Here is a 72,089-nt window from a genome sequence, read left to right as displayed (position 1 = left end):
ATATGAATTCTATCCGTCAAAATTTTAAACTGCTTTAAAATAACTCGGTATCATTAAATTGTGAACCGATTCACAATAACTAATTGGCCAAAATAAAATAAAAAAACAAAATCCAATTTTTTTTTTAAATTGGTCTCGGCTGAAAAAAAAAACAAAATTTTTTTTTTTTTTTTTTTTTATTTATCACCGTCACGTTTGAATTTAAAAAAAAAAATTTCCCCTTCCTATTTTAATTCGGTAAATAGGAAAAACTTTCCATAAATTTTTTTTCTCTTTCTTTTTCGGCAAAAAGGCAAATAAAAAAAACTTTCCTATTTTTTTTTTCTTTTCTCGGTTTACCAAAAAAACAAAACTAAAATAAAGTTTTTTTTTTTCGGTAAACCCTAAAAAACGGCCTCCTATTTTTTTCTTTTTGTGGCAATATGCCCTAAAACAAGATTTGATGACTAAATTGTTTACCTTTGCTATTAGAACATGATTAGCATATGAAATAATAAACATGATCAATTTATATGCCAAAAACTATATAGCAAAAACAATCTTTTTATCATAAACATGACGATTCCATTTAATTTTAACTTAATCTGCATTAAATCAAAAACTACCAATTGTTCATATGATAATTTTAACTGATTATAAACTATAATATGAAAAATAGAATGGAAAAATATCACCAAACAGAAAGAAAAAAACGGCACAAAAAAAACGGCACAAAAAAAAATTTTCGAACCACCAAAAAAATTCGAAACCCTAATTTTTTTTTTTCTCGAAAATCCTATTGTTCACATACAAATTTTATGAAAATCATCAAAATTAAAATCGTAGCCTAAAGCTCTGATACCACTTGTGGGAAATAATCTGTATACTTCCCTTAATTTAGAAGGATTATAACGATTTAACAACGATGATCTAAGGTCATAAAATAAAATACATAAACAAAAGTAAAAGATTCAGAAATAACCTTCGGTCCTAGCAAATATGGCCTAAGAACAATATCAAAATTGATATTCGCCTATTAGTTGCACCCAAGACGATCTGAGATATGCCCTTTGATTATGCTAGAATCGATCTAAAATTTTTCTGTAAAATTTAGTTGTTTTTGTGTTTTTGTGATGAGAGAGAGGAGGCAAGGTCAAGAAAAGGCATTAGGGTAGAAATAATTATCTCCCTTTCTTTTTATACAGACCGAAACTTGGAGTCAATTAGGAAAGATAAATCTCTCCTAATATTCGGCCAAGCTGACCGAAATAAGGACTAAAATTCTCCTTATTTTTGGTCTTTCCAAAAATATATAATATGTGTTGAATTGTCATCTAGTGAGGATCGAACCCATGACCTCTTGGTATGTGTACCCTCACTATTACCACTATGACACATTCAGCTTGTTGATATTAAATACAACTAATTATATTTAATTACGAATTAACAGATTAATTCGTCCAAGCTAACATTATATATATTTAATTAAATATAACTTATTATATTTAATTTACGAATTGACAGTTAATTCGTCTCAACTTAATATTATTTAATTTTCATTAATTAATTATCTCATCAACACATCGACTAACTTTTTAGTCATTTTGGGCATCAATGTGATTATATTTCTATAACCACATTTCTCAAACACATCCTATAGGTGTGACCTTTAGGGACCAGTTGATCACCGCCATCTGTATGATAATAACGTCAAACTTTCTAGCAAGCCAACCGTTATTAGGTAAACGTTAATCAACTGATTAAATATACGAAGTATACCCTTGTGAACCTGTAAAAGATTTACAAATGTTATCACACTAATTTGTGGAGGACACAAGCTCCAACAACTTACTCGATCGAGTGACCTCTACTCGATCGAGTTACTAGACTACTCGATCGAGTAGCCTATGCTAGATCGAGTTCCCCACTTCTAAAGGTTATCAAGTACCAAGTCCGTTTGTATGAAAGGTTCTCAAGAGTCTACCATATGTCTAAGGTCAGTCAACGGCTAGTTAACGGGCCCCTAACGGGGCGGGTATTACGAATCTAACTGACCATTTGTTTCGTTTCAGATTTTTTCTTTGAACTATACATCACGGTTAAGTAATAAGCACAATATCTCCTACATGTAAATTTATGGTTGTTGAAACACCGAAGGAAAGTGAAGAGAAGGAAAGTGAAGAGCCGGAAAAAAGTGAAAAAACTGTCACCGTGGTTGGAAACAGAGAAAGTATAGATTTTGGTATTTTCTCATGACGATATTTATCGGTTTTGAAAGGGAAAGGTTGAAAAAATCCCATCAAAAATTGATACTTTTCTTATAGTTTTTACAAAGTTTACATTCGTTCGATTTTTAGATCCTAATTCTCAATTGTTTATATTAATTAACTAATGTAATCTATGAGTAATGGTTTTACTAATTTGATGTAGGAGGAAGTGGATATACCTCGAGTATATTCAATATAACACTTTCGAAAATATTATAGTGTATATAATTTGCATTTGAGAAGTCCTAGACATGAAATAACTCTTTTTGATGAAGAAAGATTAAGAAGGGAAAAGAACTTAATCACTCTAGATAAGTTAATAATTTATTTATTTTTTATTTTATTTTATTGGTGAAAGATGAGTATTTTATTAGATACCTATGAACCTACACAAATCTATATATATATATATATATATATATATATATATATATATATATATATATATATATATATATAGAATTAGGATCACATGAGTCCATCCTATCTTTTTGAGTCCGTGAGTCCATGATACAATATCACACGTTATACTACACAATATCACAAACTTACGATTTCACACGTTATACTAAACAATATCACAACCAAAAAAGTTTTTGGAAACAAAATTCGAAAAAAAAATTGTGATATTGTTTTGTAATACAATATCACACGTTATACTAAACAATATCACAGCATACATTAAAATTATTTTAAAAAAAAAAAAAAACTTTTTCGATAAAAAAAATTTGAAAAAAAAAATCGTGATATTATTTTGTAATACAATATCACACGTTATACTAAACAATATCACATCTTAAAAAAAAAAAAAAAAAAAAAAAAAAAAAAAAAAAATTTGAAAAAAAAAATTCGAAAAAAAAAATTTGAAAAAAAAAATTTTGAAAAAAAAATTGAAAAAAAAAATTTGAAAAAAAAAATTTCGAAAAAAAAAATTCGTGATATTGTTTTGTATAGTGCGTGATATTGTTTTATGGACTCATGGACTCAAATATATAGGTGGATTCACCAGATCTTGCCTCTCTCTCTCTCTCTCTCTCTCTCTCTCTCTCTCTCTATATATATATATATATATATATATATATATATATATATATATATAGGCAAGATCTGGTGAGTCCACCTAAATATTTGAGTCTCGTGAGTCCACTTATGTATCACAGCCTATACACAAGAATATCAAACACTACACGAAACAATATCACAACTTGTACTGAACAATATCACGGAAAATATACAACGAAAACAGTAAAAAGAAGGCTTAAAACTATTGTCAATGACACTACTCGTCGACGTCAACCACCCACGGTCCACCACCACCCCTTTACCTCCCCAACAACCACCACCCACGACCCACCACCACACGTTCACCTCCACAACAACCACCACAACGGCGCACAAGTCCGTCTCACGACCATCGCTACCACCCCTCAATAACATACAATCAACGATCCTTCTTCCATTAACCTCCATCTAAGAACAATGCCGACGTCGTTAAATTAGGGGTCTCATCGCCGACAATGAAGGAAATAAACGAAGATAAAGAAGAGAACAATAGAGGATAAAATATAAAAGAAGTAATATGCGATAATAACTCCGACGAACACGCGGCCAAAATCGACTCAACGGCGGGAAAGTGCGCGAGGATGATGATGTTTGTCGGAGCTTTGCCGCTGGCAATGATTGGTGTAAGAAAACGTATGAGAAAAGAAGTTAATAACAGAGGGCGAATCTGGTTCAATAAGAGTGATATTGTTTAATATGACGCGTGATATTGTTTAGTATAACCTGTGATATTGTTTCGCTGGACTCACAGACTCAAAAAGATAGGGTGGACTCATGTGATCCTAATTCTAAGAGTTTTGTCGAGCGATTTTAGGATGTCCACATCATCAACAATTAATTTAGGAAAGTATCATAAATAATATTTTTGATGTAAAAAATAATGTGAAAAATCTTTTAGTTACTATAATATATATTTCCTATATTTATATTAAAGTGATGTTTCTATTTTTTATATAAAACTTTTACATTTCATTTGACAAAAAAATATAGATAAAAAAATTATGAAAATAATATAATTAAATTCGTGGCAAAAAATGCTATCATTAGAGTATAGTTTCATATTATTTGCACATATTAAAGATGATGTACTTCTTAATATGTTATATGTCCCACATTAAAAAATAATGTAGATGTTATGAATATGCTACGTATAAATAATAGAATTTTCCCACATCAAAAGATTATCATTAGGTGAGCTGATCTTATGATCATAAATATGAGGCATTCTAGGAACTTAGTCAGGGACGTAGCCAGTATGAAATCGTTGGTAGGGCCGAAATTATCTCGTCATCATGATGGAATATAAACGGATGTTAATAGACTTAATACGGAGTAATAATCTATCTAAATTAATACACATCAAAATTTCTTTATATCTGTTGTTTTCACCTTATATTAACATTATTTATCTTCTCGATATCTCACAAATAGACGATTTTAAATTATGGAATGGTTAAAATAATTACAACTATAAATAATGAAGATATAAATTTCGTAAAAAAAAATTCAAAGTACTTCACTATTCAACTAAAAGGCAAATTTTGTTCTCGAAAATCAAGTATGATATAATTAAAACTTAAGAATAATAATTCAAGGGTTACAAACAAAAAAATAGAAGTGGGAGTTGGGGCCTGGCTGGGTAACGTAACTCTCAAAGAAATGATATGAAGGGACGCTGTGAAGAGTTGAACCCACGACTTCCTGTAAGTTTTAAATAACTTGCGTCTTATTCTACAACCGCCTGAGATGAGTTGATCATATAATTTATAACAGTTAACTATTAATTAGTTTGTAAATCAGTACCTGGGCTAAGGCCAAGTCTTGCCATAACGTAGTTCCGCCCCTGAACTTAGGTATGAACCCAAAATCTTTTAAGTCGCCTAAGTATTATCTTAGAAAGCTCTTAAGATTTTGCTCCACAAATATAAAAAATAAAGTAGAGAATTTTTTAATTATTATAATATATATTTCCTATATTATATTAAAGTGATGTTTATAATTTACCATAAATTGTTAATGGCCTCATATAAATAATCCGCGTTTTATCCTTATAGTTAGTTTTATTAAATAAAAACATACTTTCTCTGCCTCAGTGAATAGTTTACCTTTACTTTATTTTATGAGGGAAAAATAAAGTAAATATAATACGGAGTAACAAGGTAAATATAATACGGAGTAACCGGGACGGAAGGAATACACAACAATAAAAAAAATGTAATCATTAGAGTATAGATTTCATATTATTTGCACATATTAAATATGGTATATTTCAGGAGGAACCACATCAATCATATCCCAAAGCAATTAGGTTTTCTCCCACTTCTCTCTAAAAAAACCCTAAATCTTCACCTTAATCCGCCGCCTCCTCTTTCCACACACTACCTCCCTTCCCCTCTCCTGACCTTTCGCCGGAGATAGGCTCTTTATTGGGCTTATCTCCGGCGACATCGACACTTCCCCTTCTTTTCTTCCGCCGTCGCCCTCTGTCCGTCGTTTCGGTTGACGATCGGTCTTACGGATTGTCTGATTGGCTGTTTTCGTCCGGTTGTTGATTCACATGGCCACCATTTCCTCCGATTCTCCGCCTTGTCTGCGCCGGTCTTGCATGCATCCTCGGTCAGGGTGTGTTCCCCCATCCCCTCGCCCCTTCCCCCACCCCTGGTAAGGTCCTTTGTCCTTCGTCGTTTTCAGTCTTGCTGGTCGGAGTTGGTGTTGTGGGTGTCATGCCTCCCTTTGTTGTGTTGTGCTTGCTTGTCGTGACTGGTTTGGGACCGATTGGTGATCCCCCCATTTCCCCCACCAATCGGTCCGGTGTCCGGTGAGTCCGTTGTGTCAGGTGCAGTTTGAGACCGATTGGTGATCCCCCCATTTCCCCCACCTATCGGTTTTCTGCCTTGTCTGTCCCTTGTCCGGTTTTTTGGTCTTTGTTTTCGGGTCTCGGGTCTGTTTTGTCGTTGGACTATGTTGGTCTTGTTGCATGTCAGGCTGTGGTCTCGGGAGGCTGTCTTTGAGAATTGTGGTTTGGTTTTGGTTTTCGTGTGGTCCTTTTGTCTGTCTGCCAGTTTCGATGATTTGTGGTGATCGATGGGTCCGTCTTTCCGGTTGGACAGAGTTTCTCGGTGGAAGGTTCTTTTGGTTTGGGTTTGTGAAGTGTCATGGTTGGGTAGAGTAGGGGAGTGGTAGTTGTGTTGGTTTGGTCGGATGCGGTGGTCTCTTTTGTAACCTGATGGTGTGTACTTTTTCTTTAAGAAAACTCATGTTAGTTCAAATAATTTTAGCCTTGTTTGGGCTGAGGGTGTCCTGTCCCTTAGCCTTTCGGGAATTAGTTTGTCACTTTATTAGGGAGTCAATAACAACATATGTAGTTTTACATCCGGCTGGTGTTGTGTCCATCTCTTTCCGGCCTTTTGAGATGGTTTTGGTTAGGGGTTTGTACAAGTTGCTTGCTTTCTCGCTGGTTACATACTTTCTCGCTTTTCTAGGCTACGAGTTTCTTGTCTATAGGGATTGTCCTCTAAAGTGCAGGAGTTTTTGCTCCTTTGGAGACAGATTTTGGTCTGATTTCCGCCTCTTCCTTCTACGTCCTAGTGACGTAAGTGCACTTTGTGCTTTCTTGATGAGTCACGCTTCTCGTTGGTCTTCAGATGCCCTTTATCATAGCCAAGGAGATGAATCTCCGAGACACTTTTTTGTGTCTAGTTGCAGGTATTTCTCCGAAGCTTTGTCTGTTAAGATGAGAAAAAGTATGATCGACCTTTTGGCCAGCTTTAGATGCCCCTTTACGTATGACGGGGATGATGAAGACAAGCTTTGTGTGCAGTCAGCCGTACTCCATCAGCACTCTTATGTTAGCGGATATAGCTACTTTGTTGTTTTAGCTTATGGTGGTATTACTAAAATAAGTGCATTTGACCAAATGAGTCAAATGCCATTTGTATAAACCCTTATTTAGGTATATCTTTTTCACCGCTGCCAAAAAAAAAAAAAAAAAAAACTAAAAGCAAATGTTGACGTATCATTTCAAACCGTATTTCAACGGTTCAACTAAATAGTGCATGCCATATACAATACACCCATCAGAGTACTTACATACATGCCTCTAAATTAATTATATGGATGCATGAACTTTTAATTAACGCATTTTTTATCATCCCATCATTTTCCTACCTTAATCAAGTAGCAATTCAAGTAAAACTACGTAAAAAAGAAGTTTAAAATTTAGTTGTTCATAATGACAATTAAGTCCAACTAACATGCTAATTAGATTCGTGCTAAAAAAAAATGTAATCATTAGAGTATAGATTTCATATTATTTGCACATATTAAATATGGTATATTTTTTTTAGTATGTCATATGTCCACATTGAACGTATAAATAATAGAACTGTCTCACTTCGAAAGATTAGCATAAGGTGGAGTGATCCTATGATTATGGCTCTGTTTGGTAATCAGCAGATTGATATTAGCAGAAGCAGATTGGTCAAGCAGATTATAAATGACAGATTGGATTAACAGGTTTGACTAGTATATTTCAATTAGCAGATTTGGTAAAAGTGTTTGGTAATTAGAAGATTTTGGTTAATAGATTGTTGTATCTATGTGTAGATTGTTAACGGATTCATATTTCACAATCTACTAATGTGAATATGCTGGGTAGAGCAGCATATTGGAAAACAGTAGATTGAGCTCCAATCTACTCTTCAATATGTCATTTACCAAACACTCAAAATAGTAGATTGGTGAGTCAAACATGCTAAAAGTCTTGAATATGCTGAAAATTTCCCAATCCGCCGTTTACCAAACACCCCCTATAAATAGAAAACATCCTTGGAATTTAGGTATCAACCCAAAATCTTTTGAATCTCTCAAATATTGTCTTAGAGAGCTCTTAAAAGAAGTGATTATAATTTTTAAATTAAAATTTTTACATTTCATTTGACAATTTTTTTTTTAAAAAAAATTATGAAAATTATATAAATTGGTTATTAATATGTCGTAAATAATGATAATCTCAATTAAAATAAAAAAACTTATAAATTATAATAAAATTATTAATAAATACTATTAAATATAATGAGTAGTAATTGTTGTCCGTATTCGGGTTGGATGTCGAAATAACTATTAGATATAAATATATAATGAATAGCAATTGTTCGTATTCGGGACTCGGGGTGGGTGTCAAACTAAATGCAAAAAAGATTGTGTACTTTTTAGTATGTCATTTATCTCACATTGAAAAATAATGTAGGTGTGGTGAATATTCTACGTATAAGTAGTAGAATTGTCCCATATCGAAAGATTATCGTAAGGTGCGGTGATATTATGATTATAATAAATAGAAGTCATCCTTGGATCTTAGGTAACAAACCAAAATCTTTCGAGTATCTCAAGTATTATATTATAGAGCTCTTAAGAGTTTGTACTATTATCTCCACAATAGTGATATTTATCTGTTCTTCTCGCATAATCAATAAACGATACAATAATAGGAAGATTTGTTTAGATTCAATAATCTCATAAGTATACATATTCATATATGAATTAATTTATTTGGTCATAAAATAAATACAAGATCTTATGCATGCAAACATAAAATAAAATAGAGAAGAAACCGTCACTTCTTACATTGATGTTTCGGATTTTGGGCACCAACAAGATCTCTTACTTGTTAGTTCTTGAGCTTTCCAACAATGGATGAACAAGGTTCAAATTAGAACCTCTCCCAAAAGCTTATACCCAAGGAACACCCTTAATGACTAATATTATTATGAGCTAGTAATAATACTAATCTTACTTAAAATTTGGACACAAAAATATTGATTTTGTTCTCCTCTATTTCGGTTAAGAGGAGAGGTTTTTTGTGAGTTTTCTATCTCTAAAATGTTTCACAAATTGTAGAGAGTAGTTAGTATATTTTCTAACACTAGAAAATAGAATAGTAGTGAATGAATAATTAGAGGAATCCATTTGGTTCCTCATAGTGGAAAAACCGGTGGGAGGGTGGTCTAAGGGGAGCCAATGCATGGTCTTGTTCTTCTCAAGGTGAGACTAGGCATGCAAGGCTAGTCATTAGGCTTAATCATCATGTTTCCACTTAAAATAAAACACAATATTAATCCTAACCCCTCCATAATTTCGGTACACTTAGGATAAAATGGGTAGTCCATTTTATTTTGTCATTTGTCAATTTTGTCATGTGTCACATGTTACATGACATGTTACACTATAATGTATTTTTAACATATTAAAAATCAACATATTAATAAAATATGTCACATACAAAATTAACTAGTAATTCTTAATTACATGTACCAAAATGGTTTATCAAATTATAAATTACAACAACTTGTATTTATAATAAATTATTCATTTTGTTTCAATTGTTTCGTAAACAATATTTTAATCTAAGTACTAAAACAATTCGATTACTTAGACCGTATCTAATTTAATCGAATTACAATAAGACACGTTAATTTTACTCACAAAATCATCCGTCAATTTTAAGCAATTTAATTAACTCGTATCGGCATACGATTAATTAAATAATCAATTAAGAGTATTCCCCTATAGGTATGACCTAAGGGGATCAACTGATCACCACCGTCGCACGACAGTAATGTCAAACTCTAGTCAGCCAATCATTACCGATATGTGTGGACCAGTTGACTGTAAAATATTACTTCTCATATGTATTCTTAAAATGAGATTTAAACATGTGATCATTATGATCGACAGTTGTGATCGCATTATTGTCGGAGGACACTTATTCCAACAATCTCCCACTTGTCCTCGACAAGTGTGCGTCACCAATTCTCTTGTCCTATTACTATCTCCCACTCAATGCAAGGTGTCTTTCGGGTCGTACTTGTAAGTGATCATATCGAGAGTGGTTTCCTCGATCTAGAGAATAACTGATTGACCGGAATTATCTACCATAGATACCTTCCGAGCGTGGCCACGCATTTCCAGTTCATTACTCCTCGAGTGGCCCTGAGATATTGTTTTAACCCTGACAAGGGGTGGACAATTCCTATCGCACTATTCCCTTCGATTAGCCACGGCCATCATAACCCAAAATATGCCCATTTGACCCCATTTACGAAGGTCGTAGTAACATAAATCAAAGTTAATATGAAACTGTGCTACCTTAGGCGAACAGTCTTTAGTCAAAGAATTGACTCATTAGAATACTATAGCAGCTCTCGCCACGACCAAGCTATATAAATTTGCCAGAACTCTATAAGCGGTTATTAGCCCGACAAAGTGTTCCTAACAGTCTGCCTATGTGATCGACTAGTCATTCTCTTATGACTCTATGGCAATTGAACTTGCCATCAATCGCATCACACTCCAGTCAATTCGAGACGTCACCTCATACAAGTGACTATGGGCGATTACTATGTCAATTTAGTTCACTTTAATGGGGTTCAATCTTGTCTCCACAACCCATTTGAATATGACAAAGTAATGGAAAAATAAAAGACAAATGTGATTATGCATATGAGCAAATAAAACAACACTTTTATTTCATATCAAAATCTAACATAAAACTGGCATGCGTTTAAGTTCCATGGACGCAACATGTCCATCATGCTTAGCCTGTGATAAAGGCTTGGTGAGCGGATCAGCTATGTTATCATCCGTCCTAACCTTACATATCGCAATTTCCTTTCTTTCAATGAAATCTCTAATTACATGATATTTTCTAAGTACATGTCTAGATCTATTACTAGACTTTGGCTCTTTGGCTTGGAAGATCGTCCCACTATTATCACAATAGAGAGTGATGGGATCATTGTCGGTAGGTACTACTCTTAGACCTTCCGTGAATTGCGGGCGATCTATACAAACTTCCTTGGCGAGCTTCGATCTTTGCCGCAATGTACTCGACCTCTGTTGTTGAATCCGCAGTCACAGCTTCCTTGAAGCTTCTCCAGCTAACAACACCACCATTGAGCATGAAAACAAAGCCAGCTTGTGATTTCATGTCATCTCTATCCGTTTGAAAACTTGAGTCCGTGTAACCATTAACACGGAGCTCGGTGTCTCCTCCAAACACTAAGATAGAATCCTTAGTTCTTCTTAAGTACTTAAGGATGTTCTTGACGGCTATCCAGTGACTCTCACCTGGATTTCCTTGATATCTACTCGTCATGCTCAAGGCATACGAGACATCAGGACGTGTGCATATCATGGCGTACACGATTGATCCAACGGCGGAAGCATAAGGGATCAACTTCATGCGTTCAACATCATGGGGTTCGGTGGGCGATTGAGACTTGCTCAATATTGTCCCACTTACCATAGGTACCAATCCCTTTTGGATTTATCCATGCTGAAACGTCGAAGAATCTTATCAACATAAGATTCTTGACTTAGTGCCAATATCCTCTTGGATCTATCTCTATGGATCCGGATACCTAATATGCGTTGTGCCTCTCCTAAATCCTTCATTTGGAAGTGGTTACCTAACCACTTCTTAACAGAAGACAACATCGGAATGTCATTTCCAATGAGTAGTATGTCATCGACATATAAGATTAGGAACACAACATTGCTCCCACTAAATTTCATGTATAAACATGGTTCCTCAATACTTCGAGTGAAACCATTCTCTTTTATCACATGCTCGAATCGATGATTCCAACTTCTTGATGCTTGCTTAAGTCCATAAATGGATCTCTTAAGTTTGCATACTTTGTTAGGATTTTTAGAATCAACAAAACCTTCGGGTTGTATCATGTACACCTCCTCTTCTAAATGCCCATTTAGAAAAGCGGTTTTGACATCCATTTGCCATATTTCATAATCATGAAATGCGCCAATCGCTAACAAAATCCGTATGGATCTTAGCATGGCTACGGGGGCAAAGGTTTCACCATAATGAAGACCTTGGACTTGGCTAAATCCTTTTGCCACTAGCCTAGCTTTGTAGACATCATCATGTCCTTCTATGCCATTCTTGACCTTGAAAATCCATTTGCATTGAAGAGGTCTTGCCCCTTTAGGCAAATCCACCAAGTTCCAAACTTGGTTTTCATGCATAGAATCCATCTCGGACTTCATGGCTTCAAGCCATAAGGAGGAATTGGGAGTAGAGATTGCGGCTTTGTAGGTGGCGGGCTCGTCACTTTCTAAAAGAAACACATCGAGTGTTCCATCTTCTTCGATAAGTCCAACATATCGATCGGGATGGCGAGAAACTCGGCCCGTTCTTCTAAGTGGAGGAAGGACAACCGCGCTAGACGATGAAGGAACAGCTTCTTGCGTCTCTACCTCGGTTTGTGGCTCTTGAACTTCATCAAGTTCAAAATTTCTCCCACTCTGTCTCTTAGAAATAAATTCTCTTTCTAAGAAGACAGCCTCGCAAGACACAAACACTTTGTTTTCTTGAGGTTTATAGAAGTGATAACCTCTTGAGGTGGTAGAATATCCTACAAAGATGCATTTTTCAGATCGTGGGGCTAGCTTGTTGTCACTTTTAACTTTGACATAAGCATCACAACCCCAAATTTTCAAATAGGATAGAACTTGAACTTTTCCTCTCCATATCTCATATGGAGTCTTTTCGGTTGCTTTGGTAGGACTAATGTTCAAATATTTCATTGCGGTTTGGATCGCAAATCCCCAAAACGAGTTTGGTATCTCGGTTTGACTCATCATTGATCGAACCATATCAAGTAGGGTTCGATTTCTCCTTTCGGCAACACCATTGAGTTGTGGTGTTCCGGGTGGAGATAGTTGTGATATTATGCCACAGCCTTTCAAGTGTGAATCGAATTCATGGCTAAGATATTCTCCACCACGATCGGATCGTAGTGCTTTTATCCTTTTGTTCAATTGGTTCTCTACTTCATTTTGAAATTCCTTGAATTTCTCAAAAGCTTCACTCTTATGCTTCATTAAATAGATATACCCATATCTACTCAAGTCGTCGGTGAAGGTTATGAAGTAGTCATAATTTCCTCGAGCGGTGATACTCATTGGTCCACACACATCGGTATGTATGAGTCCCAATAGTTCACTAGCTCGTGTTCCTTTACCGCTAAAAGGATTACGAGTCATCTTGCTAAGAAGGCAATATTCGCATGTTCCATATGATTGATAATCAAATGGTGTAATCACATTAGTCGAAATTAATCTTTTGATGCGATTCTCGTTTATGTGACCTAATCGACAATGCCAAATGAACGATTCATTTGGATCACTTGATTTGAGTTTCTTTGATTGAATGTTGTAGATGTCATTAGTTGGATTCGAGGTTTCTAAAATGTAAATGCCATTAATGGAAGGAGCTTGGCCTATAACCAAGTCGTTCCTTGAAATAATACAACGATTGCTTTTAATGACAAAACAAAAACCGTCCATGTCTAACATGGCGATTGAAATAATGTTTTTAGAAAGTGCAGGTACATAAAAACAATTATGTAAATACAACTCAAATCCATTGGCAAAGCCAATACATAAGTTCAAGGCGTAGATCCACATCTCCTTTGCTAAGCCTCTTCACGTCTCTTAGCCCCTGTAAATGATTACAAAGGTGAGAACCACAACCGTTATCCAGTACCCATGTCGTAGTGGAAGTATAATTTACATCAATAACATAAATTTCCTTAGGAATTTTACCTTTTGGAACGATGATTCCTTCCCTTATATTTCGCAAATATATAGGACAATTCCTAAGCCAATGTCCCATGCCATAGCAATAATGACATTCATCTTCAACTTGCTTGAAGTTTTTCCCTTTCTTTCCCTTCTTCTTAAACCTTTTGCCCTTAGAAGCAAGAGCTTGATTGCTTGAGCTCCCACTAGTTTCGGCATCTTTCTCTTCCAAAGATAAAGATCCTATAGATTTTATGAGGCGGTCTTCCTGAGACCGGCTCACAAGAGATCTTGTAGTAGTAGGTGGTTTAGAAGAGGTGATGAAGTTTATGTTTCCATCCGAACCTATCCCAAAATGAAGTTCTCTAGTAGTGTCGAAATCATTGTTGAAGCAAACGTCGTCAAAAATATTGTGGCAAGACTCAATAGTTATTGGTGTAGTAGCGTTTGATGGATTCATTGTAATGAACTACAAGTATGGAGGAAAAGGAAATATTAACATTTGTCTTTTTAATCATACTTGTAAATAAATTTAACAAGATATGAGCATTTATATAGTGACCTCTACCCAACTATTATAAATGATTCCAAGATCCAAATTCATATTAACTTGGGCACGCTTTGGCGATACAACCCTCATCAATATAACTCGGTGGATTAACTCTTTAATCGTGTAGATACCCGTATCCGTCGATATTGGAATTTATAGAGAACCCGACAAACACCCGATGATGATAGGACACATGTATTTATTAGTTGTCATTGTCATTATTTGGGTTCGTTTTACGATGTAGAATGAGCGTTGTCGACGGAGTATTTTAATTTAAATGATATTTAAATTAAAGCTTTTTTTTAAGGTGAATTCATTTTATTTTTATTTTGAATTTATTTTCTCAAGTTTATTTTATTGAAAATAAAATAAATATTTGGTTTGAAAAATCATTTTATGAGTGTATTTTATTTGAAAAATCATTTATTTTAATGTGTTAATCGATTTGAAAAATCGAATTTGAAAATCGAAAACTCGTTTTAACCACGCGTTTTGGAGCTCGATTATAGCTCGGTTTTTGAGCCCGTTTTCTTTACGAGTTGGCACGAATCTCGAGTATACTAACCAACCTAAGCCTCTACCCATCCAACCCCAGTTCGAACCCCCTTAACCACGGCCCAAATCCCGTCCCAAACACTCCCCAACAGCCCGCATAAAACACGAGCAACCCCCCCTGTTTTGCGTGCCAAATCCCGAGCCCAAAACCCGCTCCAAATACCACCAAAACCCGTGCCCATTAACCCTAACCCATACCCTAGTATCCTACCCATATTACCTTAACTTAACCACCAAGAAAACCCCTCACAAAGCCTCTCAAACCCTCACAAAAGCTGCTGGACAGCAGCTATGTGCAAACCGAGCCCGTCTGCCTCTCCCCTCTAAAACCCTACCTTAACTCCTTATAAATACACCCCCTTCACCATAAATTCATTCCTCTAAGTTCTCCATACATACTACCTTCACTTACAAGCTTTAAACTCCAGAAACAAACCCTAATTGCCTCCCAAAAACCCTCGACAAAACCGACTTACAAACTGAGAATCAGTTTGTGTGTCCTCTTTGAAACCCTTCGTTCTCCCTTCAAACCTCCATCAAAATTCGAGTTTCTTATTCCAAATTAACCATACAACATCCATCTATACATTAGACAAAGATTTACGAGCCAAATTGCCCTTGAGAGTACACGAATTCCCTCGAAAAACAGAGTGTTATACACTCTGTTTTCGCGGCTTTTCCTGTCTGTCCAGTTCTGTTTGTGCTCGTTTTTCGTGCCCAATAACTCAGAACGAGCAGGGATTGTTTTAAGATCTCTGTTCTACTCTCTTTCTAGTTTTCAAAACATCTTTTAAATCGAATTTTCACCGTGAAACGAGAGAGAAATCGCAGTTTGAAAGTTGCTGTCCAGATTTGCAAAAAACGTGTTGTTTGCTTTGTTTCTTCGTCGACGACGGCCTCTCGAGATAAAATCTACCATCGATTACGACCCAAGACGGTGTCAACGATACATGTAGGTTGAGGGTGCATCAAATCCTCCTCTTTCTCCCTTTTATTTCGTTATTTATGTTTGTTTTCTTATAGTTCGTTTTTATTGTTTCGCTTTATTTTGTTTATCGATTGTTATCATTAACTATGAAACTAGTTTAGTCCGAGTATGAGTTAAAGTACCACCATGAACACCCGCGTTGACTTGAGATGGGAAAGAAATCCGCTACATCAGTCGGTCGTAACCCCCGTCTCATTTACATATCCTCGTGTTCAAGGTAGGGCATTAATAAAACGAATTCTAACTTCGCTCTTCGCTTTTGACCCCTCTCTTGTTTCGTGTAATTCGACCCACCCTAGGACCCGTCACATGTTAGTATGACCTCTTATTGTTAACATATAACTCGTTTAGATGACATTAGATCAATTTAATAACCTAATTAGACACGTTAGGGTACATCGACATAGCTTTAAAAATCAACTAACAATTCTATAACCTAATTGAACGCATCTCTCTTTTCACTCGATTTCTCGCTAGCATAGGAGTGCGTGATTAGCACCTTCCTATTAACACTCGATGAGTAGCGTTAATATCGTAACTCCTTGACCTAATTTGACCCCTTTAGGCCGTGTAGAATACACATTTGCAAGACATCTTTTCAATCGATCAACGCCGTTTCTAACTTGTTTTCTAGCCCGCTTTCGAACTTGTTTAGCGATCAATTAATCTAACTAATGAACCTGACCTAGGACCTAGGGTAGCCGTGTCTAGAGTGGCCATGGCTTGGCCGTGTCCTTTGGTCTTTCTTGTTTTGTTTGTTTTACATCGTTTGTTCTTTATTGTTTTATCGCTTGTAATTTATCGTTTGTTCATCGAGTTGTAATTTTCAAGTTAGCTTTCTTTTATCGAGTCAAAACCTCTTCCAAAAACCTTAGTCTTGTTTGGTTAGATGGTTGTGCCCCAATGCATGTAAGAGCGTAGTAAATCGCATGTTGTTTAAAGCAACATGGCCCGATTTATGCTAATGCATGCTTTGGTGCGTAGCCCCATGTCTAATTCGATAAGATTAAGTGAAAGCACACATTACGAGGAGTGACCCAAGGCCGTGAGTCATGTAAGCCGTGGGCCACCCCTTTGTGCACGTTTTCCTAGGCCGAATGGCCGTGTAATGTGTCATGTACGGTTTTGTGTATAGCGTTGTATTTTAGATCGAGTTGTATCTCTAATTTATCGTCGTGTCGGCATGAAATGCCTGGGTTGTAATAGGGTAGATCCCAACGGCTCCCCCATTCCCATCAAGCCTTGTTTGTTTTTCCTTTATATGTTATTAGATCAATCAACCCACATACTAAATTACAACTTTGACAAAGTTAGTTTAGTTGCATCTAAATCGACATAGAAACTTCACATGTTAGGGTTTTGAAAACGATGTTTGCATATCATATATCGTAGTAGCTATGACCTTGTTTGAAATCCGATACTTGACTTAGTAGAGGCCGTTATCGACGGGCGGGGTTAGGTGTCCTTATGGGCTTCCTAACACGTACCCTCACCCCTTACTCAAGATCTATGGTTTGTGGATCCGTCTAAATACCATTGGATTACGAGAGTCATTCAAATCGAGTGATATAGGGTACAAGTCTTTATCTTTAATCACTCGTAGTCGATTGGCTTTATGCTTTTCGATGAAAGGTGTAAAGTTGACTTGAACGGTTCCAAGTTCCCAAAAAACTTGGTGGCGACTCTAATTTGTCTTAATTCGATTCGAAAGAACCTCGAGTCGATTATGCCTAGTGTGGATCCCGCGGACGCAGTTCCCGAGGGCGTTGTCCACAGTTTGGCGACTCCGCTGGGGAAAAGAGGAATAGTTACACTTTGTTTCTAGGGTCTTTTCCTCCGAGGTGAAACTTGAAAAGAAAGTATTGGAAAGTAAAACATTACTCATAGTGCTACGATTCATGCATAAACCCTTAAGGACTTTCCCGGGCCGTCCCAGCGTTTCTTTGTGATGCGTGAGGGGCGACGTCCCACTATGCCAGGAACTTGCACATTGCTTGCTTCCGCTCCTCCTCGTCGTGGTTCTTGATGGTGGGGACGCTCTTCTAGGTACTCTACCTAAAGGCCCTTGCTCTATAAGACCCAAAAAGGATGGAGGGCATAGACCTTCTTGTAGAAGACTTGCCGAGACTTAGAGATGTCTAGGAGCATACATCCTTATAACATGTGAATGACAATGTGCGAAATGAATTTCCCGAGTCTTTTCAAAATTTTCCATATCAATTTCAAAACCGGATTTTTGAACAACTTACTGTCAAGTTTAGCATGGTTTTAAAAACGCGGAATGCTGCCCAAATAGGACTAGAATTTTCGGCCAAAAATAAGCTTTTATAGCCGGCATGCTGCCCATTTCAAATCTCATTTTCAAATCAATTTTTCGTTTTTTTCAAATTCAATCCAAAATGTTTCTCGAACCTCAACCAAGCATGAAATGCGTCGAGTCGTGTCCGGGTCCTGGCCGTGTTAGGCCAGGCGTTTTTCGTTCCAAGAGTCTAGAACACGACCCTGTTGGGTCACCCAGGCTCACCTCTTGTGCTTTGAGTCATGTTGGTCGACCATTTTGTCTAGGATAGTCCAAAGAAACGTCCAAGCTAGGCCATTGTGGACGTTTCATGCGAACCTATGGGCTATGATAGTCCAATCACGGGTTTAGTCACACCGAGTCTAGTTTAGAATCGAGCTATGACAGCTTGAGTCATGTCGTCTTGTCGAGTCTAAAATGAATCGAGGTCTAAATCCAACCGTGAGTCGAACCTTTTGGTTAGTCGGTCATAAGTCGAGTCTTTGTTTAAGTCAAGTTGGTGTCGTGTCCTTAAGTGTGCAGGGGCTCCTACATTCGAATATTGACTCAGTTCGGGGTTTTCTTGTAGAAAGGCCGCCAAAAACCCGACGTCAAGCAATGGAAGATGCTGTTAACAAACTCACCGAGGCCGTGAACCTCATGATGACCCGAATGGATGCAATCGAATCTAAGCTGGGTGAAGATTCCCCTCCATCTACCCCACCTCTGACTGATCTGGAGAAACGGTTCAAGTTCATCGAAGACCGTCTGAAACTCTCCCAGGGGAAGAACATCCACTATGAAAATGCTAGGGCCTATGCCCCAGTTCAGGATAAATTGCCCACGAACATGGTACTCACTGACATCCCAAAGTTCAAGGGCAATCGAAGAAGTCGCAGCGCCAAACACCTAGGGCATTCACCGATATCGGATGCACTTATACATACGCTCTCCAAAGGCTCATAGCCCAAAGAAAGCTGAAACCTATTGATCCAACTCCGGACCCTCCCGCTGATCAACAAGGTAAATGGTATAAACCAAATGCCTACTGTGCCTTTCATCCAGGGAAAGGCCATGATACTGAAAGGTGTTATCGACTGAAGCACGAAATCCAAGACATGATTGAGAATGGAACGCTCCCAATCCCAGCCATAAAACCCAATAACATCACCAATCCATTTGGCGATCACACCAACTTTGTTTCTGTCGAAGACAATGTCGATTATTCCCATCTTATCCGCCCATATCACTTAAAAAGGGTGTTTATCGGGAAAATATTTGTGGATTGCTTTGAATTCTTGCCAAACCCGAAGAATGAAACTCAAGCCGGGAGTCTTGCTCTAGAATGTACTCCTCTCGTTAACGAAGTTAATAAAAGACAATTCGATTCACCAACCTTCATCATTGGCGTAGATCCTCAGAGGACTACCTCGGGATGGAGGCCGACCATCAAAGGGATCAAGGACAAGAGCCGAGCATCTAAGATGACATCTGAATAAGGGAAAGCTCAAAACTAGATTTGAAAATTATGAGTCGGATCTGTTTTCTTATCTTAGTCGAGTCGAGTCTAGGACTTTCTTTTCTTGAAGTTGAGTCGTTTGTTCCGCGATGACCTAGGGTGTGTCCTAGGAATCGTTCTTTCGAGTCTGTTAAGCAATTGTCTTTCCAATAAAAAGTTGCAGTTCCGTTTCCAAATATATCTTGTTTCCCATCCTCAATCATTCCGAAATATGATAAAACGCACAACACACTCAAAGGAATCCCTGGGGTAGAAATATGTCCTGTTTCAAAATGTAAGGTACACTAGGATCCCGTGTTTGATTCCTTTACCTATTCCATGTCTGGCGGTAGAAAACCTCCATCAAAACCAATGCTTAACACAAGCCTTTAGATGATTCTATGATGAACCCGGACTAGCTCCTGGTTTCCCTATCGATGATGGAAGGCAAGCCCATCCCCACAAAATCATCCCCTCTCGAAGAGAGAAGAAACCAACCCGTTCTAACAAGGAATTGTTCGTTCTGACCCAAATTAGTTGGCGAAGCCATGTTTTCAAGCTATATCCATTTGTGACTAGGAGAATGAGTAGAAGACTTTTTTTTTAAAAAAAAAAGAATGAAAAAATGAGAAAAAGAGAAAAATTGGAAAAATGAAAAAAATGAAAAAAGAAAAGTGATGAAAGAAAAAGGAAAAAAGAAAAAAAGATGTTGAAGTCATTGCAGAACGCTTTTGGTTGAATGTCGAAGTTACGGAAGCCAGAATTCAAGTCAAGTACCCATAGTTGAAGTTCAATGGGCGAAGCCCAAAAGCTTAAGTAGTAACCTCTTTACCCCTAAGTCCTTCCTGAGACAGTTATAAGGGTATAGTCGGGAATTTTGAGAATCATTCCGCTTGTGTTGTTATACCTAGCCTTTAGGGTCCAGACATGGAAATTTGAACCCACATCATTTTCCAACCCATTTGCACTCGGGTTCATCAAACCCGAGACACCATTTCCAACCACATAAGAAGCCATAGCCATTAGCCTTAGCACCACAAAACGAACCTTCAGAATGATGGTTTACCTTGCGAACCTATTTTTACCAAGCTCCACATCCCAAAGAATCACAACCTTTTGTACCAACCCTAGACACGGGATACAACGGTACCTTACAGGCTAGAATGAGATATGGCATGATACCTTAGGTGAAACCTTCGAGTGTGTACACACAATCAAAACGCCAAGTTTATGCACCTTGATCGAACTACATCGGATTTGATTTCGCTCCACGCGAATACGTATGCAGTCCTTCAAAATAAGGGATTCAATCCACTCATCAACCAAGTTGTCATCTTGTCGGTTTCTTACGGGTCTTAACCAAGTCCAAATGAAGCCACCCTTGTTTGAGTTGGTCTTAGTACTCGATGTAGGCTAGGATAAGGATATAGGTTCGGATGAATAGTATCAAGTCTCGGAATGAGCTTTATCTAACGGTGTAGGCAAAGATGCTCAGTCAGATAGATGTGGGTTTGTGTTGGGAACAGAAAATATGAAAAACCGGCTGAAAAGAAAGAAGGCGTGGAAGAAAATTAGTAAAAGCCCGCTAAAAAGAAAGAAGGCGGTGGCAAGAAATGATGAAAACTCGCTGAAAATAAAGGAGGCGAGGAGAAGAGGGACAGAATGTTCCCAACAGGAGTGATGTGTAATGTCCAACTGTTCTCATAAAATCAGTCTGTGCTTAGTGTCTGGGCGAAGCCAACGTTGTTGCTCTGTGAGTTTAATCCACCTTGTCAATGCCAAGTGATCTTGATTCTCATGTGCCCTCGGGAGCACGCCCATGCCGTACGAAATCTTCGTCCCAAGTCCGATGGCCTTATGATTCCCATTTGCCATCTTTTGGCGCCAGAACGGCCAATTTACATTTCTACCCCCAACAAGTAAATAATTGAATTAAAACCCGGGCACACTTACGGTTTTATTTTCCTTTTTGTTTTACGGTAGCGGGCTACGCCCACGTTTGTTTACGGGTCATACAGAGTGTCTGAGTCGTATTTCCTCCTCACCCGTCAAGGTTCGATTTCAAAATGCCAAAGATTTCAGAATTCCGAAATTTCAAAAACTTTTTGCATCAAATTTTGGGTCGACGACCCAACATCCAAGGGATTCATTTCAAATTCAAAATTTGGGTCGATGGCCCAATTATTCAAAAATTTCAACTTGTTCAAATTTTGGGTCGATGACCCAGTCATTCAAATTTAATTTTAGGTCGACGACCCAGCGTTCCAATACTTCAACTTCAAACCTCGGGTCGATGGCCCAATATTCTAAGTGATTCAAAATTCGGGTCGTTCGCCCAATTATTCAAGATTTTCAACGTGTTCAATTTTCGGGTCGATGACCCAATCTTTCAAATAATCCAATTTTAAGATCGATGATCCAAATGTGCTTATGTGATGATTATTGCTAGTACGTTTTTGTGTTTCAAATATAGCAGGATATGCTTCAACTGGGGGCTCTAAAGTCTTCGACTTTAGAGCCATTGCAAACTGGGAGCTCTGAAGCCGTTGGCTTCAGAAACCATTATCAGGACGTAAAGGATGACATCCACCAAGAATTCAATTCAATACAAGAGTATGAAATGGAAGAATTCCGTAGCTGAAAGCAAATGATGAAAGCGGCGGCAACCTCCTTGGAAAGTCCCGTCCCATTCGGACAAGCGCCAGCAGATGATAAATTTTGGGCAAATGTCAGCAGATGATGAATTTCGGACAGGTGCCAGCAGATGATAAACTTTGGGCATGTGTCAGCAATTGCCGAACTACGACGCGGGTTTGATTCCGTCAGAAACGGATACGTAGGCGCCCGAGGATAAGGCTCAACCCACCATATATGCAATTTATGGGTCGATGACCAATGATAATAATTTGACGCAATGTGCAAGAGTTAATCCCCGACGAAGTTTCGGGTATGATCTCTTCTTATGGCTGGCGAGCTTATATACGCAAGTCTAATGGACTATAAACGACCCGCAGAATCCTCAGGTCGAGAGGGACCTGGGGTATACTTTGATTTTCGCCTTGTCCATGCCTCAGTCAAAGTGGGGGCTCTGTAGATACCCGTATCCGTCGATATTGGAATTTATAGAGAACCCGACAAACACCCGATGATGATAGGACACATGTATTTATTAGTTGTCATTGTCATTATTTGGGTTCGTTTTACGATGTAGAATGAGCGTTGTCGACGGAGTATTTTAATTTAAATGATATTTAAATTAAAGCTTTTTTTAAGGTGAATTCATTTTATTTTTATTTTGAATTTATTTTCTCAAGTTTATTTTATTGAAAATAAAATAAATATTTGAATTGAAAAATCATTTTATGAGTGTATTTGATTTGAAAAATCATTTATTTTAATGTGTTAATCGATTTGAAAAATCGAATTTGAAAATCGAAAACTCGTTTTAACCACGCGTTTTGGAGCTCGATTATAGCTCGGTTTTTGAGCCCGTTTTCTTTACGAGTTGGCACGAATCTCGAGTACACTAACCAACCTAAGCCTCTACCCATCCAACCCCAGTTCGAACCCCCTTAACCACGGCCCAAATCCCGTCCCAAACACTCCCCAACGGCCCGCATAAAACACGAGCAGCCCCCCCTGTTTTGCGTGCCAAATCCCGAGCCCAAAACCCGCTCCAAATACCACCAAAACCCGTGCCCATTAACCCTAACCCATACCCTAGTATCCTACCCATATTACCTTAACTTAACCACCAAGAAAACCCCTCACAAAGCCTCTCAAACCCTCACAAAAGCTGCTGGACAGCAGCTATGTGCAAACCGAGCCCGTCTGCCTCTCCCCTCTAAAACCCTACCTTAACTCCTTATAAATACACCCCCTTCACCATAAATTCATTCCTCTAAGTTCTCCATACATACTACCTTCACTTACAAGCTTTAAACTCCAGAAACAAACCCTAATTGCCTCCCAAAAACCCTCGACAAAACCGACTTACAAACTGAGAATCAGTTTGTGTGTCCTCTTTGAAACCCTTCGTTCTCCCTTCAAACCTCCATCAAAATTCGAGTTTCTTGTTCCAAATTAACCATACAACATCCATCTATACATTAGACAAAGATTTACGAGCCAAATTGCCCTTGAGAGTACACGAATTCCCTCGAAAAACAGAGTGTTATACACTCTGTTTTCGCGGCTTTTCCTGTCTGTCCAGTTCTGTTTGTGCTCGTTTTTCGTGCCCAATAACTCAAAAAGAGCAGGGATTGTTTTAAGATATCTGTTCTCCTCTCTTTCTAGTTTTCAAAACATCTTTTAAATCGAATTTTCACCATGAAACGAGAGAGAAATCGCAGTTTGAATGTTGCTGTCCAGATTTGCAAAAACCGTGTTGTTTGCTTTGTTTCTTCGTCGACGACGGCCTCTCGAGATAAAATCTACCATCGATTACGACCCAAGACGGTGTCAACGATACATGTAGGTTGAGGGTGCATCAAATCCTCCTCTTTCTCTCTTTTATTTCGTTATTTATGTTTGTTTTCTTATAGTTCGTTTTTATTGTTTCGCTTTATTTTGTTTATCGATTGTTATCATTAACTATGAAACTAGTTTAGTCCGAGTATGAGTTAAAGTACCACCATGAACACCCGCGTTGACTTGAGATGGGAAAAAAATCCGCTACATCAGTCGGTCGTAACCCCCGTCTCATTTACATATCCTCGTGTTCAAGGTAGGGCATTAATAAAACGAATTCTAACTTCGCTCTTCGCTTTTGACCCCTCTCTTGTTTCGTGTAATTCGACCCACCCTAGGACCCGTCACATGTTAGTATGACCTCTTATTGTTAACATATAACTCGTTTAGATGACATTAGATCAATTTAATAACCTAATTAGACACGTTAGGGTACATCGACATAGCTTTAAAAATCAACTAACAATTCTATAACCTAATTGAACGCATCTCTCTTTTCATTCGATTTCTCGCTAGCATAGGAGTGCGTGATTAGCACCTTCCTATTAATACTCGATGAGTAGCGTTAATATCGTAACTCCTTGACCTAATTTGACCCCTTTAGGCCGTGTAGAATACACATTTGCAAGACATCTTTTCAATCGATCAACGTCGTTTCTAACTTGTTTTCTAGCCCGCTTTCGAACTTGTTTTGCGATCAATTAATCTAACTAATGAACCTGACCTAGGACCTAGGGTAGCCGTGTCTAGAGTGGCCATGGCTTGGCCGTGTCCTTTGGTCTTTCTTGTTTCGTTTGTTTTACATCGTTTGTTCTTTATTGTTTTATCGCTTGTAATTTATCGTTTGTTCATCGAGTTGTAATTTTCAAGTTAGCTTTCTTTTATCGAGTCAAAACCTCTTCCAAAAACCTTAGTCTTGTTTGGTTAGATGGTTGTGCCCCAATGCATGTAAGAGCGTAGTAAATCGCATGTTGTTTAAAGCAACATGGCCCGATTTATGCTAATGCATGCTTTGGTGCGTAGCCCCATGTCTAATTCGATAAGATTAAGTGAAAGCACACATTACGAGGAGTGACCCAAGGCCGTGAGTCATGTAAGCCGTGGGCCACCCCTTTGTGCACGTTTTCCTAGGCCGAATGGCGTGTAATGTGTCATGTACGGTTTTGTGTATAGCGTTGTATTTTAGATCGAGTTGTATCTCTAATTTATCGTTGTGTCGGCATGAAATGCCTGGGTTGTAATAGGGTAGATCCCAACGGCTCCCCCATTCCCATCAAGCCTTGTTTGTTTCGTTTATATGTTATTAGATCAATCAACCCACATGCTAAATTACAACTTTGACAAAGTTAGTTTAGTTGCATCTAAATCGACATAGAAACTTCACATGTTAGGGTTTTGAAAACGATGTTTGCATATCATATATCGTAGTAGCTATGACCTTGTTTGAAATCCGATACTTGACTTAGTAGAGGCCGTTATCGACGGGCGGGGTTAGGTGTCCTTATGGGCTTCCTAACACGTACCCTCACCCCTTACTCAAGATCTATGGTTTGTGGATCCGTCTAAATACCATTGGATTACGAGAGTCATTCAAATCGAGTGATATAGGGTACAAGTCTTTATCTTTAATCACTCGTAGTCGATTGGCTTTATGCTTTTCGATGAAAGGTGTAAAGTTGACTTGAACGGTTCCAAGTTCCCAAAAAACTTGGTGGCGACTCTAATTTGTCTTAATTCGATTCGAAAGAACCTCGAGTCGATTATGCCTAGTGTGGATCCCGCGGACGCAGTTCCCGAGGGCGTTGTCCACAAATCGATTCTACTTTTAGAACTCTTTGTCGATAAAATTACATTAATATTTATCTTTAGACCAAAACACATCCGGCTATGGTCGAGAATACTTTTGTTGAGTTCAACCCAAATTTCGAATAAATGTGTCCATGATCCAAATCCACATTAACTTGGGCACGCTTTGGCGATACAACCCTCATCAACATGAATTCGGTGGATAGACATTTATCACCCACTTCCCCTACGTAACAAGGTTTGTACCCCGGTTTGGCCGAGCGCACTCCCTCACGAACTAGGTTTTCATGGTTTCTAATTTTTGGTAAGGCTAAGTCTCAATTGTTTATTTAGCGAGAGGTCATGTCAATTTATTATCTATCACGTTTTAAGTGAACTAAAACGGTGAACTACGATAATTGTAATTGACACGGTCGATAAACTCGATTAAAAATGCATGTTTAGTTATGGCGATTTAGCGATGCATGCGTAATATAAAGAAAATGCAAAGCATAAATATAAAGTCCTAGTATGGCCTTCCTAAAATAGTAAATCTAATAAACTATTACAAATTCGGAGACCAACTCCTTTGGTCCCTTGAACTTCGGTCTTGGCACGCATCTCGAGGTAACACCGTCTTCATGGAAACTCCGGGAAATTACAAATAATAAATAAAATTACATAATTTCCTATTATACATTTGTAATAAAAATAAATCTATTAAATTACAAAACGGTGATACGAGATCACAATAATTATAACCGAATCGATATTCCCATACATATCGGATAATACCAATTAAAAACTAAGGCCATACTAAGTAAAATTATATAAAATACAAATATGACAATCATAAATAAAATGCAGCATTATAATATGTATGAACATGTTTAATTTTATGCTAAATCGCCTTTTAAGAGCCAATATCGTATATTTTTATCGGTTTTTATGGATTTGCGTGATTTAACTTATTAAAATCACAAAATGTCTCATAAATTCATATTTATGCACAAGTTAATTACCCTAACCATCTTAGGACTCAAAACTTATTCTTCACTAATATTTAGACAATAACTCAACTTGATTTCTTAATATTGTTCATTATGGACCAAAAATACAAAATTATGCTATAAACTTCAAATTAAATTATAAAATTTCAAATAATTTCAAAATTTGAAATTTAAACTCATGAACATTCTGGAAAAATACCATGACACTCATAATATTCAAAACTTAGGTTAAAAAATTTCGAAAATTTATCGAGAAAAACAATGTTGCGGTTTATCGGTTTTAACAAATATGACCATAAAAATATGAGAAAATTTATTTTCATCAACTTTTCACTTTTATATTTGAAATATATGATAAAATGCAACATGTGACGTTTTTCCTTTAGTCATGAAGTATGTTTTAGCATTATAACTAATTATAGTCACTATTTATGTGATTTTTCATCAAAAATTCATAAATCATGCAAAAAAACTTCACTATAGTCAAATATTTTATACACATCTTGTAAAATTTCATGTGACAACATAGTAAATTTTCATGACCAGATTCGCAATATAACTCATATTAACCTATTTACCCATTTAAATACGATTTTAACTTATAAAATTCATATTTTGAGCAAAACAACTTATTTTAACATGAAACTTTACAGGCCATCAGTATGTATTACATGTGAAAACATATCCAAAAGCCACTGAAAAATTCGAAGTTTAGCTATTTTTCGTCTAAAAATGACATTTTTCTCATAAAAATCATATTTTAATGCCAATAATATATAAAATGAACAATAAAATCCATAAATAAACCAAAATATCCCAAATAAATTTTAGGACCAGAAACTTTAACATGCAAAGTGATTTCGTGATATATCATAATAAACACAAAATTACAAGTTTTATTTGTTAATAAGATTAACTCGGAAAAACAATAAACCGATTTGCATGCAAACAACCTAAGGCTCATGATACCGCTTGTTTAGATTCAATAATCTCATAAGTATACATATTCATATATGAATTAATTTATTTGGTCATAAAATAAATACAAGATCTTATGCATGCAAACATAAAATAAAATAGAGAAGAAACCGTCACTTCTTACATTGATATTTCGGATTTTGGGCACCAACAAGATCTCCTACTTGTTAGTTTTTGAGCTTTCCAACAATGGATGAACAAGGTTTAAATTAGAACCTCTCCCAAACGCTTATACCCAAGGAACACCCTTAATGACTAATATTATTATGAGCTAGTAATAATACTAATCTTGCTTAAAATTTGGACACAAAATATTGATTTTGTTCTCCTCTATTTCGATTAAGAGGAGAGGTTTTTTGTGAGTTTTCTATCTCTAAAATGTTTCACAAATTATAGAGAGTAGTTAGTATATTTTCTAACACTAGAAAATAGAATAGTAGTGAATGAATAATTAGAGGAATCCATTTGGTTCCTCATAGTGGAAAAACCGGTGGGAGGGTGGTCTAAGGGGAGCCAATGCATGGTCTTGTTCTTCTCAAGGTGAGACTAGGCATGCAAGGCTAGTCATTAGGCTTAATCATCATGTTTCCATTTAAAATAAAACACAATATTAATCCTAACCCCTCCATAATTTCGGTACACTTAGGATAAAATGGGTAGTCCATTTTATTTTGTCATTTGTCAATTTTGTCATGTGTCACATGTTACATGACATGTTACACTATAATGTATTTTTAACATATTAAAAATCAACATATTAATAAAATATGTCACATACAAAATTAACTAGTAATTCTTAATTACATGTACCAAAATGGTTTATCAAATTATAAATTACAACAACTTGTATTTATAATAAACTATTCATTCTGTTTCAATTGTTTCGTAAACAATATTTTAATCTAAGTAATAAAACAATTCGATTACTTAGACCGTATCTAATTTAATCAAATTACAATAAGACACGTTAACTTTACTCACAAAATCATCCGTCAATTTTAAGCAATTTAATTAACTCGTGTCGGCATACGATTAATTAAATAATCAATTAAGAGTATTTCCCTATAGGTATGACCTAAGAGGATCAACTGATCACCACCGTCGCACGACAGTAATGTCAAGCTCTAGTCAGCCAATCATTACCGATATGTGTGGACCAGTTGACTGTAAAATATTACTTCCCACATGTATTCTTAAAATGAGATTTAAACATGTGATCATTATGATCGACAGTTGTGATCGCATTATTGTCGGAGGACACTTATTCCAACAAGATTATCATAAGGTGTGGCGATCCTATGATTATAAATAGGAGACACCCTTGGTACATAGATAACAAACTAAAATCTTTTGAGTGTCATATTTATTGTGACTCATAAGTATTTTTTAGAGAGCAGTTAGAAGTTTTTACCATACCCTTGAAAGAGGTATTTTAATCATGTGTAAACAAATAATTTTTTTCCTTTTTAATTATAACTAAGTTTATTACCCCATTGCAACGCACGGGCTTTTAACCTAGTATATATTTATAAAAGAGGCTTTTTTCGAGCGATTCTAAACTGTCCACCTCATCAAAAATCAATTTAGGAAAGTTTCATAAATATTAATTTTTGATGTAAAAATAAAGTGGAAAATCTTTTAATTATTATAATATAGTATATAGTATATATTTCCTAATTTATATCCAAGTCATGTTTCTATTTTTTACATGAAAACTTTCACATTTCATTTGACAAAAAAATTTATTTAAAAAATTATAAAAATAATATAATTAGATTCGTGATAAAAAATACTATCATTAGAGTATAAATTTCATATAACTTGCACATGTTAAAAATTGTGTATTTCATAGTATGCTATATGTCCCACTTTGAAAAATAATGTTGGTGAGATAAATATACTACGTATAAATAATAGAATTATCCCACATCGAAAGATTAGTATAAAGTGGGGTGATCCTATGATTATAAATAGGAGGCACCCTTGGAATTAAGGTATCAACCCAAAATCTTTTGAGTCTCTTAAGTATAATCTTAGAGAGCTCTTAAGAGTTTGCATCATTATCTCTAAAATATGATATATATTTTCTATATTATATTTAAGTTAAGTTTATAACTTTTATGTAAAAACTGGTACCATTTGACAAAAAAACATCGTGAAACAAGTATGAAAATTATATAATTAGATTCGCGGTAAAAAAAATGTTATCATTAGAGTATTGGTTTCATATTATTTGCACATATTTTAATTATGCTAAAAAAATAGAAAAAAAAAACGTACGAATATTAATAGATAGTATAGTATTTGCTTATTATTAAATCGCGTTGGATGTCAAAGTAGGTTCGAAAAATATGGTGTATTTCTAAGTATATTAATTGTTCCACATTGAAAAATAATGGAGGTGTTATGAATATACTACGTACAAATAGTAAATAGAAAAAAAAACGTACAAATATTAATAGATAGTAAAGTATTTGCTTATTATTAAATCGGGTTGAATGTCAAAGTAGGTTCGAAAAATATGATGTATTTCTAAGTATATTATTCGTTCCACATTGAAAAAGGTGTTATGAATATACTACGTACAAATAGTTGAATTGTCCCACATCAGAAAATTATCAAAAGGTGCGGTGATCTAAAGATTATAAATAGGATTCATCCCTAAAACTTACTTATCAACCCAAAATATTTTGAGTCTCTCAAGTATTGTCTTAGAGAGCTCTTATATATTTAAAATCTCAAGTATTGTATAAGAGTTTGTATTAACGGCACGCCTCAGTTACAACAATAACACAAAAATATTAATCACGTAAATAATTATACAGGCGATTACAAATTAGTGATATTATAATATGATTATTTTAAGACAATCGATAGTATAAATAACTTCATTTATGTCAAAATCACAACTTAAAATAAAATGGTGCTAAATATACGTAAATTGGTTATTAATTTGTCATAAATAATGATAATTTTTACACTAAGATAGAAAATTTATAAAATATAATAAAATCAGGTGTTATATAAAAACATCGTGAATACACAAAAAAAATCAATAATTAGGTTTTTACTTTGATAAATAGTAGAACTAAATCTTTTTAACTTTCAAATATAGGTAATAATTATGCCTCATAACATTTGAGTAAGACTAAAACACAACGTTATTTTTAACCATTTATCGAAATCGCACAAAAAAAAAAGCATTTTACATTTATTTATACATTTTATTGATTCCTCCATTTCATATTAAAATTCGTGTTAGGGAAAAAAATAAAAATATGTAATTTAAACAATTAGATTAGTGAAAATACTTATTCTATATTCCCAAAGATCAATAATTGCATAAGCTAGGTGGGTGATCCTATGATATAGTTAAAATAAATTATGAAAATAATATGATTAAATTCTTGGTAAAAAATGTTATCATTAAAGTATAGGTTTCGTATTATTTGCACATATTACAGATGATATATTTCTTAGTATGTTATATATCCTAAATTGAACGTATAAATAATAGAATTGTCCCATATCGAAAGATTAGCATAAGATGGGTGATCCTATGATTATAAATAGACTGCATCCATGAAACTTAGGTATTAACCCAAAATATTTTGAGTCTCTCAAGTATTGTTTTAGAGAGCTCTTACAATATAATATAAGAAATAATGTGGAGAATATTTTAATTATTATAACACACATTTCCTATATTATATTTAAGTGATGTTTATAATTTTTATATAAACACTTATACATTTCATTTAACAAAAAATTATCGTAAAAAACAAAAATTATGGAAATTATATAATTAGATTTGTGGTAAAAAAAAATGCTACCATTAGAGTATATATTTCTTATTATTTGCACATATTTTAATTATGATAAAAAATAGAAAACAAAAACGTACAAACATAGTATAACACTAAGTACGAAAAAGATGGTGTATTTCTTGATATGTTATTTGTCCCACATTGAAAAATAATATAGAAATGGTTAATATATAAAGTATAAAGAGTCAAATTGGGGTGATCTTATATTCCTATGATTATAAATATGAGTCATCTTTGAACTTACGTGTCAACAATCTAAAATCTTTTGAGTCTCTTAGGTATTGTCTTAGAGGTTGATAGTGAAGGAAATGAAGATTCATATACATGTTAACATACTCTTATATGTCTAAATAATTTGTCATAAAATTAATTACGGATCTTATGCATGCAAACAATAATATAAATAGAGGAGAAATCATGTCCTTACATAGTAGATTTCGGCTATTAGGGCACAAGAGAGATCACCTTTCTCTTCTTGTTCTTGAGCTTTTCCAATGGAAGAATAAAGATCTAAGTGTAAGATCTCTCCCTATGTATTATACCCAAGGCTTAACACTTAATCTAATTAATATTACAATACTAGTATAATATTAATTTTAGTAGAAAATTGAACCAAAAACTTTTATAAAACTCTTATAAATTTCGGTTTTTAAGAGAGAAGAAGAGAGGATTTTTCTTCTCACTAGAACTTGTGTTTTTGGATGAGTGAATTGGAATGGAAATAATACACTACCTTTAGTATATTATTAGGCAAAATTAAAGAAAAACAATGATCACATTTGCTTCCCCAAAACCGTGTAAGAGGAGCTTTAGGGTGAGCCAATGCATGGAGAAATTGTTCTTCACAAGGAACAATAGGCTTGCATGGTTAGGTTTCCTTTTAATCATTGTGTTTTCCACTAATTACAAGCAACATATAATTAGTATAAACCCTTCTAATTTTCGGCCCATTCTATAATATGGATTCCATATTATTTTTGTCAATTGTCTATGTGTTACATGTCACATGTCACATATATTTGTTATGTATTTTTTAACATATTAAAAAACAACGTATTAATAAAATACGTCACATACAAAAATTGACTTAGTAATTTCATATTTACTTGTGCCAAAAATTTTACCAATTTATAAATCACAACTAATTGTATTTATAACAATTCATTCAATTTAATTGTTACATTAAACAATTATTTCATCCGAGTAATGATACAATTCAATTACTCAGACCGTATCTCATTTAATCACATTTCAATTTGATACGTAAATTTTACTTCCAAAATCGTCCGTCAATTTTCAAGTAATTTAATTAACTCGTAACATTATACGATTAATTAAATAATCAATTAAGAGTATTGCCCTTTAGGTATGACCTAGGGGTCAACGATCACCACCGTCGCACGACAGTAATGTCAAACTCTAGTCGACCAATCATTACCGATATATGTTGACCAAATGACAAGAACAATATTACTTCCCAATTGTATTCATTTTAATGAGACTTAAACATGTGATCATCATGATCAACAGTCGTGATCACATTATTGTCGGAGGACACATATTCCAACAATCTCCCACTTGTCCTCGACAAGTGTGCGTCACCAATTCTCTTGTCCTATTACTATCTCCCACTCAATGCAAGGTGTCTTTCAGGTCGTACTTGCAAGTGATCATATCGAGAGTGGTTTCCTCGATCTGGAGAATAACTGATTGACCGGACTTATCTATCATAGATACTTTCCGAGCGTGGCCACGCATTTCCAGTTCATTACTCCTCGAGTGGCCCTGAGATATTGTTATAACCCTGACAAGGGGTGGACAATTCATATCGCACTCATTCCCTTCGACTAGCCACAGCCATCATAACCCAAAATATGCCCATTTGACCCCATTTACGAAGGTCGTAGTAACACAAATCAAAGTTAATCTGAAACTGTGCCATCTTAGGTGAATAGTCTTTAGTCAAAAGAATCGACTCATTTGAATACTATAGTAGCTCTCGCCACGACCAGGCTATATAAATTTGCCAGAACTCTATAAGCGGTCATTAGGCCCGACAAAATGTTCCTAACAGTCTGCCTATGTGATCGACTAGTCATCTCACATGACTGTATGGCACTTGAACTTGCCATCAATCGCCTCACACTCTAGTCACTTCGAGACGTCACCTCATATAAGTAACTATGGGCAAAAACAATGTTAATCCATGTTCACTTTAACGGGGTTCAATTGTCTCTACAACCCGTTTGGATATAACAATGTACAGGGTGAGTTAAGAATAACTCATACGACAAATGTCGACATCACACTTGGGTAGTCAATATCATATTGCAACCTTGTGATGTTTATCATAAGTGTAAACACTTATTGATTGCAATAGAAGTTTAACATCCCATGTGTCCATGTGTTCAAACTTCTTACACTTGCATTTTCCTTCACATTCATGTTTTCTCTCATAGCATGAATCTTACCAAGTGCACATCAAGGTTCTCGACCTTGGTTTTGGTTCTTTAATTTGAAAGAACTTTCTTATCGCTCATCTCATAACAAACGAATTTGCGATGAATAATACAACTTGTCTTGATCAAGTGTTCCATCCACACACAATGCACCAGGTATATGTTTTGTAGAATCTTGTAACAATTTACAAGATCATTCAAATTAGCACTTCTCACAAGTCCTAGCTTTACTAGGAAAGATTGTTTTTGAATAACTTCTTATTCAACCAAGCATCTTTCCAAAGCTTCTCATTTCTCTTTCTTGCTCGAAAGTTTTAGGATTCTCATAAATCCTTACCTGTGTTCGGATTTCATATATATGTGCAACCTATTGTCACATAATCGAGTATTCCGTCAAACACCGAAATCGCTCATCGGATTCTACTTGAGAATTCATGACGTTTCTATTATGGCTCACCAACCAATCATCATGCTCTTATGCATATGATTCAAAATTGGACATGTACATGATTATTCTAATGGCGGAAACATTAGTTATGGATAATCATGAGATCAACCATTCTCGTGTTCAATGAACTACCATGATCGCTAATGGTAATTCCATTTTCATTCATATGAATATCCTATGTATATGTTGATACAATGTGTATCTCTTTAATACTAATCCAACATCCCATGATGTAATTGGATTCATCATTGTCCATTTTCATCCAGAATTGAAAACTCAAAAGCTTCTTTATGAAAGAAGGTATTAGCTCGTCATTCTTTAATGAGTAATGAGTTTTATACATTCAAGGATGATAGCTCCCACTAAATTCCATGTCTTCACATGAGAATTTCCTAACTCCCACTCAATTCAACATATTTCGAAATTGACTTCTCAATCGAAATTTGTCAAGGATATAAATATAAATTGCTTTGCCAAGTTACTAGGATAAAACCATATATGTTCCCATCATATCCTTTCAAAAAACCTATTTTGAAGTGGTCTCATCTCAACCTTACGGAAAGAGATTTTTAAATCTCTAACACACTCATGTCATAATGATGTGTAGTAATGTCATTATTCAAATATAAACAATATCTAGAATACGTCCTTCGGAATACTCTTTCGGAAGGAGGATTAACCATTTCCTAGCGAGGTTAAGCAATGACATTTGCGTGGTTAAAACGTTGGCTATTGAAGATATCGGAATATCAATCTTTGCAACTTAATCTTGATCATAACTAGTATGTTTCTATGATTCATTTAGGCTCTTAAGTAAAACTCATGATTGAAACTATTTGGTCAAAATTTATCATATAGAACTTAGTCAAAACTTGTTAAGACTTTACATTAGTCATTTTTATCCAAAACTTCTTTTGGTCTCCTCGTGTAGTTATTTTGAGAATTTACTCTTATGATTACTACACTTGGTCTCATTAGTTATATAGAACTAACTTGAGACCATAGATCTCATCTATTTGGTATACTATGTAAATAGATATACCTTTATTCAAATCATTTTCTCTTGTGTAGATCTACATTTACACAAGTACACAATTTTATCTTGCCTTGTGTGTTGTGTCCTCATTTTTCTCCCACTCTATCTTTAGAATAAATACACTATATATTCAAAGATAGCATATGAGACACTAATCAATGATGTTGAAGTATAAGGAGAACTATCTCATAGACAGACTAATAGTAATTGATTTCATGTGTGTACTTGGTGATTGACATACCTTTAAGAGAGTTCATAGACTCAAAATTACTTCATAAATGATCATACACAAGCCTTAAGCATGTGGACATATAATGAAACCCGTCATTATAATTGTCTATTAGATCACCTTTAAGTGAATGATCTTATGTTTCAAAACGCAAGCATTTAAAGATGAATTTTAGAACATTAAAAGGATAAATGATAAAACGGGTGACTTGGGTTGCAAACCAAGTCACTATCATCCAAAATACAACTCATTATCCAAAATACTTTTCCATGTCGAACACGGAAACTCAAAGTTCTAGAATCCAAAACATAACTTAAAATAAGACAATGAAAAACAAAGCTCCATAAAAGCTATCCTTAGCTTCTCCATGGTTTCTCATGCTTGTTTTTCTTTTCCCTTGTCTTTGCTTGGTGGAGGCCCTATTTACAATAAAAAGGGAGATACATTATCACAACTTTGCATCATAATACCATAGTTGAATTTAGAAACATAAAAGAAGGTTAGTCATTTACCTCTTTGGAGTGATCTTTCCAACTTTGATATCACCAAGGTATTTGGAACAATTCCTCTTCCAATGTCCCATGCCATTACAATAATGGCATTTGTCAAGAGGACCCTTCTTGACTTTGGAGGTGCTAGCTTCACAAGACTTAGCTTTGGTGAATGTGGGAGCTTGCTTTTTACCCTTTCTTGCACTCTTCTTGAACTTCCCCTTACTCTTTGTGCTTATGTTAAGCACATCCTTGGGAGGGTTCACATTTAACCCCATGTCCCTCTCGGCTTGCACAAGTAACTTGTGCAACTCCTCAAGAGACACGTCCTTGTCTTGCATGTTGAAATTCACCCGGAATTGCACATATGCCTTGACTTTAGACAAGGAGTGTAGAATCCTATCTACGATGAGTTCTTTGGGGATTTCAACCTTTTGAATTTTCAAGGTCTCGACAAGCTCCATGAGTTTGAGCACATGAGGGCTAACCTTTTGGCCCTCTTTGAAGTCGAGATCAAAGAATGCCGCGGCCGCCTCATATTGGACGATCCGTGGAGTTTGTGAAAACATGGTCACAAGTTTGGAGTAAATCTCATTAGCATTGCCCATTTTGAAGGCTCTCCTTTGGAGTTCCGCCTCCATCGCAAATATTAATACATTTTTCATTGCGGCGGACTCCTTTTGGTAAGCCTCATAGGCTTCCCTAGTGGCCGCGGTGGACCTAGCGGAGGGTTCGGGTGGAGAGGCCTCGGTAAGGTAACGAAGCTTGTCGTCACCCTCGGCGGCTAATTTGAGTTGGGCATCCCACTCGGAGAAATTTGACCCATTCTTTTCAAGTTTACATCGATCCATAAAGGATCGGAGCCAAGATGAAGTAGCGAGTGGTGTAGCATTAGGAGTTGGTGTTGCCATTTGTTATGAATAAGAAGTGGTCTACAAAACAAAATATAAGGAGTAAAACATTTGTCGTTTTAATTATACTCGTAAAAATGAATGATTTAAACAAGTTTTATGCATTTTTCTAGTGACCTCTACCCAACTAGAATAAATGATTCCAAGTCCCAAATTCATATCGACTTAGGCACGGGGTAGCCGATGAAACCCTCATCAATATAACTCGGTGGATTAACCTTTTAATCGATTCTACTTTTAGAACTCTTGGTCGATAAAATTACTCTAATATTTATCTATAGCCCAAAACACATCAATAAGGGCACGGGGTAGCCGATGAAACCCTTATCAATTACTTTTGTTGAGTTCAATCCAAATTTCGAATAAATGTGTCCATTATCCAAACCCACATTAACTTAGGCACGGGGTAGCCGATGAAACCCTCATCAACATGAATTCGGTGGATTAGACATTTATCACCCACTTCCCCTACGTAACAAGGTTTGTACCCCGGGGTAGCCGAGTGCACTCCCTCATGAAATAGGTTTTCATGGTTTCTACTATTTGGTAAGGCTATGTCTCAATTGATAGTTTTAGCGAGAGGTCATGTCAATTTATTATTTATCACGTTATAAGTGAACTAAAGCGGTGAACTACGATAATTCTAATTGACACGGTCGATAAACTCGATAAAATAAGGATGCATGTTTAGTTATGGCGATTTAGCGATGCATGTGACATAAAATAAAATGCAAGCATAAAGATAAATAAATCCTAGTATGGCCTTTCCTAAAATAGAAAAACTATTAATCTATTACATATTCGGAAACCAACTCCATTGGTCCCTTGAACTTCGGTTGTGGCACACATCTCGAGGTAACACCGTCTTTATGTATCGCCATTCTTGAAGAAATCCGTCTTTTGGAACTCCGGAATGAATAAAATTACATAATAAATTACATAATTTCCTATTTATACATTTGTAACTAAAATAAAATAAATCTATTAAATTACAAAACGGTGATACGAGATCACAATAAAAATTACAACCGAATCGATATTCCCATATATTTCGGGAAATACCAATTAAAATCTAAGGCCATACTAAGTAAAATTACATAATTAAAATTTACATAAATTAAAATTATGACAATCATAAAGAAAATGCAGCATTATAATATGTATGAACATGCTCAATTTTTATGCTAAATCGCCTTTTAATTAGCCAATATCGTATATTACTCGGTTTTTACGGATTTGCGTGATTTCAACATTTTATAATCACAAAAATACATAAACTCATATTTATGCATAAGTTAATTACCCTAACCTCTTAGGACTCAAAATATAGTCTTCACTAATAATTTGACCATAATTAACTTTTATTTACAAAATTGTTCATAAATGGACCAAAAATTACAAAATAAGCTATTAAACTTCAAATAAATCCAACAATTCCAAATAAATTCAAAATTTGAAATTTAAATTCATGAACATTCTGGAAAAATTCCATGACACTCATAATGTTCAAAATTTTAGGTTAAAATTTCGAAAATTTTCCGGAAAAACAATGTTGCGGTTTATCAATTTATAATAAAATAATCATAAAAACATGGAAAAATTATTTTCATTAACTTTTCAATTTTAGATCTGAAAAATATAATAAAATGCAACATTAGACGTTTTTCCTAAGTCATAGATTATGTTTTATTAATTTTTCACTAATAATGTCACTATTTATGCTATTTTTCTTCAAAAATTCATAAATCATGCTAAAAGACTTCTTTATAGCCAATTATTTTACACACATCTTGTAAAATTGCATGTGACAACATATTAATTTTCTATGACCAGATTCGAAATTTAACTCATATTAACCTATTTTTCTCTTAAATCCGAATTTAATGATGAAAAATTCATTTTTCGAGCATAACAAGTCCAAAAATTATGAAAATTTACAGGTTATCTCAAAATAATATATGTAACAACATATCCAAAAACCAAGTGAAAATTCGAAGTATAGCTATTTTTAGACCAAAAATGACATTTTTACTCATAAAATCACATTTAAATGCCATTATTGTAAATTATGAACAATAAAAATCCGAAAAATTAACCAAAATATCCTAAAACACTTTAGGACCAGAAATATTAACATGCATGTAATAATTTCGTGATATATCATAATAACACAAATTTTACAAGTTTTATTTTGTTATTCATATAACTCGGAAAAACTTTTAACCAATTTGCATGCAAACAACCGTGTCTCTGATACCAATTGAAGGAAATGAAGATTCATATACATGTTAACATACTCTTATATGTCTAAATAATTTGTCATAAAATTAATTACGGATCTTATGCATGCAAACAATAATATAAATATAGGAGAAATCATGTCCTTACATAGTAGATTTCGGCTATTAGGGCACAAGAGAGATCACCTTTCTCTTCTTGTTCTTGAGCTTTTCCAATGGAAGAATAAAGATCTAAGTGTAAGATCTCTCCCTATGTATTATACCCAAGGCTTAACACTTAATCTAATTAATATTACAATACTAGTATAATATTAATTTTAGTAGAAAATTGAACCAAAAACTTTTATAAAACTCTTATAAATTTCGGTTTTTAAGAGAGAAGAAGAGAGGATTTTTCTTCTCACTAGAACTTGTGTTTTTGGATGAGTGAATTGGAATGGAAATAATACACTACCTTTAGTATATTATTAGGCAAAATTAAAGAAAAACAATGATCACATTTGCTTCCCCAAAACCGTGTAAGAGGAGCTTTAGGGTGAGCCAATGCATGGAGAAATTGTTCTTCACAAGGAACAATAGGCTTGCATGGCTAGGTTTCCTTTTAATCATTGTGTTTTCCACTAATTACAAGCAACATATAATTAGTATAAACCCTTCTAATTTTCGGCCCATTCTATAATATGGATTCCATATTATTTTTGTCAATTGTCTATGTGTTACATGTCACATGTCACATATATTTGTTATGTATTTTTTAACATATTAAAAAACAACGTATTAATAAAATACGTCACATACAAAAATTGACCTAGTAATTTCATATTTACTTGTGCCAAAAATTTTACCAATTTATAAATCACAACTGATTGTATTTATAACAATTCATTCAATTTAATTGTTACATTAAACAATTATTTCATCCGAGTAATGATACAATTCAATTACTCAGACCGTATCTCATTTAATCACATTTCAATTTGATACGTAAATTTTACTTCCAAAATCGTCCGTCAATTTTCAAGTAATTTAATTAACTCGTAACATTATACGATTAATTAAATAATCAATTAAGAGTATTGCCCTTTAGGTATGACCTAGGGGGTCAACTGATCACCACCGTCACACGACAGTAATGTCAAACTCTAGTCAGCCAATCATTACCGATATATGTTGACCAGTTGACAGTAACAATATTACTTCCCAATTGTATTCATTTTAATGAGACTTAAACATGTGATCATCATGATCAACAGTCGTGATCACATTATTGTCGGAGGACACATATTCCAACAGATAGGCTATCGCACACCTTTGCAAAAATAATTTTACTAGACACAAATTAATGTAGCAATAGGGGTCGAACACAAGGAGACGGGAATTGCGCTATGGAAATATTTCTATCAAGGTCGATTACGTTTGTTTTGGTTTGTTAGTTGGTTTGTTGATTAGCAAATATAAAGTGATGTAAACTATATGATAAAAGGAGTCTAGGGGAGTTGGATCACACATGCAATTGTAAATATATATTCATGGTAAACTCGGTAATCATAACATTGTCAATTGTTTAGGCTTAAAGACACCCACCTCACGATATTAGTGTCAACCATAGACCGGGTCCTAGAGAAACTCTCGTTTATGACTAGGTCGTCCAACTACACATGCTTAGTCTAATCCGATTCCGTGCCTCTCGACTTATAGAACGAATTAACAAACTTAATCAATGATTATGGCCACTAAACAAAGATTAAACGTGATGATGCAAACATGTGATAGAAACAATTAGACAATATTATATCAACCTAATTTATCATTTTACATATATTAGATTTTGCATGGCTTCCCTAGTCCCTAGACTAAGGAAATTTAGGTACTCATATTAAAATGTAAACTACAAACTTTGATATAAGAAATGATAGACATGTTTATAGAAATGATATAAACTAAATGATGAAACATAAAATGTAATGTTAAACTAATGTGATATAATAAAAGTACTAATGATAAACTATGTGATAACTAAAATAGAAATGTAAACTAATAAACTAGAATTAGAATTACCGTAATGGAAATGGAATTTAGAAAATAGAACTTGCAAAGAAGAACATATGAGAACCAAATGCTTGAGTATATAAATAACCAAATGTTTGATAACCAAATGCTTAACAATATTGAAAATACAAATGAAAACTAAGAGAGAATTTTTGCTTAAGGCTAAATGAGAGTGAAATAGTGTATGAAAGACGTAAAGAAGATATCCCTAATGACGGATTAAGGCCCCTATTTATAGTAAAATAGGGGCAAAACGTAAAAGTCCAACAAGGGGTCAACCCCGATCGGGGTTGCCAGCCCCGATCGGGGGCGTGGGTTTCCGGCCATTCTTCTTCAACTCTTGCTTTAATGCTCCAAAGAATCCCATGCAACGTAATTAAGCCTCCTTAATCACCCGGTTAAATATGATATTTAGCTTCTTAAGACCTTCCAAAGAGCATCCTAAGTTGAGCATCTTATGTAGAATTTTGTGTACTTGTAATGTGGGCTTCATTTTGTAATTTAATTAGCATTCCACATTTCACATTTCTTCATGCTTGGCCTTGGAATTTCTTCTATGGTCCATTTAGCTTTCATACCTAGCCATATATTCTAGTGTTTGCAAATGTGATAGGAAAAAGTCTCTAAATGTTTAGATTCCTACAAAATGTAACAAATACAAACAATACACCTAGAATACAAAATTAGCTCACAAATATACTAATTAAAGTATGATATACAATCAAAACCGAGCTCAAATGAGGGGTAAAAGTATATATAAAATGAACACATCAAATTCACCCAAGCTAAACTCTTGCTTGTCCCCAAGCAAGAAACCATATCCCATCAATTGCAATATCCTAAAACAAGCTAAGCATAATGATTCAAAACCCGAGACAACATGGGCATAAGGAATAACGCAAAAACATGGATGAGATTTATATGACGGCGTAGCATGAAAGACTTTGAACGGACCTTTAAGCTCTTGCATGATCTGTTGACTAATGGACTCTCACAATGCAATCAAACTCATTTGTATGTGAAAGGACATTTTTGTGAAAACACTCACTTATCCTCGACTCATGAGAATGTGCCCGCAATCTAATATGGTAAATATTTCAAAACTACAAGCCAAAAACAATCATATGCAAGCATGATAAAGAAGCCAAATGGGTAAGAAGAAGGATAAAAGACATGGGTAGAAAGGAGAACAAATGAATTATGGAAATGTGGAGCTTAAGTTAAGCTAGCAACTATCCAAAATGTAAGGATGCTCAATCCCGAAACTAATCCAATATTGTAATGCAAACCATAAGAAAATTCTCCAAAAGATGATAATAAAATATGAGAATTCTTACATCAACTTCTTTTTTTTTTTTTCATTTCAAACCATACTTTTTTTTTTTTTAACTTCATGCTTTTTTTTTCTTTCTTTTTTTTCATCTTTTCTTTTCTTTCTTTTCATCATTTTTCATTTTTTTTCCAATTCTTTCTTTTTCATTTTTTCTCTTTTTCTCATTTCTTTTTCAAGAGCATTACGACCAAGCTCACAATGATATTTCAAAATAAAACAAATCCCAAATGAGCACCCAAATGAGCACCCAAACACAACTAATCAAAGCTACTAGCTCAACAAGGTAGGCAATTTTATATGTAACTAGGGATCAATTTTGTGAAGGGTTCAAAAAGGCAAATTTAATCATGTGAATGGCTCCAAAATGCTAACAACATATGAATGCATGCTTATAAAGAGATGAAATGAAGACCATACTTGTGCGTTTTGATTAAACACACACTATAAGGAGACCTACACTCACCTAAGAGAGACCGGATATGGATGTGTTGGTCCAAAGAGGTTCTACCTTACCAATTTTTTAGCTTGCCAATAGTCAAGATCAAGCCTATTCGGTTCATTTTCCATCTCCCACCTACTATGTCAAGACATCCCCATAAAGCAATTATCCCATCATAAAAGAATAAATCATTAGCTTTAAGCTATCATTAGGATAAACAAGAGGGAAAGTAGGCCAAAAGCAAGCAAAAAACACACAATTTCTCTCAAAATTTTCAAATTTTCTACATGAAAACTACACTACAATGCAAATGCAATCCCCCCCCCAAGCTAAACACAACATTGTCCTTAATGTGCCAACAATTAGATTACCCAACTAAACCATAAAAATGGCTCAAAGCACATAAACAAGAAGAACAAGAGGTCATATTTAATGGGTTGTGAGAAATAAACTAAAGCACAAAGCAAAGAAAACTTACTAGACTAGCTAGCCTCCCCCCAAACAAGTATGTATACGGGGGACTCTTCCTTCATCATTCATGAAAAGGGCCAAAAATTGAACCCCTTCCTTCTTTTCTTCTTCTTACCACTCCCACTTCCGGATGCTTCACCTTGTTGACCACTCCCACTAGAATAATCCTCTTGGAGAGGAGTGACATACTCACCAATATTTTGGCCACTACCAAGACCATCACCATAGCTACTATAACCTTGGTAACCACCATAGCCACCATACCCTCCATATCCTCCATGTAATGCCTCAACTCCATAATCCGAACCACAAAAATCCGGACCGGGAGCATATGTAGTAAAAGTACCTGCATCATTGTTAGGAGGAGGGGAAGGAGGAGAAAATCCACCCGGGGGATAAGTATAAAATGAAGTGTGTGGCCCCTAGGGTTAGATTACACCTTGCCTAGCAAAATGATCATATATGGGATGCAATGCAAGCCTTTGGTCATCACGAATTGTATTAACACTTAAGCTTAAGTCTCGCATCATATCCATCATTCTAGACTAGAGGGAGAATGAAGACTAGAGGTGGAATGGCGTGATGAGAGGATTGACCTCCCTCACGCCGCTCAACGGTGGTACGTGTCTCACCTCGTAAAGGTAAGTGATAAATAGGTCTAGTAAAAGGGGCACTCCCATGATAGGGCTTGGTGTGGACTAAGGCCTTAATTTCTTTTTTCTCTTCCGGTAGACTAATGGAGTCTTGTCTACCTATTTTCTAAACCATGTTAGGGTGAGAATCCCTAAACCAATTGCAAGATAGGAAGTATTCATAGTCAAGTCCAACCCCTTTTTCCTTGGTGATAAGTAATGGTCTCAATTCGGTGGTCTCTTGGTTGAAGTGGCATAAGTGTTGAGCAATTTTTGTAACCAAACCTCCTAAGACAATTGAATTATTTTTTGGGTTACATTGCTTGGTCAAGTGTACCGCAAAGTGGTAGGGGATATTGACCCCCCATTTATCATCACCATTGACATTAAGAAAGGCACCCAAAATCTCAACCTCAATTTTCCTCACCGAATGAGGCTCATTTCTCCCAAATAAAGTCCACCCCATAAACCTTTGCCAAACACGAATGTCGGGGTAGTGAATGTATTGGTGAGGGACATGGTCCCAATATTTAAAAGGGAAGTGAGAAATGGAATTCCATGTAAGAACCGGGTTGTAAGACTCGGGTGATTCAATGGGCAAGTCTTTATGGGGTAACTGGAAAATGTTAGCAAAATCAGCAAGGTCCAATCTATGATCATTATTAAACAACCGAAAAGTCACAAAAAGTATAAAACCTTCTTTTTTCGACCTATGAAACTCAAAAGAGCTCAAGAACTCAAGTGTGAGTTCGGGAAAGGTCTTATAGTCCATGGTGTAACAATGCTTCATACCAAGATTCTTAAACAATGCCTTAACATTCTTTTTTTATACCAATATTATTTAAAGAAGCTTGATTAATGAACTTAGTCGGTTTCATACCTTTGTTGCTAAGATGACCCAATTGTCCCACTGCTTTTTGCAATTAAAGATTACTCCGGGAAAACTCGGATCATTCCATTCCGGTACATCTTCCATTTGAACATCCTCCGCAGCCCGGGAGGATTCCGCCTCACCTCTTCTCCTCTTAGAAGCACCTTGGGTAGGAGGTCTTCTTAGTGCCATTTTTCTGAAATTTAAGACAAAAATTCATCTTTAAGGCAAATCAAAATCCATCCAAATAGACATAATAGAACAAATTAGTTACCTAATTCATACTATAAATATGAATAGAGCATAATACCATCAATTTCTAGTACAAATAAGCATAAAATCAATTTCCCCCAATTTGAGTTAGGGTTTGATAAACTAGATGAAATTGATTAAATTGGATGAAAACAAAGAGAAAAGAGAGGAAAACTTACTTAATGATGATAAATGATAAATGATGAATGATTCTTGCAAAATGATGAAGAAATAGATGTTTTGTTGTGGAAGGTGAAATAGGCTAACCTCCGGAGGAGAGCGTAGCATTATGTGGGAGTATAACCCACCAAGAAAGTCACAAGAAAAGATAAATATGGTGGTGGTACGAGTAGACCACAACAATTTAAGGTTGCCAAGAAAAGAAGCGTAAGGTGAGTAGACCTAGGGAACGGGCCGGTTCGAGTTGTCCGGGTTTGGCAGAATTTAGGCTGGACTAAGTCGAGTCGGGTCATTTCGCGTTCATGTTATTTTTGGGTATGTTATTTTCAAGTCAATTATTTGGAGAGAATGGTCAGTTTGCGATAATAAACCTTCGGGTCGGGTTAAATAGGGCAAGCCAATTTAGGTTTTGGTCATATTTGGGTCCTCAATTCGGGTTCGGGTTGAGTTTTTTTGGATCGGGCCATTCGGGTCGTTTAGTTTTGCTAGGTCTAATAGTGAAGGTAAGAGCACTCTTTAGAATAAGAGAGGGCTGATGAGAAACTTTTGAAGGAGCAAAATTTAAACTCATTGTCATAAACGTTCGAAGAGGCATTGACTATAATGAAGGACATCAAACAGGTGTTTAAGGAAAGAATGGATCTAAGAAGTCCAAGGGTGTACAGTGTACCACGTATATTATAGTCATTATCATACTTTAGTTACAAAGATGCAAAGAGAGAAGACGTGTACTGTGTACATATTGTATGTATGTAAAACATGCAATGTTAAATTAATTAAAACACAAATGAATTGTCATTTTTGTTTTGCTTTATCAATAAAACCTCTCAAAACTACTATCTAAAGAAAAAAATGCGTTATCAAAATGTCAATTAGTTTACCTTATAAAATCATATGTTCAATCAATAATGATCGTTAATCAAATTATAAGCAATAAAATTGTTCTACTCTCCCTTTTACACAAAAAAAGACTAAAACGTTTACACATTATACATTTAACCAATTATTTAGAATCTGTGCAACGCACAAGAAACATACTAGACACTAAAGTATTTATTTAGCTATACTTTGGAAAGTATTAATAGCAAATTTATCAATAAGTTGCACAATCTTAGGTACCAATTAATTAATCCTATGATCAATTATTTTAATAAAATTAGTATAGATCTAATCGAATTTAAGAGTAGTACCTATTAGCTATCCTAATTTCTAAGAAATAAAACATTTATTTAGTTATTCTTTCACATATAAACATATATCTATATACTAGACCTGAAACTTTAATGACTCATATCTCCATACATGTGCACGAGGATAGTGATGACTTCCTCGATACAAAAATCTCTTTCATGCTTAAGCGGATCGGAGACAATATCAATATCAAAGTTTTGTGTGATCCATCTTTAAATGTAATTGAACTTTTTTTTAATCAATTCAGCTAACTTCTACATACTACCAAACTATGACCATGTAAACCAATGTTTACGTACAATCTGTTTGTTCAAAAAACTAGTTGAGATCCCGTGCTAAAGCACGGCGTTTGTGAGGGTTAAATTAATTGAGTTTGTAAAAATTAAAAAAAATTACATAAATGAGTTGTAGTTATAATAGTATGTTGTAATGTACTGAATATAAGGTTAGTAAAAAAAAGGTTTACTATTCAAAGGACTTTTAGATTAAGTTATTTTTGGGTGAACCTATTTTTATTATTAAAAATAATGATAGCGGACTATTATGGACTAACATAATCTAATATAGGGTCAGTACTCTGTTATTATAAAGCGCATATTGACTTTATAACGGAAATATATATAAACAGTATACACACATCTAGAAGGACGATTTACAAACAATTAAAAATACTATTTACCCCTATATTCTTTTTTCTTTTATTTTTAATAGAAAAAATTGGAATTATTGATTCTTACTCCTTATCCTTTATTAAGAACAATCCATATTAATAAGGGTTAGCTAACTTTAAAAAAAAAAGGACAATTTATCTTAGAAAAAAAAAAAAGCAAATAAAATTAAAACCTTATCAACTCCAACCAACAACTTAAAAATGAACAAATTAGTATACTACGGTCTACGGGTATATTAAGCGTGAATAATGGCAGTGTTAAGCCTATTTTTAGTTGGAATTTGATTTGATTGTAATACTTTATTTTGTGGATGCAATCTTTAGTCAATCAATTAAAAGTCATAATTTTAATGTGAGTCTACTACAACATTGTATACCTTTAAGGGCATTTATCTAGTGGCAAATGTAGAAATGTCACCTTAGTTATACTTAAAGTGGCATTTAATGTGACAAATGATTTAAACGTTGCCAAAACATCACAAAATTTTTGCTCCGCGCGCATAATTTTGGCTTTACCGCTATTTCACCTAAATTATTTCATGATTTCCCTTTCAAAAAAACAAAAAACCCTAAATCAATTTTCCTGATCTATTTTCTCCCAAATACACCCAAACCCTAAATCAATTTTCTCGATCGGTGCTTTCATCCAGTTTTTTCTCGATCTATTAGCTATATTTATTATATCGTCTAATCATATCGGTGCTTTCATCCAGGTTTCTTCTTCTCTTCTTCATAATTGAATTGACATCTTAACTGCAGAAAGCTCGTTTGAATGCAGGTGCGTGTGACTCTCATGTTTGCGGCTTTCTTAATTCCACCAATATTAGGTAAAGATTGTGAAGTTTAAATACAAACCAGAAATTACTGTGGTTTAATAGTTGATGATGAGTGTAAACATCAAACTTCAAGCGCAAAGTAGTTGACGAATTCTCGATGATTTAATTTTAACCGGAAATTAGAAGTTTAATTAGAAGGTCGAAAACATTAATTGTCATAAGGAAATTTGTACGCTCAATTGAGATTTCATTTGTTGCACTTTAAAATCTTATTAATTTTATTTGTAGAATTCATAGTAGAATACGAATGATTTAAATAACAATTTGGTATTGCTTTGCCATCAGATGAATGATATTGCTTTGCCGTCTTAAATTTTTCAGATATTTCTTTTTGGTGAAATGTAAGTATATTATAAAAGAGATATCAAAGTACAAAATCCATATTAGATAATTACATTAGATTTTTCTTTTCTAACCAAGTTACATCCATGATCTTCATGTGTAGCCTATCCTTGCTTTTTAACCGCACCTTTATATCATTCAGGATCAAATTCGCCACCTTCACTGGCATTTGAATGGCCTTCTCCATTCTGCTCCTGTTCCTCTGCATCCACACCTGATACACAGCCCCCATCACCAAAGCTATTTGCACTCCCCTCTGAAGTTTAGTCCCATTTCTCTGGATGCACCATTCCATGACATCTGTGACAGGGAAGCAGCTCCCAGTGCACTGATTTATAGCCTGGATAACCTTCCTACTGTAAACACAAGCAAAGAATAAATGATGATGTGTTTCAGTAGTCTGCCCACAGAGCCAACATCTATCCTCTATATCCACCTCAAACATGATAAGTCTGGCATTAGTATGAAGTGCCTCATGTGCCCAAAGCCAACCCACAAAGTTATGCTTAGGGATACTCCAACTACTCCACACTATATTCCTCCATCTGACCTCTGGTTTAGCCCCCCTCAACCATTTATAGCAGCTCGAAGGAGTATATCCCTCAGGTCTGTGTTGCCATTTTCCATTTGAGTATCCTGCAGCTATCTCATTCTTCACTCCACATATGCGCCTCCATACCCAACTAGAGCTTGTACTAGGTTTGTAATCTAACCAACTCTTCCCCTTCAGGTAATTCGAGTTCACCCAGTGAACCCATATAGTATCCCTCTCTTCAAACACCCAGTCCACTAACCTGCCAACCAAAGCTTTGTTCCAAGTTTCCTGGTCTTTAAGGCCAAGGCCTCCTTCCTCCCTTGGTCTACAAATCTTGTCCCAAGCAACTAAAGGTGATTTCCTAAACTCAGCACTACCATCCCATAGGAAATTCCTACACACGGCTTCAACCTTATTAATGCCCCTTTTGGAAGAATGAATAAGGATGCCCAATAGGAACAAATATAAGTAAGCACAGACTGTACCAGTGTCAATCTGCCAGCATAAGTGAAATTCCTAGCACCATAGTTATGGATTCTGCTGCAAATCTTTTCCACTAAACGATCACAATCCTTTTTCCTGAGTCTTGTGGTCTGAATTGGCATACCTAGATATCTGAAGGGCAGCTCCCCTTCACTGAAGCCTGAGACACTTAATATATCCTACTTGAGTGAGTTAGAAACTCCACTGAAGTAAGCATTGGACTTTCTTGCACTGAACTTCAAGCTCGTGGCTTTGTAAAAGGTAGCAAATGACTTCAGAAGCAACATCATTGAACAGGCATCCCCTCTGCTGAACATTAAAACATCATCAGCAAACATTAGATTTGTAAGCTTCAAGTGCTTGTACATGGGATGATACCCAAATTCATACTTTGCTGCAGCATACTTGAGGGTCCTAGTCAGATACTCCATAGACAAAGTGAAGATAAGGGGTGAGAGGGGTCCCCTTGCCTCAGACCCCTCTTTCCAAGAAAGTACCCAAACATCTCTTCATTAATGGATAAGGAGAAAGAAGCAGTGGTGATACATTGCATCACCATACTTCTGAATTTAGTAGGGAATTTTAGCTTGATCAACAACTTATCCACAAACTCCCATTCCACAGTATCATACGCTTTTTGCAAATCTATCTTGAGCATACATCTAGGGGATGTTGAGGGTCTTTCATATAGTCTAATGAGATCCTGGAAAATCAGGATATTTTCCTGAATACTTCTCTGTTGAATAAACGCCCCTTGATTTTGATCAACAATCTGAGGTAGCACCCCTGCCAGTCTAGCACAAAGCAATTTGGAAATAATCTTGTATAGGATATTGCAGCAAGTTATAGGCCGAAATTGCATCACTGTCTGAGGTCTTTCACATTTTGGAATCAGAGTTAAATTAGTCGCATTTAACTGTTTTAGGAGCCTCCCATTTGTGAAAAAATCCATGACAGCAGATATGATATCAGGCCCTTGAAAAAATTTACTAGTGTAACCATCAGGTCCTGGGGATTTATTATCAGGGATAGCAAACAAAACATCTTTAATTTCAGCTGGGAAAACAGGTCTGAGTAGAACATCAGTGTGTGCTGCTGTACACTGTGGCCCTTGAGCAATAATACGCCTGTGTAATCTGGTTGTTTCCTTACTGGATCCCAACAAGTGCTGGTAGTAGCTAAGAAAAGCATCCTTTACTTGATCAACTTTATCACACATCTTCCCATTCATATTCTCAATCATAATTACTCGGTTTTGATTCCTTCTTTTCTTAACGGTATTGTGAAAATAAGCACTATTTGAATCTCCCTCCTTAATCCAAACACTTTTAGCTTTTTGATAGAGGAAACTTTCCTTAGCCAAACTCTTAAGCTTGAGCTCTTGGATAGCATCATACTCCTGTTGCACCAGCTGTTGATTAGTAGGATCACCCCGCAACTGCTTTTGCAATTCCTCTACCTCCTTCTGAAGGATATCAGCAGCCTTCTCAATATCATTGAACCCTTCTCTATTCAGCTGTTTCAGTCCAGGTTTGAGCTGCTTTAAATTTTTGACTACCCTGAAAAGAGGAGTACCAGCAACATCTCTATCCCAATAGCGTCTTATAGTAGGCAGGAAATTCTTAGAACATCCCCACATGTTAAAGTATTTGAAGCTGCTACGACTCTGAACACTGGTACTACTTCTGATTAAACATGGTGAATGATCATATAGTCCCTCAGGCAAAAATTGAGCATACAAATCAGGATAATGGTCACACCAGGCCCTATTAACAAGGAAACGATCCAGTCTACTGTAAATTCTCTCTTCAGGTCGCTGTTTATTGTTCCAAGTGTATAAGGAGCCTATTGCAGCTATATCCAACACCTCACATTCCTCAATGCATTTCCTAAAAGGTTCAATCTCAGCTGAACTTGTACTGCCACCAACCCTTTCACTGGATGAAAGAACACAATTAAAGTCCCCTGCTATAGCCCAAGGACCTTGGACCTGTGCAGCAAATTTCCTCAAGTAATCCCAAAGAGGAGCCCTCTCAAGTATTCCATTGAATGCATATACCATAGTCAGAAAGAAGACATTCTTATTTTGCAAAGATTCGACCTTCATGTGGATGAACTGAGCATTATACTCAATAAACTGAATTCTGAAAATCTTAGGCTGCCAAATCACCCAAATCCTCCCACCACTATGGTACCCATTATTAGTAGAGATGCACCAATCATTATTAAAACTATTTACAGCTCTAGCATAAGCCTTGCTTTTTATTTTTGTTTCCAATAAGCCAAATAAACCAACTCCTTTATTCTGTAAGAAATGATTAATACTTTTTTGTTTTCCTACTCTATTCATACCTCTTATATTCCAAAAACCCAAATTATCCATTTAACCTCGGGGGGGAAATAACATTACCATGAGTTATAGTCTTCCTCTTGGGGGGAGAAGACAATACCTCCTTGTACGAGTGTGTTCCAAACTCTTCTATGTGGTGTCCTTCATCTTTATCCCTTTGTTTGGTCAAGATAGAAAACCTCTTAACAGGTGTTTTGGTTACTGACCCATGCCTGATAGGTGCCGTATCAGACTGAACTGGTTGAGGCTTTTGCAGAGGATCGGTCTCCACAGTTGTCTTTTGAGTAATTGGCCTCCAGATTTTCTTAACCACTACAACACTCTTCTTATTATTCTCCCTTCTTTTACAGTGCTGCTGATCATGACCCATTCCTTGACATTTTGTGCACTTTACAGGCATCCACTCATATTCAACCTCCACCTGTACAACATTTCCATTTTCATCTTTGAAGAAGATCTTATTTGGAAGTTGTTGATCCACCTCCATTTCTACCATCACCCTCGCAAATCCCAATCTCGTCCTCTCCTCAGTTGCCAAATCACATTTCACATATTCTCCTATTAACTTAGCAATTTTAGGTAAACCCTTGCCCCAAAATTTTAAAGGCAATCTGTGTAGTCGTATCCATGTCGGGACCTTTTTCACATCCTCTTTTGACAATTCCAGATCTTTACTCCAAGGTCTCACAATCATTGGCTTATTGTCAAATAAGAAGTGCCCAGCCTGCAAAACCTTGTCCCTCATCTCCATAGATTTGAATCTTACAAGAAAGACTCCATTTGGCATAAATGAAATCTTATCGATGTTATATTTTGTCCAGATGCGCCTAATGAACCCCTCAATCACCTCCCATGGAGGATTGGCTCCTAGAATGAAACAGTACACCGCCTGGTACTAATGATTCACAAATCGGGAGAGATGTTTTTTAGAGAGATAAAGCTCTGAGGTTTCCCTAAAATCTAGCAATGGCTCGGTCTAGGAAAACTTCGTCGCCCCTAAATTCACCTAGTAAAAATAAAAAAAATAATACTATATCATCTGGTAATAAATCACACAAAAATAGTATTACGCCAAATAATAATGAAATTCATGAGATTATTCAGAATCGTCATGAAGCTGAGTGTTCTAAGGTTGCTGAATTACGCGCGTTTGATCTTAGTAAGGAACTTAATGTCATCGCTGAGGACAAATCCACTGATGATGAGGGTTGGCAGGAGGTTAGCCGGAAATCTCGATCGAAGTCTCCGATTGTGACGTCAGGTACTGTGCCTACTCTCAAAATTGATGTTGATGATGTTAAAAGTGAGGTTGAATTTTGGTCTTCTTCTGTTCTGTGTTATGTGATGGGTGCAAATCCTCCTAGTCATGTGGTTGGAGGGTTTGTGCGGAGATTGTGGGGAAAACTTTCGATTGACAAGGTTGCGTTTAAACCTAATGGAATCTGTATTGTGCGTTTTAAGAAGATGGAGGATAAGGAAGCGGTTTTGAATGGTGAACACTGTTTTTTTGATAATAAACCATTTATTGTCAAATCCTGGAGTATTAATGAACCTGTAATTAGGGCTAAGGTTGATGTCGTTCCTGTTTGGGTTAGGTTCTATAACCTTGACCTAAAATTCTGGGGTGCTGCTCTAGCAAAAATTGCAGGTTTAGTTGGTAAGCCAGTGTGTTCTGATACTGTTACTAAGGAGAGGGAATTCCTTGATTATGCTAGATTCATGGTGGAAGTTCAGGTTGGTCAGCCTTTGCCAGAGGTCATTGAGTTTTTTGATGAGTCTAGCCTGTTGATTTCTCAGTCTGTACACTATGAGTGGAAGCCAATTTTCTGCTCTAGTTGTAATGGAATGGGACATGAGACTGGGGCTTGCAAGAAGGTTGTGCCCAAGAAGAAGGTTGTGCCAGTTAAGAAAGTCTGGGTTCCTAAACCAGTAGTTCAACAGAGTCAGGGAATGCAGTCTCAGGCTCAGGTTGCTGCTAAGGAAGTTCAGGTGGAGCTGGTACAGTTGCCTCAGATTGATCCTAATGCTGTGGTTACTCCCATGCCAATGAGGGGTAATCAGGTGTTAAACTCTATGACACCTGCTAGAATTTTTAATAGGCTGTCTAAAAAGAATGAGGGATTCTCTCAAGGAGGGCCTTCTTTTGTTGAAGTGCTGAGTCTTTCTTTGAGGAGGAATCTGCTTAGCAGCTTGGGGAAAGGGAGACTAACTCACACTAGTGATCATGGTTAGTTTTGGCTTTTGGAATGTTCGTGGCATCAATAAAGTGAATAAACAAGGTGATGTTAGAAGGTTTTTGCATTTAAATAATGTAGGCTTCTTTGGCTTACTGGAAACTAGAGTTAAAACTCCTTCTATTAATAAGGTCCAACTTGGTCTTGGGGATCATTGGCAGTTTTTAAATAATAATGCAGTTAGGGAGGGTGGCGGAATCTGGGTTGTTTGGGATAATAGCATGTTTGATGTTATTGTCTTTGGTTAAAACGCTCGGTGTTGCACACATCATTACTGTGTTCGAGAATAATTTCACTTGGCAATGTTAACGTTGTTTATGGTTTTAACAAGAATGCTGATAGGAAGGAGCTTTGGCAGTCTCTCTTAGACATCCACAGTTCTATTCAGGGGCCTTGGATGGTCATGGGGGATTTTAACAATGTGTTAAACATGGATGAAAGGATTGGTGCTCCTGTTACTGTGGCTGAGGTTAAGGATTTTCAGGAGTGTGTAGATGCCTGTGGATTGTATGACTTGAGTTCCACTGGTGCCTACTTTACTTGGAACAATAAGCAAGAAGGAGATGAGAGGGTTTTTAGTAGGATTGATAGAGTCTTGGCAAATGATGAGTGGATTTTGAATGGGCCTGATGGTTCCATTACTTTTCTGCCTGAAGGTTTATATGATCATAGTCCTTGCCTTATAGAATGCTGGAATGCTCAGATTAGACAAAAATCAAGCTTTAAATACTTCAATATGTGGGGTAAACATGAGCAGTTCAAGGAGATTGTTAAGGAAGTTTGGATGCAGGATGTTTATGGGTGTAGGATGTTTCAAGTGGTTAAAAAATTGAAATGGTTGAAGTTTCCTCTGAAGCAACTGAATAAAGAGAGTTATGATGATATTGAGAACTCTGCTAAGGTTAGTAAGGTTTTCCTGGAAGATGTCCAAAGGAAACTTCATGCTGACCCTGCTAATTCTCTTCTTGATTGGAGGAAAAGATTGCTTTGCCGTACTTTTAAGGACACGGACGAGGCTAGGTCTGAGTTTTTGGCTCAAAAAGCTAAGACTCATTGGTTTCAGAGTGGTGATGATAATACTCAGTTCTTTCATAGTTCTTTAAAAGCCAGGAGAGCTCAGAACAAGGTGCTGCAAATTAAAGACAAGAATGGCCATTTATGCTCTGATAATGCTGCAATAGAACAGGCTTTTTTAGACTACTATACTGAGTTACTTGGTAGCTCTGCTCCTGTTACCAAGGTGTGCTCTGGGTGGTTCAAAGAGGTGTTGTTCTGTCTGAGGAGCAGGCCAGGGAGATCATTAAGGAGGTTACTGTGGATGAGATTAAACATGCTCTTTTCTCTATCCCCAAGGAGAAGGCCCCAGGCCCTGATTGGTATTCATCTCAATTTTTCAAAGATGCCTTTGAGGTGGTTGGGTCTGATGTTGTGGCTGCTGTTAAGGAGTTTTTCACCACTGGGAGTATTCTGAAACAGGTTAATGCTACTGTTCTATCTCTTATCCCTAAGAAGAATGCTCCTGAGTCTGTTCTTGATTTTCGTCCCATTGCTTGTTGCAATGTTATCTACAAATGCATTTCTAAGGTGATTTGCTCCAGATTGGCTTCTGTTTTACCCAGTGTGGTTAGCATGAATCAAAGTGCTTTCATACAGGGAAGGGAGATTGTAGATAATATTTTCATATGTCAAGATTTGGTGAGGCTTTATAATAGAAAGAACTGTTCCCCAAGGGTGATGATGAAAATAGACCTAAAGAAGGCTTATGACTCCATTGAATGGAGTTTTATTGAAGAAATGCTGATTGCTCTTAACTTTCCCCATAAGATGGTTCAGTGGATAATGCAATGTGTCACTTCTACCTCCTTCTCTTTATCCTTGAATGGTAATCAGTTTGGGTACTTTAAGGGACTTAGGGGGATTAGGCAAGGGGATCATATGTCTCCTCTGTTGTTCACTTTGTGTATGGAGTATCTGACAAGGATTTTGGACTTGGTCACTTCTTCTAATGTTTTTCACTTCCATCCTCAGTGTAAGAGCCTCAAGCTATGTCATCTTTGCTTTGCAGATGACTTGCTATTGTTTTGTAAAGGAGACATTACTTCTGTTAAGGTCTTGATGAGGGGGTTTCTTTCCTTTTCTGAAGCTTCTGGACTCTGCTTTAATAGAAGTAAATCAGATATCTATATGAATGGGGTGAACCAGGTGGTCAGGGATCAGATTCTGCAGTTATCTGGATTTCAGCAAGGGGCCTTCCCTTTCAGATATCTAGGCATTCCCATCTCTTTTAAAAGATTGTCTAGTGCTGATAGCAATATTTTGGTGGACAAAATTGTTAAGAAAATTAGAGGTTGGGGCACCAAGAAACTCAGTTATGCTGGTCGGTTAGTATTGGTAAGACATGTGCTTTCTCAAATGCACTCTTACTGGGCTAGGATTTTCTTGCTGCCCAAAGGAGTGATTGCTAGAGTTGAGGCAATTTGTAGGAACTACTTGTGGTCTCATTCTGAGAACTTTGCCAAAGTTCCTCTTATTGCTTGGGATCATTGTTGTTTACCTCAAAAATATGGTGGTCTGGGTATCCTTAATGCTGGACTCTGGAATCTTGCCATGCTTGGCAAGTATGTCTGGTGGGTGGCTCAGAAGAAAGACTCTTTGTGGGTCAAATGGGTGAACCACATTTATATTAAGCATCAGGATTGGTGGGAGTATCAAGCTCCTTGTTATTCCAGCTGGTCTTGGCGTCAATTATGCAAAGTGAAGAATAGATTGCTACCTGGTTTTGTTGCTGGTCTCTGGCCTGACTATACAGCTAGGGTTGGATATCAGTGGCTGCTGGGTCAGCATCAGAAGGTTCAGTGGTTCTCCTATGTTTGGAATAGGGTGGCTCTCCCTAAAGTTAACTTTGTTAATTGGTTGGTCATCAATCAGCGACTGTTAACAAAGGATAGAATGGGCAGGTTTGGAATTCTGACTGATGGCCTGTGTTTTCTTTGTGGGACTGCTGCTGAGTCCACAGCTCACCTTTTTTTTGAGTGTGGGTTTAGTAGGAGATGTCTTCAGCTAGTTCAGCTGTGGCTCCCAGCTCCATGGCAACCAAATGTGATAGAGTGGATAATTCAATGGAGATGTAGGTCTTTGTTGAAGAAACAGGTTCTAATGGCAGCAATTGCAGGACTTGTTTACTTGATCTGGGATAGTAGGAATGTTAGCCGTCTTGAGCACCGAGTTACCAGACCTGCTTGTCTTCTTAAGAAATTGCAGAATCTAACAGCATTAAGAGCGAGAGGTTTTGAACAAATTATGGGCAGTCATAGAGAGCATGATTGGTTTAAGAATCATATCCTAGTTCATTAAATGTACTAGTTGGATTATGCTTGGTGTTTGTAAGGTGATGATAATGTAACTTGCTTAATTATTAATACAATTTTCACATTTCACCTAAAAAAAAAAAAAAGTACACCGCCTGGTTCCAATATTCGATCTCCTCCTCCACATCCTCTGGTAACAGTTGCAACATTTCAGCATGCTCTGTTTTAGTATCATCTTCTTCGTGTGTCTGCTGTTCTTGAGTTTCTTTCACCATTGAAACCTGCTCTTCCTCCTCTTCATTCTCAGAATCATCATACTCTGTTTTAGTATCCCCTTCCTCAAGAGTTTGCTGCTCTTGCGTTCCATTCTCACTAGCATCCTCTTCTTCATTCTCTGATTCATCCTCGCTTTCTGTCTCAACAATAAGTTCAGGAATTCCTACCATTTCATTAATATTCCTAGTTTTTCCTCCTTCCTCCCCAGTTGGACCAACTGGACGTTCCAATCCATTTTCACTATCCTTCGTATCAACTATTTCTCCACTTTTATCTTCCGATGTCTTCTCAGGCGAATTAGCAATGATATTCCGTCCTCGTAATGTCAACTCCCGTTGCCTTTGCAGGCTAGATTTCCTAGCCATGGCTCGAAAATCTAGGACAAAAAACGCTGTATCTCTCTATGCCGTCATAACTTTCTCTCTCTCGAGTTGTTAATATGTATAATTTTTCAGATATTTCAATCGTTCTTATTATACTGTTGTATAGTACGAAATATTGTTTATCGTTGTTATTAACAACGAGAGGAGAAACATTTTGCAGAAACTATAGATGCAAGTGCTAGTTAGTAAGAAGAAAATTGTAGTGTTAATCAAAATTCGAGACGAAAATAATCTTATAATTTGCGAGTTATGAGAAACAAGGTGTCAAATTAACTTGGATTTAACCGAAGAGCCTAAAATTTTCATTAAATTTGCCTGATTCTTGTTTAAAGCACATTGGTTTGGTCTTATCCTCGTACCCGTTTTATGTTTAAGGCGAACATAATTGTCTTAAAATTTGTGTGCTTTAAATATTTGACGCAAAATTTGATTGGATTATAAGTATTCTTATTGATTATGTGTGTTTGTTATTGTGAATTTAGGAAAGTTAACTTTTCCTTTTGACGAACCTTTGTATTTGTTTTCTTGACGTGTTGGACTGTTGCTTGCTTGAAAGGGGAGTGGCGACTGATATAATAATAATATTGTTAGATCCCATATCATGTTATTTCCTAGATATGATAAACAAATTTATGTTATGGTATCAGGGTTATGGATGGTAGAAATGAAGCTTCCCAGCCTCATGTCGACTATAATAGTGCAAGGTTTTTTTGTAGAAACGACTCTCGAAGGTGAAAATGCTGAAGGTAAGAGGTCACTTTCTTCAAGTTTTATTTTTCTTTCAACATGAAGTTTTATTTAGCTGCTATTAGTAAGGGACTTATTTTAGAGACTTAGTCTATAGTGCTAGATAAGTGGTGTTAGTTTTTGCAGTTCAAGAATGATTGCCAATTTGTTTGATACTTTGATGCATTTCAGGAGAATCTTAAGAAAATTAACCAGTCTTTTTACAACCAGACATTGATGTTGAGGAGTAGCAACCCTTTTTATTTCAAACATCATAAGCACTAATACCTTACCTGCTAACTGCTATTGTATCACAATCCTTACCAGGCTTATTTCTCTGCTATACTAATCCATTTTTTATTTCGGTTATTGATAATGTTCTACTAAATCACTGGTTAATTTCTAGTTTTCCTCTCATCCCCAACTATTTTACTTTTTATCTCATTGAAGCGTAGGGGACTAAGTGACCAACTATGATGGTCCATATCTGGAATTTACCTAAGAACAAGAGGATAACAGTTGATTGGAATAGATATTGGCAGCCAGTGGAGGCCAGAGGGTGAACGATCTCAGCTAGCTCATTTCATTGGTACAATGGCTCGGAACCATGCCTTTGCTCTAACTTTGTTAATTTTTTGAAGGTGGTTAAACAAATAATATCTAATGTCATTAAGGAACTTGCTACTTAGTCTTCCCCTTCATAAAATGTCTAGTACCATGATCAGCATACATTAGTCACATTAGTGCTTAAGCTTTAAAACAGGGTGGATAAAACAGAGGAATATTGAAAGAGAACATTGCTAATTGTGCACATAGTATTTAATATGAAGTGTACTCTAATTACATCCTATTAGTTGTCGCGTCTTAATTTGGTCACTACGCACATGGCTAATCTCACTGCCCTGTGAACAAGGCTTTGTTGTGTAATTTTGAGTACATCTATGTCATCTTCTTCTAAGCAATAAGCCAATAATCATGAAGTAATTGAGGGATGTCTAAATGAACAAGGTTGTTCTGTGTAAATCTTTTGTAGGCGAGGATCACTTATATCTGTCAATTATATAGTAAAAATCGTAGTTAAAGGCGGAGCTTATCTTTTTCGCCTTAACTTATAGTAGTCTTCTAATTTGTTCAGCTTAAATTTTTGTTAAAATGGAGAGGAAGACAGTGCTAAGAAAGAATATAGAGAGTCGTGAGTGCCATGTTATCGCACACATTGCTGGATCGAAAAGTTTTGCTTGCATGATTGAAAAACAGGTTTGTGACTTTTTCCTACTTCCATAATTTCTTAGCTTAGGGCTGATATGTTCATAGTAGCTGTAATTTGTCATATGAATTTCTTTTTACCAGACTATCCCAAGCTCATGTGTTTATTGACCGGAAGACCACTGCAATCTTTCATTTGTTTCATAGTTCATACGAATGGCCATTAAAAAATAGTAAGTCTTTATCTTTCATTTTTTTACACAAACACAGATAGATAGTCTTTATATTGGATCCATAGTATTTATTCTCATCTAAATTTTATAGGTAATGCACGAAATAATATTTGGTTTTTTTTGTCCAGGTCGGATTATAGCATAATAATCGATGGCATTTTGGTTTTGCGAAAGCCTTGTTATAGTCAAATTTAGAAGTAACGACTGTGTTGTGAGATCTAGGCCTAAAATTGAAACTTTAGTAAATATTCCAATAGCTATAAACTTTAGCGATTTTGCTTTTGGGTGATACCAATTTAGGGTTAGGTTATTTTTTGAGTAGTGTTAATGAATTGAGTTGATACTGATCAATATAAGCCTTTTGTAATGACAAATTTAATTTTCAATATACATGCTAATTATTTTATTTGGTTTGTCCCTTTTTTAAGCAATTATTTTTATTTTACAAAAAATAATACCAAAAAGCCAAATAGCGTATAAAAAAATAACGACACGTTTGTCAATGAATAAAAAATATTATTAAAGGAAAAAGAAAAGTAGTGCATCTCAAAATTCATAAAGAAGGCTTAGATGGCGTTTATCTTGTCATTTACCAGCATATCCATTAAATGTCACTATGACTGTTCGCGACACTGCATAAGGCGGCATTTAATCAAATGATCCTATTACTTTTCGCGGCATTTATATATGCCGCTAGAGTTCAAATTAAACGCCACTAAAGATGTACTTTGTTGTAGTGGTCCACCATATTTGTCAATCAATTGAGCGGAAAAATGGTGAGCAACTCTTATTTAGGCTCTGTTTGGCAAAACTACCTGAAAAGGTAGCCGAAACCTGAAAAGGTAGCTGAAAACTGAAAAGCTAACTGAAACCTGAAAAGGTAACTGATAAGGTAGCTGAAAATTAGGAGCTGATAAGATAACTGATTATATAAAAATGTGTTTGGCAAACTAGCTGAAAAGGTAGCTGATTTTGGTAAAATGACGTAAAAGGATATGAAAATTATTTAATATTATAGAATAAAGGGGTACAAAATGAAAAATAAGTCATTTCAGGTACCTGATTTCTCAAATGATACCTGAGGTAGCAATTTATTTCAGGTACCTTATTTGACCAAATATATAATACCCACGATGTTTAAGGACCCGTTTGACCGACCCTTTGACCCGGGGAAGACCTTAGGAGGGATAAGTGAGAGACTAAGTAGAGATAAGTGTCTTACATGAGCGGTTACTCGACCTAGTAGGGACCACTCTGTCGAGTAGAGTGAATACTCGACCGAGTAGAGCTTACTCGGCCGAGTATGAGAGTACTCGACCGAGTATAGCTACTGTCGACGCGTCAATATAAAATCCAAGTTCGCAAGTTTCATTTCATTTCGACGGTTCCCTTTTCACTCCAACTCTAGATTGTCTCTCTCTCTCTCTCTCTCTCTCTCTCTCTCTCTCTCTCTCTCTCTCTCTCTCTCTCTCTCTCTCTCTCTACCTATCACACACCTCTCCCTACACTCTCATATAGCCTAGACCTTAACCATGGAAGGGGACGGGTTTACATAAGAAGGATGCGCGCGAGGATGTCGTCTTTGTCACCGTCGCTCCGTGTCACTAGGTAAGTCGCTGTTCGTTATCCTTTCTGTAGATTATTGGGGTAGTCTTGTAATAGGATGTGGTTACCATTGTAGGATGTGTCGCGGAGTCTTGCTTGGCCGGTTGTGGATGCATTTTCATGGTGGATGATAAGGTAGGGTTTCCCTACTCAATTCCTGTTTAATTGATTTGAGATTGTTTTGTTGTACTGTGTATGATTGTTGTCTGCTGATCATCGTTGGAGAGTTGGTGTGGTGGTGTTGTGATGATTGTGATGGAGTCACTTGCGGGAGTGGCTTCACACCCTAGTTCGCCCTCCGTGGAACCCGCCACGGGAGGGGATGTGCACATTAAGGGACAGGGATATCGCTCATTGATGAGCGGGTTTTAGGTGGGGATTGGCTGAGGTCCCCCCCCCCCCTCCACTGGCGGCGAGGATTACCTGTTGCGATGGGTAATCTGACAGGGCTACACACCTCGGTGTGTAGTCGGTTACTGTGTGAGATCGGGAGACCGGAGGGGGAGGATGATCAGCTGGTTGCATATTGTACTTGTCTTACTTTAATTGTTCAGTAACTGACCCCGTGTTATGTTTTTAAAACCGTGGTGATCCATTCGGGGATGGTGAGCAGTTGGTTAGCAGGTGCAGTTGGTCTGTTTGCTGATGGGCTTGGAAGGGATTGAGTTACCACGCTACCGGAGTAGATGTCCTAACGCATGAGCTCTACAGTAGTCATAGTTATCACTTTGTATCACGCTTTGTAATTTGGTTGTAAAGAGGTAACCTAATATATTATAAGTGTTCTTTTATTGTCTACTTGATCTACTACCTCGGGTGACCGAGATGGTAACACCTTCGTATACTGGGATGGTCCTTGGTAAGACATTCTGGTGTGCGGGGGTGTTACAAAGTGGTATAAGAGCCGACGATTTTGGAACCTAAAATAATGAACCGAATGAATATAAGGTGTCAAATTAAAATGAACCTGGTGTATGTACGTTGGGAGCCCCAGCTGATGCTAGATTTTGGGTGAGTAGGCGCCCTCATTTCAAAATCATGGCCCCATCGTGCTTAAGCCAGTCACAGGGAAAGGGTAGTTAATTGGAGTAGTTGCTTGAAGAGTGTTTATCATGCGAAGTTGTTAGTCGTAATTCTTGTAGTAATGTGAGTCTTACATGAATGTTGATGGTAAGCGGTATGTTTTGAACTGGTAGTAATGCTTGATATGTGGTGATTGGAAATTATGTGGGGTGGATTGTTAAATACCTTTGTGTTATGGCATGGCTATGTCGAATGATTTATTTGATAACTTGTTCGGATATAAGTGTTATGAATGTTTGGAGTGGTGTGATATGAGTAGAATCATGGAATTTGCAAGATCATAGTTAGAAGTGAGATAATGCGATGAGTATGTGCATACAAGTTAATGGTATGGTAAACAGTGTAGAATTGCGCCATGTAGTGTGATGTTGTAGCGTTATAGATAGATCTTTGCAGGTTATGTAGCTAGTCTGAGTCATGCGTGTGGATTGAGATGTAATTATTGGTTGTAATTGATGTGAGGAACGTATGTGGATCGTCGACTTATTTAGTAATGGTTATATATATATATATATATATATATATATATATATATATATATATATATATATATATATATATATATATATATGTATATATATGTATATGTATATGTATATATATATATATATGTATATGTATATGTATATATATGTATATGTATATATATATATATATATATATATATATATATATATATATATATATATATATATATATATATATATATATATATATACATATACATATATATACATATACATATACATATATATATATATATACATATACATATATATACATATACATATATATATATGCATATACATATATATACATATACATATATATATATATATACATATATATATATATATATACATATATATATATATATATCTACATATATATATATACATATATTTTATCGTATGTGATTCATGTTTATGTGGGGGGATTAAGTTCTAACGGTGACGAGCCCGGTTACACGAGACTCCGAACGTCATTACTTGTTTTGCAGGTTTAATAATTTTGATACTTCGCTTCTGTCCTGTGAGACTCGACCGAGTATAATCTTATCTTATACTCGGCCGAGTAAGCCACACTCGGCCGAGTATAGTAGTACTCGACCGAGTATCCAGTTTGTCAGTTCAGAGCCGCTACTGATCTCTGGATACTCGACCGACCAATCTGAATACTCGACCGAGTAGTCGATACTCGGCTGAGTAAGCCCAATACTCGACCGAGTACGGTTTTATCGTGACTTAGCCCGATTAGCTCTAATAACCCTATAATCTCTTCTTCTTCCTTATTTCCGCCTCCCACTTCATCTTTCTATGGACGCGGGCCCACTGGGGCGAAAAGCGAAGCAAGTTTTTCTTTTGTTGCATTTGTGGAGTCGCCACCAATTTATTGTGGAAAATTGGAAACCGTTCGAATACCTCATGCCATGTCAAGACACAAAGTAGTGACATGAACACCAAGAACTCGTTACCCTTAGCATTCTATGTCTAGAATGACTCTCGTGGATGCCAATGAACACGGATGTTCACAAAGATCTGGAGTAAGGGGTGAGGGTACGTATTAGGAAACTCTTTTGATCGAACACCTAATCCCGCCCGCCTCGATAGCGGCCTCTACTAATGATTAGGGAAATTGTGTATACTCGATATGTTGTCGATTATATGCATGCAATGCAATATCCAATAAATTAATCCTAGCATGTGAGAATTAACTAAGTCGGTGAAACATGTAATTTAACATGCAATTGAGTCGAAGTAGGAATTTAAGATCGATTACGTGTGAGAGCATACAAGCAAACGATAAAAGAAATACAATAATAAAAATACAAGAAAGAAAATTAAAATAATTACATTGGGTTAATTGATTTATGTCGAAAATACATTTAAAATGGATAGTTTGGGAAAAGAAAGAATGAATAAATTAACAAACAGAAATTAGGTGATAATACGATTAATAGTTAATTAAATACGTAAACTAATAAACTAGGTCAAAGCAGAAACGGGAGTTCGGAGACAGAACTCAACCAGGAAGAGGCGCAGCAGTTGCTGCGTCTGTTCCTGAGCTCAGTTCTGGCAGTGAAGCCGGAATTGCAAATCGTTAATGTTCGTTGGTGATTTTAATGCTTGATTAATGATATTTGACTCGGATAAAAGCGATTAGCAGATTATTTACATGTGAATGAGCTCATAAAAACGATAAAACATGGATAAAAACTAATTAGGATGAATTACATACAAGATTAATAAGGATTAATAAATACGGAGTACAAATTAATCAAATTAATTGAATTAATTAGGTTAAACAGGTTATTAATGATGAACTAATGATGACAACGATAAATAACAGATAAAATATATCAAAAGTGAATTCCAGAGATTCAATATTGAGGAATCGAACCCCTAAAACCCGAATTTGATTTTAATGACGAAAACCCGCAAATATGGACTATAAGGGATTTAAGTCGGGAATTTTAATGATGGATTAATTAATGGTGATGAAAGATTAATGAATTACAGGTTAAAGTCATCATACTCAAATTGTCGTGCTAAAGAACAATGAACAATTGAAAACAAAGCGAAAAACAAAAGGACGAACAAAAGACGAAGGAAGAAGAAAGGAAGCAGGAACTGCGACAGCCTCACGAAGAGGCGCTTCGAAGAGGCGCAGCAGTTGCTGCGTCCTTTCTCGATGGTTGTCTTCTGATAATCAGTGAAAAGGGTTTTAAAACATGGTTTTACAAATCGGTTTTAAGCGTATTTTCGACATAAATCTTACAATTGTGATTACAAAATAAAGAACAATAATTAAAAGAAGGATTTACACCCTCAGACTTACATGTTTGACGAAACGAGATGAACTAAGTTAACGTTTAGTGATGCTCGACTCGAATGCACGACGAAAGTGCCCTCTAGGAGGAAAACGAATAAGATTGATTAAGTTGATTGATTGTGGAGTTGGTCAAATTGGTCGGTCATGCAAAACGAGGCTGGTACTCAGAAAGATCCGAGCTTACGTGGTCGAAAGTTCAAGCACGTAGACGCCAAAAAGTAAGAACGTGGTCTAGAATGCAAAGGGAGAAGAGAAGGGCGGACACTCGCGTGAGAAATATGTGAGACCGAAGGTCTCTATTTATACTAATCACACGGAGGAAATTAGGGTTTTCGGGGAAACTTTGGAAGTGAATCTCGAAAAGATACGAAAGATACGCAGAAGAGGACTGAGGAAGAGGCGCAGCAAGCACTGCGTCTCTTGGAAGAGGCGCAGCACCTGCTGCGTCTTTTCCTCAGTGGTTTCCTCCTGCGGAAGAACGATTTCCGTGTTTCTATTATGGAATAGCGGATTAATCTTATTTCCTTAATATTTATATGATAATCTCGGGATATATGTTACCAAAGATCAAAAGATATATATGGAATGGAAATATCCGGAACATTCCAGAACATTCTGACTCGGCATTTTAAACGGTTATTAGAAAATGAAGACGGTTTTCGACACGGACTCCAAATGTACTCTAATTACTGCCAAAACGACCGTATCGGCGCGTAGATGGCGACTATGAGGTGGACACAAGTGTTTGAGCGATCACTTGTCAATAAAGTTACAAACTGTCATAAATCGTTCCGTGTACCAAACATGCGGCCCAATCATCACCGGGTGGTTTGCGGGAGGTGCAGAAATGAGGTATCTACAGAGCCCCCACTTTGACTGAGGCTTGGACAAGGCGAAAGTCAAAGTATAGCCATCAGGTCAATCGAAGATTACAACCTGACGACTATGGCGACGCGAGGCGGCTCAAGGGGTCTGAGCCAAGGACCTGTCGTCGGGAACATTTTAGAGTCTGTCGACTATCGGGGAGGGTCGTTTAAAGTCCATTAGACTACTTAAGGAGGCTCGCCAGCCATAAGAAGAGATCATACCTGAAGAGGAAATAAAACGCGATATTGAGAAGAGGGGGCAGCAGGACGTAGTCAGGAACTGCTAGGAGAAATCTGCTTGAGTCGGCTTCAAACAAACTTCGGAAGACCTTGGGGTCGATGTTGATCTCCACGTGTTGAGAGGGGCAATTATCTGTCTGTGTACTCTCGCTGGGGGAACATAATCGGGAACTGATCTCCATGTCTCGAGAGGGGCGATTGGTTGTCCGTGTACTCTCGCTGGGGGAACAGAATATAGGCGTGTCGAAACACCTGTCAAAGAATATTCGCTTGTTGTGGCAAGCAAAGTCTTGGTAAAAAGGATAAATATTACGGCAGTTGGTAGTTGCTTAGAAATGCGGGTCCGGATGAAGAATAAACGTAAATGAACCAAATATACGATGTGTGGCATCAAGGAAGAGGCACACCAAAGAAGGGCCCACGAATAACGAACTTATAACGAATCTTCAAAAATTCATTTGGAGGGAAACTGAGGAAGAGGCGCAGCACCTGCTGCGTCTTTTCCTGAATGTGGCTTTTCTGAGTAAAAACTCGATGAAACACGGGATTGTCTTCATAATTTCGAAACAATAAAACCTCAAATATTCTCTCAAATTCCGACCATTTCTTGCTAAAATTCGATCAAAAGCTTGCATTTGCCATGACTAATCGAGGTATGTGTATTAATCTTGCATTAATTTTCTGTATTTGATCAAATTGGATCGACAAAATCAGGGTTTTCAACCCTAAATGTCGAAAAATTTGGGGCTTTTTCCCCAAATGATTTTGCCTTGTAAAATTGACCTTGCAAATGGATAATTGGTAGTATAAGGATCGTAACCATGTATTCATTTCGAATTTTCGTTGAGTTTTGAGCATTTGAGTGAAATAGAGACGGTCTCACAGCTAAACCGTATATTGCTTCGAAAATAGCCTTAGGATTGCCCATTCGCAATACAATTTAGTATTTGGAATCCTTGTATGATGGGTAAACTTCCTACCATTTCGGAATTTTGATTTGTGATAGCTTTTTCAGGACATTTTTTTAGGGCATAATCGTCGTTATAACGAAATGCTGTCGAAATTTCGACTCGAACCCATGACTAGGCTTCAACTTAGGCTTGACTTTACCCAAATAATCACATGAGTGGACGGGTTTGTGGGAAAATTGGCCAAAGATAGCGAGAAAAGAACGATTTCGGAGCTCCGAAAACTCGAAAATCCCCTAATTAAGGCTTGTCGTCACTTGACGCGGCCTAAATTCACTTTAATTTTGCAGGTGATGAGGCTTCTACGTCAGGGAGATCTCCCATAGACGTGGACACAGCTCTTGACCCTTCTCGTACGCTTGCGGAGGCGTTAGAGCAGGCTTTCACTGCCGCAGTGGCAGCTGCTGAGGATGAGGTCGTCGAGGAGGAGGCCCCGAGACGGGCCAACGTCGGACGAGGTGGTCACCAGCTGAGGGGAGCACCAGAGTGGGCTGAGACTTGGGACAGCAGGCACCTCATCTGGGCTGCAGAGGGTCACCTGTCCTACAGGACGGTGAAGAGCTTGGTAACTCGAACTCATCACTCTTTCATTTATCTTCTTTCGTTTCTATTTGTTATTCCTTTTCCCTTTCATTTGAGCTAAAGATATCTCTTGCTTTGAATTAAAATAGGAGGCCGAGAATATCAGGTTGTTCTCGGGTTACACGACGATGATGGGGGCCTACGAGAAATTGTCAGCAGAGGAGCGGGCCATCATCGAGCGAGGAGCGCTTGGTGCCCTGGTACAGGCTTGGAGGGACATCACGAGGAGGAAGATTCGGGCTAACCTTAGCCTGGTTCGAGCCTTCTTGGATCGGTTTTGGGATACAACCTCTACCTTTCACGTGCCTTTCGTTGAGGTTGGGGTCACGTTGGAGGACTACGGCATGATTTCTGGCTTGCCGTACGGGACTGAGGCGGTGGCGTGGCCGGAGACAGCCATGAGGGTAGACTCGGATGTGGCTAGGAGCTTGATCGGCTGGAACTTGATGCCGAAGGCTGCCGCGGTGCCCGGGCTGGTGCCTAGTTCCTATGTTCGGGATTATTTTGCTGGGAAGAGACCAGCGACGGTGGTGATCGATGGGAGGGAGACGGCTCCTCCCCCTTGCACTGCCGAGCAGAGAGCTCGTTTGTGGCTCTGGTGGTTCTTGTCTTCGACCTACCTCGGAGACAAGGGAGAGAGGCTGTCGACGAAGCTTCTTCCCTTCCTTTCTGACTTGGGTGGCCTAGGCCGTTGGGACTGGGTCACTGCTGGCTTTGCGGTCCTCATTCGCTACATGAGGGCCATGGTTCGTCCGGAGTTGATAGAGAAGGGGACTTCTCCTGCCACTGTTGGCCCTGGACTGTTTCTGGAGGTATGAACCTCCATTTCTTTTCATGAAAGATCATTTCTTTATCGAATCACGAAAGATCGTCATTAACTATCTTGTTTTACAGGCTTGGGTGTACTCCTACTTTCCGGGCCTCGCGCCCAAGAGGACGGAGCCAGGAGAGAGAGCTTATCCCGTCGTGAAGGATTGGGTGATGTGTCGCACGAAGAGTCAGCGTTCCTTCCACGATGCCTGTCGACAGGAGGTGAACGCTCTGCAGCTGGACGGCGTAAGTATCTTCGAGCCACTTGTCTTTGTTCACTTTTCATTGCTTCCTTTCGGAACCGATCATATGAATGACCTCTTGTTTGCTTTTCATAGTAGGTGCCCAGGCCTTGGGCGGACTACACTGGCGCTCCTCCTTTTGTGGCTGAGGTCCTTCGACCTAGGAGCTCGAGCCGGTTGCTTTTGAGGACGTCGATGGGTCATGTGTGGTACTTGGGCGAGCGCTTGGCTCGTCAGTGCTCCCGATATGTCCTGACGGTTCCCATCGATCCTCCTCGGACGATGTTCAGGGAGCCTTCCGATGCTGAGAGGGAGGCTGACTTAGCTGGCGTCGGTGGCGATGCCCTCCTTCTTCCTGGTGAGGACTACTCGACGTTCCTCTACGGGAGGCTGGCGTACTGTCCAGTCGTGGTAAGTGTTTTATTCCCTTTTAATTGACATGAAAACATGATGAATGATCATCAATTAACGAAAACCTTTTGGATTTTGCAGGAGGTTGAGGTGGCGGGCATCGAGCCCCCAGCGTACCCCGAGACCCTCGAGTACACTGACGCGACGGGGATGACGATGATCTCCGAGCTTCGCTACTTCGATGCGGTGGTGCGAGATGCTGGTCTAGATGAGTGGCAGCATCTGATTCGGAGGGTATGCTCCCTAATTTAATCAGCTTTCGTATAAGAATACACTTGTTTAAGCCTATCAACTTATTGAGGATCCTTGAAATGTAGGTTGCGCCATCCCGGTTCGTGGCTTTGTGGAGGGTAGCCAACCGGCTACGAGCTACTGCCATCGAGGCACTTGCTGGTGGTCGAGGACGTCAGGTATGAACCTTCCGTTTACTTCATTTTCGAATTTTCTAACTTTCCTTGTGTTTGAAATGATTGGCATGAGCCAATTCTTGTCGTTTGCAGAGGGAGCGTGACCTGGAGTGAGAGCTTGCTCAGTCCCGGGAGGAGACAGCTCGCCTGCTAAGAGAGCTAGAGGTCCGCAACGCCGAGATCGCTGCTCTCAAGGCGAGAGTCACTGAGCTAGGCGGCGACCAGCTGTAGTCTGTTGCTCTTTGTCGTTTTTGTTGTTGTACTTTATACATTTTGTACATTTTGGAACCTTTATTTTGCACTTTATGCCTTTTGTTTCGGGCTCGAGCCCCCAGTTTGGTGTACATATTCCCTTTTTGGTTGTATATATGATGGCCTGAGCGCCTTTGCTGTTGGGTTGCCTTGTTTGTACCTGCAGGTTAGCTTTGAACAGGTTTGGTAGATGATGGTTTACGCCGTCATGCTGCCGAAATGTACACAGAGATTGCACATAAAACACATATTTGTACACATGGCCTAAATTAGCGCAAGACAAAGACTCAAAAATGCAAAAAATTTACTGAAAACGACCTGACGGTAGGGAGAGTTACCCCCTGAAAAAGAAAAAAAATAGAAACATATAAGTTTGAAATGTGAAATGTAATGGGAGTGAAATGATTCCCAAAAAAAAGAAAATTAAAAGAAAATGTGTAAGTTTGAAAATGAATATCTAAATTGGTGAAATAATTCCCCAAAAAGGAAATTTAAAAAGGAATGTATAAGTGTGCTGAAATGACGAAAATGCCGATATTGCCTCGAAATGCGTGCCCGCGAAATTTAGGAAACACGCAACATGGTAATTTGACGGATTTACCAAAACAATAACCCATATGAATAGGAAATTATTCTTGGAGGAATTAGGAAAGATCCAACGCGGAAAATCACAGAAAGAACGCCGAGGAAGAGGCGCGGCGGGAGAGTGCGTCCCTTTGAAGAGGCGCAGTCTTCGCGCTGTTCCCAAATGTCTCTCCTGACAGATTCTAGGAAATAGCTTTTAGTATAAATATAGACGTTGAGAGAGGTTTTATTCACATAATTCTTCCGTCTTTCTATCGTCTTATTACATAAAAGCTCTCTAATTATGCATACATCATGAATACTCTTGAAATCCGTCTGAAAGAGTGGACAAATGAGTTTTCTAATGTGGAAAAACATGATATGGGTGCCTATAATTTTGGATCTATCTTGAGTTTAAAGTTGGTCAAGGTGGTCAAACCGTTCCTAGATGCTTGTCTTGATTATTGGGACCCGAATTATCACGTATTTGCCTTTCCTGGAGGCGGCGATATTTGCCCATTTCCCGAAGAAATTGCTGCAATCGGTGGTTGGGACCCGGAGCAT

The 72,089-nt window shown here is 36.9% G+C and overlaps 2 protein-coding genes across 2 annotated transcripts; one reads left to right on the top strand and one right to left on the bottom strand.

The window, feature by feature from the left end:
- Positions 1-44,020: 44,020 nt before the first annotated feature.
- LOC141620360 (uncharacterized) lies at positions 44,021-53,048 on the bottom strand. Its single transcript, XM_074437254.1, has 7 exons — positions 52,398-53,048; positions 50,445-52,252; positions 50,148-50,361; positions 48,983-49,959; positions 45,468-45,654; positions 44,966-45,203; positions 44,021-44,301 (listed from the first exon to the last, which is right to left on the bottom strand). Exons 1-7 carry the CDS (start codon positions 53,046-53,048, stop codon positions 44,021-44,023), a joined length of 4,356 nt encoding a protein of 1,451 aa, XP_074293355.1.
- Positions 53,049-53,263: 215 nt separating this feature from the next.
- LOC141620359 (uncharacterized) lies at positions 53,264-57,885 on the top strand. Its single transcript, XM_074437253.1, has 4 exons — positions 53,264-54,524; positions 54,613-54,761; positions 54,863-55,771; positions 55,819-57,885. The coding sequence occupies exons 1-4, from the start codon at positions 53,264-53,266 to the stop codon at positions 57,883-57,885; spliced, it is 4,386 nt and encodes a 1,461-aa protein (XP_074293354.1).
- The last annotated feature ends 14,204 nt before the right edge of the window (positions 57,886-72,089 follow it).

This window comes from Silene latifolia, chromosome X, assembly GCF_048544455.1.
Source record: "Silene latifolia isolate original U9 population chromosome X, ASM4854445v1, whole genome shotgun sequence".
Lineage (NCBI taxonomy): Eukaryota > Viridiplantae > Streptophyta > Magnoliopsida > Caryophyllales > Caryophyllaceae > Silene > Silene latifolia.
Note: the sequence above shows the minus strand (reverse complement) of the source record. Positions and strands in the feature narration are given on the sequence as shown.

What these genes read in the sequence shown, in the direction of transcription:
- LOC141620360 (XM_074437254.1), bottom strand. Translation starts at nt 53,048, where the DNA reads ATGGAGATGAGGGACAAGGTTTTGCAGGCTGGGCACTTCTTATTTGAC. An exon ending in ATTAATGAAGAGATGTTTGG is followed by an intron (nt 50,362 to 50,444) that starts GTACTTTCTTGG and finishes GTATCTGACTAG; the next exon opens with GACCCTCAAGTATGCTGCAG. An exon ending in TGCCTTTCTTAATGTCAATG is followed by an intron (nt 44,302 to 44,965) that starts GTGATGATAAAT and finishes ACAATGATGCAG; the next exon opens with GTACTTTTACTACATATGCT.
- LOC141620359 (XM_074437253.1), top strand. Translation starts at nt 53,264, where the DNA reads ATGGCTCGGTCTAGGAAAACTTCGTCGCCCCTAAATTCACCTAGTAAA. An exon ending in AACTCACACTAGTGATCATG is followed by an intron (nt 54,525 to 54,612) that starts GTTAGTTTTGGC and finishes TAAATAATGTAG; the next exon opens with GCTTCTTTGGCTTACTGGAA. An exon ending in GCTCTGCTCCTGTTACCAAG is followed by an intron (nt 55,772 to 55,818) that starts GTGTGCTCTGGG and finishes TCTGAGGAGCAG; the next exon opens with GCCAGGGAGATCATTAAGGA.